The sequence below is a fragment of the Hibiscus syriacus genome, unplaced genomic scaffold (genome assembly GCF_006381635.1).
Source record: "Hibiscus syriacus cultivar Baekdansim isolate YM2019G1 unplaced genomic scaffold, ASM638163v2 tig00117016_pilon, whole genome shotgun sequence".
In the NCBI taxonomy this organism is placed as follows: Eukaryota; Viridiplantae; Streptophyta; class Magnoliopsida; order Malvales; family Malvaceae; genus Hibiscus; species Hibiscus syriacus.
The window spans coordinates 5,390,176-5,462,264 of NW_024063525.1; the positions used below are offsets into that span (position 1 = coordinate 5,390,176).

The 72,089-nt window shown below is 32.2% G+C and overlaps 1 protein-coding gene and 1 long non-coding RNA gene across 3 annotated transcripts; both read left to right on the plus strand.

The window, feature by feature from the left end:
* Positions 1–20,232: 20,232 nt before the first annotated feature.
* LOC120195489 (WD repeat-containing protein 55-like) lies at positions 20,233–53,011 on the plus strand. 2 transcript variants are annotated; one of them, XM_039197497.1, is made up of 18 exons: positions 20,233–20,244; positions 29,358–29,458; positions 29,552–29,587; positions 29,837–29,901; positions 29,980–30,067; positions 30,146–30,218; positions 30,291–30,397; positions 30,799–30,841; positions 30,942–30,998; positions 37,762–37,838; positions 37,995–38,043; positions 38,126–38,172; positions 38,267–38,340; positions 39,025–39,080; positions 39,359–39,479; positions 39,839–39,915; positions 49,496–49,500; positions 53,000–53,011. In XM_039197497.1, the coding sequence occupies exons 2-16, from the start codon at positions 29,364–29,366 to the stop codon at positions 39,910–39,912; spliced, it is 1,062 nt and encodes a 353-aa protein (XP_039053428.1). In that variant the 5' UTR covers positions 20,233–20,244; positions 29,358–29,363; the 3' UTR covers positions 39,913–39,915; positions 49,496–49,500; positions 53,000–53,011. The 2 variants fall into 2 exon arrangements, with proteins under 2 accessions (XP_039053428.1, XP_039053427.1); XM_039197496.1 differs by lacking the exon at positions 20,233–20,244 and having other exon boundaries at positions 29,321–29,458.
* Positions 53,012–66,591: 13,580 nt separating this feature from the next.
* Positions 66,592–67,262, plus strand: LOC120195560. Its single transcript, XR_005523073.1, has 4 exons — positions 66,592–66,676; positions 66,892–66,971; positions 67,048–67,143; positions 67,253–67,262. It is a non-coding gene; the product is annotated as an uncharacterized LOC120195560 (long non-coding RNA).
* Positions 67,263–72,089: the final 4,827 nt, after the last annotated feature.

Here is a 72,089-nt window from a genome sequence, read left to right on the forward strand (position 1 = left end):
TTCAAGAGAAAATGGCGACCAATATGATGGTGGTGCACCTAACTTGCAAATTCAAGCCATGAAACGAAATATGAAGATTTTGCTCAAAACACATTTCGACTAATCTCAAAGAAGCTTAGAAATCTTTCTTGCTTTTTCTTGAAAGGTTGGTGGTGATCCTGATTATGAAGATTAGGATAAAGTTGCATCTTTCTTGCATTTTCTTGAAATCTTTTATGAGACTATATTGAGCTTCTCTGCATCAAGTTATGTGACTGGTAATACCTTTGTGGAAGAAATATATGATATTTGGTATACAATTAATTGTTATGTTGATGGTTGAATGATGGACTTAAAAGTGTTAGGATTTATGAATCTCAAATTGGACAACCGAAAAATGTACAAGGGATGAATTGACAAAATTTGTTTAGGGAGTAAGGAGAAAGAAAATATAGAGATAATAGGCACAATGAATTATAGTGGTTCTACTTCTCAACTAAGTCTAGCTCCACTACCTTAGCTCCTCACTAAGGATTTTCCAACAAATCAACTAATTTGTTCTTTCTTTTTCAAGGACAAAGAGATAACCTTTATAAAACTCCCTAGATTTTCAAAGGCTCAACTATAACCAAAACCCCTTTATAAGGAAAAAGATGTAAACAAAGAAAACCTAAAAAGGAAGGTTTTTAAAAAGAATTAAAGCTCACAATAACAAAATATTTACAAGAGAATAGGAATTAAGAGTGAAAAGCTCTTCTCTTGTGTTTGATTGCTTGGATAGATTTTTTAACCCTTATTCAAGTGTCTTGAACTTGTATTTATATGTTGTAATGTGTTTGTGGCCATTTCTAGCCGTTGGGAGTAATTTGGAGCCGTTGGGAATGTTTTCTCTACAAAATAAAACTACCCAGAACAGAGGGTATCGGTACTCCTATAGGGAGTATCGGTACTACCTTTGTTATTTTTAAATAAAACTAGTCGTTACTAGCCGTTGGACCTGACGGTATCGATACTAAGCCTATGGTATCGATACTACTATGTAAAGTAGTATTCGTACCTCTTTGGGTATTAGTACCATTTTTATATTCTGGAATTTGAGCAATATTGGTAGTATCGATATTACCTAGTGAGTACCGATACTTCCCTTACCTTTAGTATCGGTACCATATAAGCAGTATCGATATTGTTCATGAGGTATCGATATTGTAAGAACAGTATCGATACTTCTTGTCCAGAAAAGCATTTTGTGCTCAATTCCAAGTTAAATGGACTTTGAATTATTTTTGAAAACTTTGAATAAATTCAATTCAAGTCCAAAACATTTTGCCATAAATTGTTATATCAAAACATAGTTCAACAATCTCCTCCTTTTTGATATAACAAAACATTTGAAAATTTGTGTTTGGCAAAACTCCTTTTTAATAAAATATTTAATGAAAAATATACTAATTGTTGGAAAATGTTCAGCTCCCCCTTTTTCATTCAGAAATTGAATTTTTCAAACTCATACTTCTCCCCTTTTTTTATATCAAGAATAATTCAAACTTTAGGTTCAAAAATAACATTGGAAGTAAGTAGTAAATTTGACATTAAAAACATTTGAAAAATCAAAATCTTCCCCTTAATAAATGCATTCCAAACAAAATTTGACTTTAAAAGCTTGACACTAAAAACAAAATTGAATTTCAACAAAGAATAGCAAACATGTTAGTAGCACATGAAATTCAATATATTCAAGTCTAACAAAATTTATGCAATACCAATTGTTGAAATTAAGTGCATATGCATAAAATTATCCAAAAATGTTATGCATTTGAAAATTTTGATATCAATTGTTAGAGAAATATCATTTGCATTTTAAACCACATGCATAAACATTTAAATTTAGGTAAAAAATTAAACGTTTGTAGAAATCAAAGCATATGAAAAGTTGATATCAATTGTTAGAAATATATCATTTGCATTTACAACAAATTTTGACCAAAATTCATTATGATGAACTAAAGATTATGAAAAATCATTAAAACTTTAAAATGTTCATCATACCATCCTTTTAACATACATGAGATAGAAAATTAACACAAAATCATTTAATTTCAAAACTCATGCTTGCATAAACTAAATGAGAAACCAATTATGCAAAATCAAAAAGCTTTTAAGCTTAGAGGTTACCCATTCCTTTTCGAGTGTGGTTAAAGCATTTGAATATCTTTATTTTCATCATAATTCTCCCCACACACCTACAAGAGACATTTAAGTAGATTTTGGTATTCAAATAGCTTTGGACCCTTGGACATTAGTTTCAATTCCCCTTGTTCCCTTAGGAACCCATAATTGTCTAATTTTAAAAGATTTTCTTTTCTTTATAGGACATGCATGTTCCATATGAAAACGAAAATGGCAATGTGAGCATTTTACCATTTTTAAACATAATGAGTTATTTTTAGAAATTAATTCATTTTCTTTTGTTAAGCTCTCAAGCTTAACTTTCAAATCAAAATTTTCTTTTTCTAAATCATTGATTTTGACTTTTGAAAGCTCTAAATCATTTTTCAAAAATTTATTTTGTTTTTCAAAAATCAACTTTTGCTTTCAAAACCAAATCATTTTAAACTTTAAGCTTTGAAATTAATTTCTTATATTTGGAATTCATGGTCTCAAATTTGAAATATAGCTCATTGTAAGCAACTTGTAACTCATCAAAACAATGAGAATCTAATTCATTTGAGTTAGAAGTTACCATTTAATCTTGGATAGCCATGAGGCATAGGTTGGCTACTTCATCTTCATCATTTGAGTCATCATCATCACTCCAAGCTGCCACAAATGCTTTTTTCTTATTTGATCCATTATTCTTTAGGAGGGGACATTCATACTTGACATGCCTTGTGTTTTGACAATTGAAGCACACCGAGGGACGATCGATTCATGCTTCACTTCCTTAGAAGTCATGAATCTCTTGAATATTTTGAAGAGCTTGGCCATCTCTTCTTCTTCATCATCGTCTTCATCCACCTCTTCACTTGAATCTCGATTGCTCTCATTGGTGGATTTGAAGGTAATGCCTACCTTCTTCTTCTTCTTGTTTTGCTTCTCTTCATCTTCTTCCTTGTAATACCCCAAAAGATAGGTCAATGACTATTTTGAAAGAATTTAAAAAGTTAAGGATTTAATTTAATAAATGTTAAAGTATAAGAAATTATTTGAGTAAGATCAATTAGTAAGAAAATGATGATTGGAATGGCATTTTGGTCCTTTGGAATGAAATGAAATTAAAACTCATTTTTAAAAATTATGGATTTAAGAAAAAGGGGAAAGTTAAAGTTTAGTTAAGTTACTTACTCCTCTTCTTCCTCCTCCCATTGGTTGTGCTCTCCTCCATAGAAAAAGGTAAACTTCATTTAGCTAGCTCTTCATTCCGATTATGGTTTGCTTTTGTAACATTAAGTGATGTGAAAGCCTAAGGAAGGGTTAAAGAAGATTAAAACTAAGAGGTGGAGTTTTATTTGAGATTTAGGGAAATGGGTTTTTGAACGATATGTTGATATATTAGTTTTTATTAAGGATTATTAGTATATTTGACTTGTAAATGAGTAAATAAGAGATTAGAATCATTGGATATGATTAAAAGCATCTTAGAAAAAGTGGTACGATTCATGAGTTGAGATGTTCTTTGGAGATTTTAGAAGTTATAAGAGGCTAAATGGAGGAATGTTAGTTAGATTAAGTAAAGAAGAGTTTAATAGTATTGTTGGAGAAAACGTAAGAGATTTAAGGGAAAAGTTAGCAAAAATCAGGCTGAAAAATGGTGAATCTAGGTAAGGGTATTGGTACTGATAGAACAGTACCGATACTATAGGTTTAAATGGGTATAAATGCGATGAACAGTATCGGTACTGATGCAATTAGTATCGATACTGATAGGGTATTGATACTAAAAAGAAATTTTTTATACCATGGATTCTAGAATACCAAAATGGTATCGATACTGAAAGGGAGTATCGGTACAATAGTATAGTAGTATGATACTGAGAGAAATGTATCGATACCATGAATTACAAAATGTAGAAATGGTATCGATACTGAAAGGGGGTATCGATACCATAGTATAGAAGTATCGATATCATGGTAGAGGTACCGATACTATTGAGCCTAGAACTATTAGATAGGTTGAAATTGTTATAGAAATTGAAATAATAGTACTTTTGAGTATTACTAAAGTATAAATGTTAGGGAATATACTAACATTTGTTATGGCATATGTCTTTAATGAATGCTTGTGTGGATCATAACCATGCTCTTGAATCTAGCAAGAAAATGTAGCCGACATCATTTCATCTTATTAGCGAGGATTATAAGGTGAGTACATTTGTTGTATTTATTTGAGATAAAGAAGATTCTAAATGATTAAAATTAGAAAATTTTAATTTAATGTATGTGTTATGGTATTCAATATGTTTTCATTACATAAATGAAATGCATAACGGTGCATTAAAGGCATGAAATGATGCCATAAATAAAATGCATAATGGTTCATTAAAGGCATGAAAGGATGCCATAAATGAAAATAATTAATAATTACTAAAGAATAATGGGAAAATGTATAGAAAGAAAGGTATGTTGGACATATTAAGAATGTTTATGATGATAGTATGAAAGAAATTTGGTTTAGATAATATGAACTTATCTAATCCTTATGGATTATACGAATTAGTTCGAAACCAAGAAATTATGATATACTTATGTATACATTAATGTTTCTTTACAATATTACGTCTCACTAAGTAAATATTTAATGTGTATAGATTTCACGTATAGGTAAAGGTAGAGGTTAGACGAGTAAGGAGTGCAGTAGTAGCAGTATCTATCATCAATTAAGGTTGACTCGTCAGTAACAATAAGATAATCCGGGTTATTTTGAAAAACTTAGTTGGCATGTAATTAAAGTACGAAAAATGCTTTGAATTGTATTTAAGTAAAATCTCGTAACATATTCAAATTAATGTTTTGTTGTACATAAAACAAATGTTATGTTTTAAGAAATCTGGAAATAAAATTTTACGGGTTTTTAAATGAGGGAATATTTTAAAAAATGATGTGACATATGTATCTCGTGTACAGAAATATATACGAGAGATGGGTGTTACATTCCTCTTCCTTCATCATCAACTCATCAGTGAGAAGAGAACCAATAAGCTCACCAAGAGTGGGAGACTTTAGATTCTTAGCCTCAATTATCGACATCTTCTTCGATTACCAATACTTTGGAAGAGAGTATACCATCTTCCTCATAATTTTCTCATTAAGGTTTACTTCTCCAAATCCTTTGAGACCATTGACAATCACATAAAATCTATCCGTCATAACTTTAATGTCTTCATCGGGTTTCATCTTGAAATTATTGTAGCTATGGTTGAGAAGACTTATCTTGATTTCCCCCAATTCATCGGTTCATTCATGAGTGACTTGGAGCTGGTCCCATATTTTCTTGGCATTGAAACAAGGGGAGACTCTTCCATATTCATCTAGGCCTAATGCAAAAAAGAGGATATGCATAGCCTTAGTATTGATTTGGAACTTTTTCTTCTGTCCAGCACTCTAATCATCCATCTCACCAGGTGGAATGGAGTATCCCTTCATCATTGAGTTTCAAGCTCCTAGATCATTGGCTTGAATGAAGAGCACCATCATATTCTTTCAATAGGCGTAATTTGCTCCATTTAAGTAAGGTGGCTTATTACCGGTTGAGAATCTTCAATGTAGTAGGAGCCAAAAGTCGAAGCCATCATCGTATCAATTACGTCGGGAATCGATAGAGCTTCTTCTAAGATCATCTCAAGGTGGTTAAACCTTCTAATAAGTAAATCTATAATACCAATTGTTAGGATTTATGCAGCTCAAATTGGACAACCGGAAAATGTACAAGGGGGTGAATTGAAAAAATTTATTTAAGGAGTAAGGATAAAGAAAAGATAAGCAATAGGCACATCGAATTATAGTGGTTCGACTTCTCAACTAAGTCTAACTCCATTACCTTAGCTCCTCACTAAGGATTTTCCAACAAATCCACTAATTTTTTCTTTCTTTTTCATGGATAAAGAGATAACCTTTACAAAACTTCCTAGTTTTTCAATGGATCAGCTAGAACCAAACCCCCTTTAGAAGAAAAAAGATGTAAACAAAGAAAACCTTAAAAGTAAGGTGTTTACAAAGAATTAAAACTCACAAGAACAAAATTTTTACAAGAACAAAATTTTTACAAGAGAATAGGAATAAAGAGTGAAAAACTCTTCTCTTGTGTTTGATTGCTTGGATAGGTGTTCTAACCCTTCTTCAAGTGTCTTGAACTTGTATTTATATGTTGGAATGTGTTTGTGGCAGTTTCTAGTTGTTGGGAGTAATTTGGAGCCGTTGGGGAAGTTTTCTCTATAAAATAAAATTGCCCAGTACAGACGATATCAGTACTCCTATAGGGAGTATCGGTACTACCTTTGTTATTTTAAAATAAAAATAGTTGTTACTAGCCGTTGGGCCTGACGGTATCAATAATAGGCCTATGGTATCGACACTACTATGTAAAGTAGTATCGGTAACCCTTTGGGTATTAGTACCATTTTTGCATTCTGGAATTTGAGCAATGTTAGTAGTATCGGTACTACCTAGTGAGTATCGATACTTCCCTTACCTTTGGTATCGGTATTATTCATGAGGTATCGATATTGTAAGAATAGTATCAGTACTTTATCCAGAAAAGAAGTTTGTGCTCAATTCCAAGTTAAATAGACTTTGAATTAATTTTGAAAACTTTGAAAATTCAATTCAAGTCCAAAAACATTTTGCCATAAATTGTTATATCCAATGTTTTCAAAACCGGATCGGACATTGAACCGGTGAAGGTACTGGTTCACTGGTTCACTGGTTCAACCGGGTTCAACTGCGGTTGAACCGGATTTTATATAAAATAATATATTTTTTTAATTTTACATAATATTCAAAGCAATATTAATATATATGTAACACTTTTTTTAAGTTTACAATATTAAAAAGTATAAAAATATCACAAGTCATAACATGTATAATTGAAAAACCATAAAATTAAGTGAAACAAAATAATTCAAATCAACTACAACATAATATTTAAGGTAAAACATATTAAACAATAAATATAATTATATAACTATAATCAAAAAAATAAAATTGGGGCTTAAAAAATCATAACAAATGATGTCATTTGGTTTAATTGTTTTAAAAAACATCTCACATGGCTAAGAAACATAGAAGAGTATCCCAAAAGTTTAAAGAGTTAAAAATATGAGAACAAAACAATCCCACATGGCTAAGAAACATAGAAGAGCATCCCAACTTACTTCTATAAATAATAGAGGTAATTTGACATTCAAAATCATGGAGCCTTTTGGTGAGCACAAAGCGAACTATTCTTTCGCTTAAATTGAGCTCAAATTTTATGCTTCAATTGAGCTCAAATTTTAGGCTTCAATCGAACTTCTAATTTTTTTTTGAGTTCGCCTTTCGATTTCAAGTTTTAAATTATATTTCGAGTTGATAATTTTTAGCTCGTGAGTTTTTGAGTCGAGTTGAGCTTACTTTTAAAGTTTTCGAGTTCGAGTCGAGCTCAGCAATACTCGAATTTGACTCGGCTCGTTGAACAAAAGACGTCGTTTGGTTTAATTTTTTTTTTAAGAAAAAAAGTAAACCGGCGGTTCAAACTGGTTTTGCTAGTTTTCAGCCTGTTCACCCCGGTTTTCCCGGTTTTCAGCCGGTTCTTCCGGTTCTTTACCGGTTCTATGCTAATCTGGTTTTGGGAGTTAACCGGACCGGACAGGCCACCGGCTCACAGTTCAACCGGTCGAACCGGCCGGTCCGGTCCGGTTTTAATAACATTGGTTATATCAAAACATAGTTCAACAAAGAGTATGACATGTCAAATGAAGTTGAAATTTGATAAATATTAGACAAATATTAATAATTTTAATGTGTTGATGTTTATTGCTTTAGATCTTGATCCAAGGCATAAATTGATATATGTTGAATGAATCATTCGTCTTTCTTATGGTCCAAGAAACTCTTATCCCTTGTGTTAATGAATTAAAAATACTTTGACATCATTGTTTGAATTTTATGTTTCTTCGCATCCTTCATCAAATCAAACAAGATCATGCTCTTTGGATCTTTATTCTGGTGGTTATGGTGGTGATGGATAAATTAGGAAGTTGAAATGAACAAATTTGAGAAAAGACTATGTAATCGAGATAGAATTGAATGATACTTCTGAAACAACAAGTGAACTAGACAAGTATTTGTGAGATAAATGTGATCGTCATAATGATAATTTTGATATCTTGGCTTGGTGGTTTATACAAACAAATACATATCATGTTCTTATTAGCATGGCATGAGATATACTTGCGATTCCAATTTCTACTATTGTTTTGGAATCCACTTTTAGTGCGGGATGACGTGTTCTTGATTCCTTCCGCACCTTTTTGACTCCTAGATTAGTAGAAACTCTTATTTGTACTCAAGATTATATATGTGCTTCTCATGACCCCGTTATGATAGAGAAGAGTTTGCTAGCATTAGAGAAAAATGAAGAATGTTAGTTTTTTTATATATTTTAAATTCATTATTTTCATTTTGTAATAGTCATTTACATAGTTTAGATATTTAAATAATTATATGTAATATATTATAGTTAGTGACGTATATTTGAAATGTTTTATGTAGAGATGCAGGATTTGACTTCGGAGCAACCAACAGTTATCATTAATGAGATAAATGAAGTTATGGAGGAATGAAATATATTTCTTTAGTTGTATTTTGTTTAAACTTTTAAGTTTTATATATTAATTATGCAATTTGAATTTTACAACTCTATGTTTGAATTTTATAATTTGGACTATGCAATTTTGTTTGATGGTTTTATGGATTCACTACTTAGAATTTATTAGCTATCCAAATAGAATAACATGTTGTTGGTTTTGGGAAAACCAATATCTGATTGCTTTTAGTTTTAAGTGTTAATTACAATATGTTACTTTTGTTAGCTATCCAAATAGAATTTATTAATTTTACATATTGTTTCTTTAATTACATTGCTTGTTAATTTTTATATTACATAATGTTGCTTTTGGGAAAAATATTTTAGAAGAAAGAAATCGGGTACCGTATTGCCCGAAATGTCGTGTACCCAATTATTATGGGTTGGGTCACGAGCCAAAAATTTAATACCCGAAAATTTCAAGTACCTGAATTTTTTAGTACCCAAAAATACAGGTAGCCGGATATGAATACCCTACTTCCTTTAGCATATAGTTCAATAAAGCATGTAGTTTCTTTAAGCAAGCATGTGCTTCATTAAGGAATTAGTTCCTTTAAGCAAGCTACTTCATTCAAGTATGCTTTTTCATTCAATAAAGCTAGTTCACTAATTAAACTAGTTCATTCATTTAAACTGGTTCGTTAATCAAAATATCTCATTTAAACCTTTCATGATATGTTTATTTCTTAATTTTATTCATTAACATTTTATACAATTGTAATGCCTCAAATACCAATTTAAGGACTAAATTGAAATGATTTAAAAATATGAGGATTTATTATATTAAATAATGAAATATGAGAATGAATGGGATTTATGGTTTAGACTAAAATGTAATAAAAGAAAGTAAAAAGGGAATTAAAGTCATTAGGATTAAAGTGAATATTAAATTGGGTGTTATGGGGTATTAGATAAGGAGATAAGAAGAAGGGTGATTGAAATCAAGTCAACTCTTCTCTTCTTCTTTCTCTACCGTGGGTGAACCCTCCTCTTTAGCTAAAAGGTAAGTTTTCAATTTAATGGTTCATTCCTCTAATTTTTATTGGGTATTGAAGCTTTGTACATTATGGAAGCTAAAGGAAGGTTTAAATGAGATTAATACTAAGTTATGGATGAGATATTAGAGATTAAAGAAAATGGGTTTTTGAGTGACATGTTGAAATATGAGGGTTTATGGATGTTTTATGGTAGATTTGACTTGTCATAAAGGTATAAGAGAGATTAGAAGCATGGGATTGGATTAAAAACACATTTGGAAAAGTGGTGTGATTCTTAGAAATTATTGTTTTTAGAAGGTGTTAGATGTTTCAAGTGTCTAAATGAAGGAAAGTTAGTAGGGGTAAGTAAAGAAGTGTTATATAGTATTGTTAGGGGTGAATGAGAGGAAAATTGGCCAAAGTTGGGTAAATTTCGGGGTGAAAACTAGAAAATCTTGATAGGGGTATCGGTACCTATAGAACTGTACCGATACCCTAGGCAAAAAATTGGGCTAAATTATATGAGGGGTATTGATACCGATTGAATCAGTATCGGTACCTAACGATGTGGTATCGATACCATGGTGAGGGTATCGATACCCTAAAATATCAAACCTAAATTTGGTATCGATACCGGTGGGAGGTATTGGTACCATAGCATAGGGGTATTGGTACCATAGCATAGGGGTATTGGTACCATAGCACAGGGGTATCGATACCATGGTGAGGGTATCGATACCAGGTTTTTTCGAAGTTAATTTTGGTATCGATACTGTAAGGGGTATCGATACTGAAGGGCCAGAAATCTTAAGTTGGGATGATAATGTTGTAGAAAGGTTAATAACATATATTTCAATTATTGTTACGTTATAATTGTTAGGAAATACACTAACAATTGATATTATGCATGTATGTAAATAAATATGGGATAGATCGAAATCAAGCTCCCGAGTCGAGTAAGGCGAAAGGCAAGGGCCAAGTCCAAGAGTAATAATCTTTCCAATCAGGATATTTAAGCAAGACGAACCGGGTGAGTGCATTTAATTATGTATGTATATGTTGTAAATGTCAAAATAACATGATTTATTGATGTATGTATGGTGATTACTGAATGGAACTTTGTGTGCTAAAATGATAAGGAAATCATACTAAGTGTATGGATTTTCAGATAGAGCACTAAGTGTGCTAAATGGTGAGGAAAATCATACCAAGTGTATGGATTTCCAGATAGAGCACTAAGTGTGCTAAATGGTGAGGAAAAACATACTAAGTGTATGGATTTCCAGATATGGCACTTCATGTGCTAAAATGGTGAGGAAATCATACTAAGTGTATGTATTTCTAGATAGAGCACTAAGAGTGCTACAAGGTTAAGGAAATCATTCTAAGGGTATAGATTTTCAAATAGGGTACTTTGTGTGCTAAAATGATAGGGAATCATATTAATGGTATGGATTTTTAGATAGGGCACTTCGTGTGCTAAAATGAGAGGGAAATCATACTAAGTGTATGATCTTCCAGATAGAGCACTGAGAGTGCTAACATGATAAGGAAATTAAATGAATTGTATGAATTTCTTATGGAATGTATAGAGTCTAATAATGATTGATAAATGAGGTTAATAGCATTAGTGATACAAATTATAGTATATCTATTGTAATTAAAGATTCCATGGAGGTTAAATATCATAAAATAACTTATGAGTAGAATTTTTACTTGTGATTAATTATGCCTCACTAAGTATTACTTAACGTGTGTTTATTCCACGTGTAGGTTGAATACAACTGAGTAAGGAGATATTTGGACATTCGGTCAAGGTCGCCTCATCAGTAACCGTATGACATAATGGACTGTTTTTTCATATTTTAGTTGGCATGTAATAGATATAGTAAAAACATTTTAAAAACCTTTTATGTTAAACTAATGTATAATGGTAAAATGTTAAACATCTATTTTATCATATATGTAAGTGGATGCATGTTTTCATATAGGTAAATCATAATGATATACGAAATGAAACAAATTTGTAAAACATTTTAAAAACCTTTTATGTTAAACTAATGTATAATGGTAAAATGTTAAACATCTATTTTATCATATATGTAAGTGGATGCATGTTTTCATTATAGGTAAATCATAATGATATACGAAATGAAACAAATTTGTATGGATTTCTAAGTCAGAAACTATTTTAAAAGCAATGTGACATATGTACCTCGTATACATATGAGTATATGGGACATGGGTGTTACAATAATTGTGTCTAGGTGTGTGAAGGGAGATGAACAATCACATCAAATGCAAGAATATTTGTCAGTTTTCTTCCATTTCTGGATTCAATATATATGTGTTTTGATCCTGAAATCTATTGGATATTATTTCTCTATCTGTTAGATTTCCAACGCCTTTTGAATCACCTCAATCTGATTTCAGAAGCTTGAGATATGACTATTTTACCGAAGATAGTGCATGCTAAAATTTCATTATGGAAAATGCATGTAAGGAAGGCTTGAACATTCAAAAGTCTCTCCAAATGCATTCATTCAAATGCATGGACTTCCAACATACAATCTTCCTTGAATGGGTTGCATTTTTTTATTATCATTTCGAGAGTCTATTCAAATTCTACCAGAGAGACAAGCTTTCAAGTCATTCTTTATCATATTTTGGGAGAGACCCTTCAAATTCTTCAAGGAGACATACATTGAAGGCCTACTTCATTCTTATCAATAAGGCATTCAAGAAGGATAATTTCATGAAGGTCATCATGAAATTTCAAGAGACACTTCCCTTATAGACACTTGGATGTCTACATTCATTCAAGGGTGTCCACATTCATCGTACACTTCGTCATAGATAATCAAGCTTTGGAAGATCAAGAGTTTCTTTCATGTGGACAAATGGGTGTCTACATTCAACCTAGAATTATCCACATTTATCCTAAAGTTTCATCAAGTCTATTCAACAACCAAGGAAGAAAAAAGGACACAAGTTATATGGAGTCTTTATTAGCATAAAGATGAATATTTACATCTTTATTGTGACTTTTAAAATCAAAGCCTATGAACACTATAAATAGGCATCATTTCTCTATTGTAAAAACACACAATATGATATATATATATATATATATAACCTCTGTTTGAGTTGCTTTATTTATAGTTCATTTGAGAACTTTATTAAATTCAAGTTTGTTTTTGTAGTCTTCAACCCATTCCATTGTTTTATAACGTTGGTTCCTAACTTCTTATAGCTAAAGGGTCACGTCCGATCCCCTACCACTTCAATCCATTATATTATATTTTTGGTTCCTAATTCTATATAATTAATGCATCACAATCCATTTTTCCTCCATACTACCCTATCCATGCCAATATCAACATTACCTTAATCATTCTTCCATTCCGTATAAACTATATCTTCCACCATTATTCCATACTTCATTCTAAACACAATAAACATCTATCATCAATCATTTATTCACAATTTTATATATATCTTTCCTTCATCATCTTACAAGTTTCAAGCATTGCAATTTTCAACACTTACTAGAATCACGATTAGGCAAACATCACATATGATTTAGTAACATCACAATCAAATTCATATCATTAGTTCTAGAAAATATTTTCTATTTTGTTTTTTAGAAAAATGTTTTCATTTTTAGTTTTTAAAAAAATAGAAAACATGTTTTGTTAATAAATATAAAACTTATTTTCATAAATAAATGGAAACACGTTTGGTACCCAATTTTCTAAAATTAAAAAAACAAATATTTATTAAATAATTAAAATAAAATATAAATATAAAAAATATAATAATAATAATAATAATATGATTATATGAATGAAAGTTTTGAAAATTAATAAAACCAATTACAATCTTTTTCTTCATAAAAAATAATAATATATTTGTTTTGCATTTTTAATTAGTATATAATTAATCCATAATGATGTAGCAATTTCTTCTCTAACTTGAGTCATTTCAGCATTTTGTGACATGTCAAATACAATATGCTCCTCGTCTGAGGTAGATGAAGTTATTTCCATGTCATCAATCTCTTGCTTTTTCACCCTCGTCATATAATTCATCCTTTTCAGCTTCCAACCTAATAAAATTATGCATTGTACAACATGATTTTGGTCTATGACGTTGTTTACTAAGAGGATAATCAGACATATCTCTCAAAATAGCAAATCTTTTTTTCAACACTCCAATACTTCGCTCAATCATATTTCGAACAGAAGAATGACTTATATTAAATAATTTTTCTTTCCCTCTTGGTTGATGTCTACCTATAAAGTTGCGTGCATTATACTTTGTCCACGAAATGGTATTAAAAATCCTGGTATGTTTGGATATTCAACATCTAGCATGTAATATTTACCTACAATTCAATACAAAACACTTACAAATAGAAAATTATATATAATACACTAATAATGTTAATTAATTGACTTTTATCAAATAACTAAACTATTAAAACATATCGACACTTAGCAATGTAAGAGAAATTTGTTCAGCACGATTATTTAATATCGTATTAACAAAAACTCTAGTGTTATGAGTCGTTCCTTCCCACACAGCACACACAAATGTAAATAGCATGTCATGGGAGCAAGCTACCAATACAATTTAAGAAAGATTTTGTTTTCGATTCTGAAATGGTATATGTTTTGATGTAGGAGTTCAAGCAGACACTTCAATTCCATCAATAGTCCGAATACAATCCTTAATTCATAAAAAATGAATAAAATCATTATATAAGTTTAAAGTATAAACAAAAATATATAGAATGCATATCTAAAAAAATATTCCATCCTTTAACATACCTTGAAATAAGGAAACCAATTAGAATTTCTTGCAATTTCTAGTTGACATCTTCTCAATCTCTAGGACAAATAATTTTAGTTCCTAATTTACAGACAGTTATTAATACTTTTTCAAATCATATCAATACAGTTTCAGTAGAATGTTGAAATCGATCAGCTGTAAGTCTTTATGTTGCATTTTGACCTATTATAAATAAAAACATTGCAATTGCTTTTTCTACTAAAATTATTTTCTCATCTTCTAAAAGTGTATCTACCTTTAATCAATCACAAAAATTTTAAAAAAAAAAACATATTTTTTTCATGCGAAACATTTCATAACACACTGTTGAATTTCCAGATAAAATCTCCATAACATAGTCTTTAGTATAGAAGTTATGCATGGCATCTTAGGTATGAATGCATTATAGTAATTATGCACAAATTTTAGATGAATAGATTGTCCCATCTCACCATCTAAATCGGACAAACTTAATGAACTAGAGCTTATACTTATTATAAATTCTTGTAAAATATAAGCATAAAATATTTATTAATGATATATCTCATATATTTAATAATATCATATAAAATATAGTCAATTAATAGTTTTAATTTTTTTTAAACTACATAAAATAAAATAAATGGTAAATAAAATACACTTAAGATGAATCTAGACTATTCACCTAATTCTTTCGTCTTGCATTAGACATTCCAACGAAAATCTACCTTTATTCTGCTGATATGAATTTTTCAATTACTTTGATGTAAGAATGTGAAGAAACACACTCCATGTTTGTTAAAATTTTCACACATATTCCAATAAAATAAGGACTGGGAAATGATAACTAGTATTTCTCAACTTTTGCTTTAACAACTTTTTCTTTGACACTTATCCAAAAATACTTGTATCTTATTTATTTTTATTCATTTTGTTAGATCGATATTCTCTTAGAATTGAATCAATTTTCTAGACTCTTCACCTTCTAAACTAATACCTCTCAAGTCAACATGTATAGAATCAAATAAAATATCTTCTTTCAAACGCCTCTCTTAATTAGGAGATATTGAATCTTCGGTAGATAATTGTTGAAATTCTTCAGTTATATTGAATATTTCACCAAGTAATTCATAATCTTCGTAACCTTATTTTTTAAACTTTTTGAACTCTTTTTTTTCTGTTAAATAAAAAATATACAATAAGCATGAATTAGATTCTAAAACATTAAAGTGGAAATAAAAATAAATTTATCTTAAAAATTCTTCCCAAGTTTCTATATGAACGGTATTTGATGTCACATCCCATTTAACTCCAATATGTCCAATCAACTCAAAAGAATAACGATACTTCATACATAAGCGATTGAACTTACCCTTTAATCTATCAAGAGCATTGCATCACACGTCTCATTACTAATTTCAGCCCACGATTATTTTTTAGAAGTACATGATTGCAACTTTCTTTCTCTAACATTTTCAACTAAAATTTGAACTAGTGCGGCCTCATTTATGTCATGTTAATCTTTCGTTTCATCGATATCTTTACCTATTCGTCCCTTCTAAATTACTAAAATAAATAAAACTATGAAATTAAATCAAAACAAATTTTATTTTAGATAAAAACAAGGCAAATAGAAACTACAAGTTACAAGCATTTCAAAACATAAGATGATTGCTCAATATTAAACAAAAAGCTACATAAGAATAATAATAAATTTCATATGAAATTAGTTATTTACCTGGAAAATATAAAATCTTCAAATATAAAATCTTCAAATATAAAATCTAAATATTAGCAATTAATTTGCAGTTTACGAGCTTTGAGATACTTGATATTTAAAACTAACATAAAAGGTTAAAAAGTAATTAAAGAAAGATACTTTTATTAGGATTTGAAGTTGTATTAAAGTAAAATTAATTAAATATAAATTAAACTGAAAGATATTATTAGAACTTTAACTCATATAATTAAATTAAACTAAAAATTAGTTATACAAAGATGTTAACTCCATTCGATGCAAAGAACAATTAACAACCAAAAAATATTTTATTTTTTTAAAGTCAAGTGCTAGTTACCTTGAAAGATATTAATTGCTTCTGATGCAAAGTACAATTATACATGAATTTGATTATTGTTTAAGTCTAGTATGATTAACACTTGAAACATATAATTTTTTTTTAGAAGAGCATTAACTCAAAGTAAGAATTCTAGAAAGATCATCCAATTATATCATAAATTTTAGCAAAAGAGAGATAAACATCAGTGTTGTAGAAAATTCTCAAAATACAAGTTGTAAGTGACGAGAGGAACACAAGCTTTGAAATTTTTGGATTCGATTCCGCCTGAAATACCCCAAATTTTGGTTAGTGGCCAAAATGTATGTTTTGAAAGCCAAAGTATAAAAGTGGGAAACGTTTAGTGACCTAAGTGGTAATTTTCCCAAAAATAAATTTTTATTCAATAAATAGATAGTTTAATCATGAGAGTTGGGTTTTATTGAAATTAGATTCATGATCCGAAATTTATGTTGAAAACTAGAAAGGGTTAAAGTCTAGTAAGAAATCTGTAAATTGGATCAAATAAAAATTTCAGGAAAAATTTAAGGATGATAAATTATGATTAAAAATATTATTTCCACATGTTAAAAGGATGTAAAATAATATGGATCATTGTATTTGAAGATTTAATTCCATGTTAAATCTGGATCGTTGGATTAAAGTGGCAAGATTGTAATTTTTAGAAAGTTGCTTGGTAAAATTGTAAAAAGGGTAAAATAATATGTTCATCTTTGACTTTGGAATATGATAAGGTTTATGTGGCTTGGTATTAAGGTAATTATCAAGTTTCATTAATGGCCAAATGGACATTTCTCATTAAAAGAATATTTTATTCATTTAAACTTAAATAAAGGTTAAATTAACATGAAATTTCATGAAACCTAGGCCATTTTTCAGCTCCATTTCTTTCTCCCCGTAAGAGAAAAAATTTCTTTTCAATTTTTGAGCAATTTCCTTTGGATTTGGGTTATGCCCTGAAATAGAAAATTATTCTATACGAAAAACACTATCATTTGGTACCAATATTGGATGATAATCTTGCTTGTGTTCAAAGATTCCAAATTTTAGGATTTGTGTTCACACTAGGGTTTATGAAATTGATGAAGTAATTTGATGTTTTTGAGGTTGTAGAATAATATACAAGCATGATTGTTGATTAAAAACATTTGTACATGGTTATATAAGCTTGTGTTGAATTCGTACAAACCCTAGCTTTTGGGGAAAGATGTATTTTGATGAAATTAAGTTAGGGGTTTGATTCTAGAGGTCTTGAAGTGTTGAATAGAGGTTGTTTCATGCTTGAATCAAGTGAATATCATGAAAACCCTAGTCTTGGGTACATAAACCATTAGCCCTTGAGGAAGATGATGGGAAAAAATTGTAGAAAATTACCATGGCTTAGAAATGATATTTGGAAGGTTCTACAAGCCTTAGAAAAATTTTTGGGCCAATCTGTAATTTTGTGAAAGTTGGGGGACCAAATTGATAATTATGAAAAGTTGTGGGCCGTTGTATAATTGTTCAATAATGGTTTTAATATGCTGGACATTACTGATTGAGGGTTGAAATTGAAGTTAGAATGTGAAATTTAGCCATTTTGGAAAGTTGATAAAGTTTGAGTGTTAAATGGTAAACATTGAGAAAGTTAGTTGATTATATGGTAAATATGACATTGTTGAGGTATTGGGCTGGAAATTATTGGGCTTAGTTGGGCATGAATTTGGAGAATTTATGACAATGGCCCATTATGAATAAAAATGAAAACTTAAGATAATTTTAAAAGAATTTGAAAATAATAGTATTTTTTAGTATTATTATTTTGTACAAATGTTACTAAGGACACTAATATTGTATTTTATAATTGTATGTGTAATTATGGATGCTTGTGTAGATCATGATCAAATTCATGATACGAGCAAATAGAAAGGCAAGAGAAAAGTTCAAGAATAATTGGATTTTGATAGTAAGGCATAATAGTGAAGCATACCAGGTGAGTGCATTTATTATGTACTTATATGATATGAGGATGACTTGCGATGAGTCAACCTCGAATGTTTTTATAAAAGCATGTTTTACAGTATTTTGAAATATTTTCGTAAAGTTTATGAAAATGATTTTACGAAAAATTTTAGGGCATGAACTGCCCTAAAGCTGATGGATGATCTTTTATATTATCTTAAGAGCTATCGATGTTTTAGAATAAATTTTTAATCTGCGAATTTGATTTAAAGGCCTATTGTATGTGTATTGAGTGTCGTAGGTGCATTTCGACATACTTTGTGTATGATGGTTATCAATCGATTTTGTTTAATGCATATGTTGCATTTTCGTATCAGTACTTTGTGTACTTTCGGCACTATGTGTGCATCTATGGTATTCATAATGAGTTTGTGAATTATAATTTCGTTACCTTAGTTTAGTTTTGATGTCACCACAGAACCTACGCTTTCATTTAGCACTTATGTGCAACTCAAGTAACATGCATTATCCTTTGGCATACACTGGGCAAATAAATGGATATTTTGGAAAATACTGATTGGTAGGTATGTTGGGCATACTAATTATTGTTTCACAGGTTATTTGAAAGAAGTTTGGCTTATCAAGAAAGTTTTGAGTTTTTATATATTATACGGTTTCAAATTGTATTTTAATCTTTATCGATATATCTATGTTTTTAAAATGCCTTATTTATTTTATTATGTCTCACTAAGTGTATATTTAACGTGTGATGATTTTCATGAGTAGGTAATAGCTTATGATCGGAGGAAGGGGTGCAGTTGATATCATCTGTCAAGGATCACCTCATCAGTAACATTATGACATTTCTATATGTTTATTTTGATATTACTAGTTGGCATGTACTTAGGTATGTTGTGATGCTCTGATAAGATACTTGGCATTTGGTTGTAGTATTATATTATTTTTGAACTTAAACTACTGGTTGATGGATTTTAAACGTTATTTTATAAATATATAATTGAAGAACATTTTATAAACTATATTATTAAATTGTTTATTTAAAGAAACAAAATTTTACTTGTTTTCGAGTACGAAAATGTTTTAAAAGTCACGTGACATCTGTGACTCATGTACGGGGATGTAAACAGAAAATATTTGTTACATTTATTGGTATCATAAATACATGATTAGCCGATTCTCGACCAAAAATGAGTGTATTTTATGTGAATGTGTACATGCCACTGGGATGTCAAAGTTACTGATATGATGTCAATGTGATATGATTGATGTCACTCCTCACTAACTTAAGTTGTTATTATGTGTGGTGTTAGATGTCGGGAACTAAGGATAAAGGTAAGAGAGTTGATAATGTTTAAAGAAAGGTTGAAATTGAAATCGAATCAAAACGATCCGACGTGACTTCAGTATCACGCCTTATAAGAGTTAGGGTTGTAAGGGATTTTCCTCCATTCTGTGGAAGAAATGCCTCAGCATTTAATGAAGTTATTGCATTAGAAGTTTAAATGGATTACAAGAGAAGTTGAATTAGATGAGGATCCAGAGGAGATTATTGAATCTATTGATGACTCTGAGGTTTCTACATGTAAGCTTAAATATTTGAGTAATATTTAAGTTAAGCATTAAGTTGCCTAAAGAAATGTTGATTTGAGTTAGAGGAAATAAGAAAGCAGTAAGTAAGTTGTCCGCTAAAAGTTTGAAGGAATGTGAGTTATTAGTAAATCAGTTGATAATTATGATATCATTCTAAAGGTTTTAAAATGAGTTTGAATAAGAGTAGATGTTAACTTTTATGGACTTGATAGAGTTACCTTGTGAAGGTAAATTTGTGGAATGGATTGTCTACCCCCTTCTATGCTACAATGAATTATCGCTTAGATTACGGTTGATTTTCATGAACTTGAAAAGTTTTGAGTTCGTAGTGGAAGGAAAAAGAGTAAATTTGTTTGCTAGTGTGATTTTAGCATTAACTGCCATGAAGTTCTTGATACAAAGTTGTCATGTCTTTTTATTAACTGATATGGACATTTAAAATTTCATAGTTGAAATGGAAAATGTTTCAATTGCTCGAGAATAATTTCAATGGATCCAAAAACGTTTTATGGATTACCTCAAGAAAGAAATAAGGAATTTTAAAATAGATGTATTCTATTCGACTTGATCTCAAGTGATATAATAGAGGTAAACCCTTTTGGTCATGGTGCAAGTGTGAGTCGGACATGTAGTAAATATCCGATAAAGATTCAAGAGGCTATGTTTCTGGTGAATCTGAAGGAATTATCATTTAATAATTTAAGATCATATTGGTCATGGGTTGGTCATCTACGCATTATGGTTGGGTTGATTGTCGCAAGAAGCGATTATTCCAGCAAGATGCGGAGGTTTTGGAAATTATAGTGATTGGTGAAAAAAAACAAAATCACCACCCAATGTTATATCAACAATGATTGCGAAGAAAATGATGTCAGAAAAGATGGATAGGGCTTTTAAAGGATTATGATGCGATCTGTGACTATCATCCAGGAAAGGCTAATATGGTGACTGATGCACTTAACTGAAATACTTTTACAACCTTAAGAGCTTTGGATTCGCATTTGTCTTTAAAGAAAGACGGCGCCTTTATTGATGAGCTAAGGTTAAAGCTGATGCTTTTAGATAGAATAAATGAGTTACAAGAAAAAGATGAAAAGTGTTTGGCATGAATTACACAAATAGAAAACGACGAGACAAAGGATTTTGAAGTCAAGACTAATGGATGTTTGTACTATCATAGGAGACTTTGCATCCTTGACGGTGAAAAATTAAATAAATATATTCTTTCTGAGGCACACTATAGTCCTTTGACTATGCATCCAGGTGGAAACAAGATGTACCAAGATTTAAAGAGTTGGTTTGGTGGCCTGGTTTGAAAATAGCCATTACAGAAATTGTGGCAAAGTGTCTGACGTACCAATAGGTGAATGCTAAACTTCAAGTGCCTTCCAGATTATTACAACCGATCTTGAATCCTGAATGGAAAAGGGAACGAGTCACTATGGACTTTGTTATAGGTCTACCTTTGACACCCATCAGGAAAAACTCAATATGTGTGATTATTGATAGATTGAAGAAGACAACTCACTTTATTTCAATTCAGACAGATTACTCTGTGGATAAATATAGGAGTTGTACATAAAAGAGATAGTTTGGATACATAGAGTTTTTGTCGATAGTATCAAGCAGAGATCCAATGTTTACTTCAAGATTATGGAATTTCTTGCACGAGACCTTGGGTACTCGATTGAATTTCAGTACCGCTTTTCATCCATAGATAGATGGTCAGCCGAAGTGAACCATTCATATATTGGAAGATATGCTAAGGACATGTGTGTTTGAGTTCAAGGGATCATGGGAAAAGTATTTACCTTTAGTAGGATTTGTTTATAATAACAGTTATCAGCCAAGCATCACGATGACCCCTTATAAAGCCCTTTATATGAGAATGTGTTGAACACCGTTCAATTAATTCAAGTTAAAAGATTGAGATCTAGTTGTCTCTGATTTGATGACAGAAATTAAAAATAAAGTGGGGATCATTCAAGATAAACTCAAGATAGCTTCTAAAAGAAAAAAGTCGTATGTAGACCTAAAGAGAAAAAAGATTGAATATGAAGTGAGTGATAAAGTATTTATCAATGTATCGCTTTAGAATATAGTATTGCAGTTTGGACGCAAAGGAAAACTGAATCTGATATATATTGGACTTTATGAGTTTTTTAAAAGAGTTAGATCAGTGGTTTATCAGTTAACATTGCCTTTCGAAATGGACAAGATCCATAATGTTTTTCATGTGTCGATGCTAAGGAAGTATCAATCAGATCTGTCACATATTATCATCCCGGAGGAAATAGAGATTCGATCAGATTTGACCCATGAAGAGGAACCAATTGATATTTTGTCTTGATAAGTCAAAGAACTGCAGAAAAAGATTATTCCTTTGGTCAAAGTTCTTTGGAGGAATCATAAAGTCGAAGAAGCGACCAGGGAAAGAGAATAGGATATGAAAAGATAGTATCCGCTCTTTAAAGTGGGAAAAGTTTAGAGACCTATGCGGTAATTTTCCAAAAAATAAATTTTATTCCATAAATAGATAGTTTACTCTTTAAAGTGGGGTTTTATTGAAATTAGATTCATGATCTGGAATTTATGTTGAAAACTAGAAAGGCTTAAAGTTTGGTAAGAAATCAGTATATTGGATCGAATATAAATTTTGGGAAAAATTTGAAGGATGATTAATTAGGCTTAAAAATATTATTTCCACATGTTAAAAAGATTTAAAATAATATGGATTATTGTATTTGAAGATTTAATTCCATGTTAAATCTGGACCGTTGGATTAAAGTGGCAAAATTGTAATTTTTGGAAAGTTGCTTGGTAAAATTGTAAAAAAGGTAAAATAATTTGTTCATATTTGACTTTGGAAAGTGATAAGGTTTATGTGGCTTGGAATTAAGGTAATTATCAAGTTTCTTTAATGGCAAAATGGATATTTCTCATTAAATGAATATTTCTCATTAAATGAATATTTTATTCATTTAAGCTTAAATAAAGGTTAAATTCACATGAAATTACATGAAAATTTCATGAAACTTAGGCCATATTCAGATCCATTTCTTGCTCCCCGTGACCAAGGTAAGAGAATTTTTTTTTCAATTTTTGAGTAATTTCCTTTGGATTTTGGGTTATGCCGTGAAATAGAAAATTATTCTTCTCGAAAAACGCTATCATTTGATACTAATATTGCATGCTAATCTTGCTTGTGTTCAAATATTTCAAATTTTAGGGTTTGAGCTCATACTAGGGTTTATGAAATTGATGAAGTAATTTGATGTTTTTGAGGTTGTAAAATAATACACAAGCATGATTGTTGATTAAAAACATTTGTACATGGCTATATAACCCTGTGTTGAATTTGTCCAAACCCTAGCTTTTGGGGAAATATGTATTTTGATGAAATTAAGTTAGGGGTTTGATTCTAGATGTTTTGAAGTGTTGAATAGAGGTTGGTTTCATGCTTGAATCAAGTGAAAATCATGAAAACCATAGTCTTTGGTACATAAACCATTAGCCCTTGAGGGTAATGGGAAAATTGTAGAAAAATTACCAAGGCTTAGAAATGATATTTGGAAGGTTCTACAAGCTTTAGAAAAAAATTTGGGCCAATCTATAATTTTTTAAAAGATGGGGGACCAAATTGATAATTATGAAAAAGTTGTGGGTTGTTGTATAATTGTTCAATAATGGTTGTAATATGCTGTAAATTACTATTTGAGGGCTGAAGTTGAAGTTAGAATGTGAAATTTAGCCATTTTAGAAAGTTGACAAAGTTTGAGTGCTAAATGGTAAACATTGAGAAAGCTAGTGGATTATATGGTAAATATGACATTGTTGAGGTATTGGGCTGGAAATTAAATGCTGGAAATTATTGGGCATAGTTGGGTTTGAATTTGGAGAATTTATGACTAGGGCCCATTATGAATAAAAAGGAAAACTTAAGATGATTTTAAAAGAATTTGAAAATAATAGTACTTTTGAGTATTATTATTTTGTATAAATGTTAGTAAGGATACTAACATTTTATATGTATGTGTGATTATGGATGCTTGTGTAGATCATGATCAAATTCGTGATACGAGCAAATCGAAAGGCAAGAAAAAAGTTCAAGAATAATTGGATTTCGATAGTAAGGTATAATAGTGAAGCATACCATGTGAGTGTATTTATTATGTACTTATATGATATGAGGACGACTTGCGATAAGTCAACCTCGAATATTTTTATAAAAGCATGTTTTACAGTATTTTGAAATATTTTCGTAAAGTTTATGAAATGATTTTATGAAAAATTTTAGGGTATGAACTGCCCTAAAACTGATGGATGAACTTTTATATTATCTTAACAGCTATCGATGTTTCAAAATAAATTTTTAATCTGCTAATTTGATTTAAAGGCCTACTGTATGTGCATTGAGAATCGTAGGTGCATTTAGACATACTTTGTGTATAATGGTTATCGATCTCTTTTGTTTAATGTATATTTTGCATTTTCGTATCAATACTTTGTGTACTTTTGGCACTATGTGTGCATCTATGATATTCATAATGAGTTTGTGAATTATCATTTCATTACCTTAGTATAGTGTTGTTGTCACCACACAACCTATGCTTTCGTTTAGCACTTATGTGCAACTCAAGTACCTTGCATTCTCCTTTGGCATACATTGGGAAAATAAATGGATATTTTAGAAAATGCTGATTGGTAGGTATGTTGGGCATACTAAATTTTGTTTCGCAAGTTATTGGAAAGAAACTTGGCTTATCAAGCCAGTTTCGAGTTTTTATATATTATATGGTTTCAAATCGTATTTGATATTTATCGATATACGTATGTTTTTAAAATGCCTTATTTGTTTTATTATTACATAGCGTGTGATGATTTTCACGCGTAGGTTATAACTTATGATCGGAGTGAGGGGTGCAGTTATGGATGGGCATGGGTCGAGTTTTTGGTCCACCCAACCCGAGAACAAGGGAGCCACCACCCGAGACTCGACCTGACCCGACCAAAACAAGAGTTCACCCAACCCGAACCTGAACTGATATATAACTTAGAAACCCGACCTGACCCGACCCAAAATAATAATAAAAATACTATTTTTATTCAATAAAAAGAGTGACTTAATTAAAAAAATTATATATAGAGGGGTGTTATTGTAATTATTCCTAAATTATATATTTTTTCGGGTCGGGTCGGGTATTTTTCACCCTAAACCTGAACCCGACCCGACCGAACATCACACTTAAAAAACTCGACCCAACTCCGATTTTTTTTAAGAAAACCCAACCTGACCGTCGAGTTCGGGTCTCATGCCCATGCCTAGGTGCAGTTGATATCATCTGTCAAGGATTGCCTCATCGGTAACAGTATGACATCCCTAGATGTTTATTTTGATATTACTAGTTGGCATGTACTTAGATATGTTGTGATGATCTGATAAGATACTTGGTATTTGGTTGTAGTATTATATTACGTTCGAACTTAAACTACTGTTTGATGGATTTTAAACGTTATTTTATAAATATATAATTGAAGAACGTTTTATAAATTATATTAGTAAACCATTTATTTAAAGAAACAAAATTTTACTGGTTTTCAGGTACGAAGATGTTTTAAAAGTCACGTGACATTTGTGACTCGTGTACGGGGACGTATACGGAAAATAGGTGTTACACTGCCATTGAAGCCTAGATTTTGCAAAGCATTGATGTTTTTTTATTAATTGTATAGATAAACATGGATGCTTTCCTTCCTCAAGTTAAAATTTGAAACCCCAAAATTTTATTTTGTAAATTTTGAAAATAGTTTTTTAGATTTTGAAACAATTTTCTAAGAAAACATTGAAAACACCATTTATATGTTTTTAAATTTTCACTTATTTTTTCTTTCATTATCTAAAAATTATTTTCTAATTTTACCACCAAAAACGTTTTATTCAACGTTTTCTATTTTCTAAGAAAATGAAAATGAAAATAGCATTTATTTTCTGAAACCAAAGGAACCCATATGCCTTAAACACCCATTCAGATTCGAGCATCAACCATCTTCAGAAACCAACATTCACATAATTTGATAAATCATAAGTCTTGTTCAACCACTTGATGTCAAACTCAAAAAAAAAAAGAATGAACCATGTGTGGTAGTGAAGCAATGCAAACAAGTATCAATGTGAACTAAACTGAAAACGAATACCATACCAGCCAAACTCAATCATCAATGGAATCTGCAACAGTGAAAAAAAACAGCGTCATGATCTTTTAATGAATGATACGATGTGAGAAAACAACCATGGTGACCAGAGATGTAGGTGAAGAATGTAGAGTTAAACGGTTGGGGTTTAGTGATTGACTGAAATGAATATTAAAGAGAGAAATACTAAAAGTGTACTTTGAATTTAAGTAAATTATAATACAATCTGATAGTCCACTTATAATTATTGGATTTATATAACCAAAAATCATAAACAACTATTACTAACTAATTAATTAATTATAATTTAATCAATTTTATACTCTAACTCCTCAACAACAAACTACAATGGATTCCTTCCCCCCTTACAAGGAATCAAATCAACAACCCAACAATTTTTGCAAACCCCCTCAACAAACGGTAGCAGGCGTGTGAAAAGGGAAAAAAACAACTAATCCAATAAATTGGGGATCTTTGATTGTGAAAATTATTGATATTAAATTAAAGATTTTTGGATTTCAAAGATATAAAATTGTAGAGTGACATTATGAGTTTTCTTATCAAAAAATGGAGTGTCGGTTAAGTTTTGGGAAGGAGAATGAGAGACAATGAGGTTTTGAAAGAGGGGAGTAAGATCCAATGAAGATTTGAGATTTGAGGTTTGAATTTAGAGTTTGAAGGTTTAAGAGTAAAATATAATAAATTTTATTTTTTTATTTTTTAAATTATAAATCTTATGTGATAAGTTTTATTTTTTAAAGTCATACCATAACCCTGTTAATGAAAAAATGATTGATTTATCAAAAAACTCAATGTATAAAGTTGAGTGACTTAATTGAAAAAATTAAAAGTACAATGAATAAAATAGGAGAGAGTCTAAAACAGTAGGCTATGCATGGCTATTTTCATCCAGCTGTTGTGCAACAGCAGCTTCTAAAGCAAGGAGGTCTGCAAGCTCATCTAGGGGAGTCAAAACGAACCAAACTGAAATGTTGCCACGAGGCAATCTTTGCCATCCTATCTGCAATCTTGTTTCCATTCCTGCTGATCCATTGGATTTTTTCATCCAACATCCAGACTGTCGAAGCTTCATAATTGCGCGAAGCAAAGGAATATGGCTATCTATTGATCTACTATCTTCTACCAATTTTACTGCTCTGCTACAATCAGATTGGATCCATAGCCTGGGAATGCCAAAGCTTCTTGCAATGAGTAGACCTTCATAGATGCTCCAAAGTTATATGTGTAGTATCGACTTTGTCCCTATATTCTTTGTAAAACCTATAATCCATTCACCGTTGGAGTTACAAACCACACCACCAATTGAACCTCGCCCATCAAATGTCGTAATTGCGCCATTAGTGTTTAAACACATCCACCCTCGGGGTGGAAGAGACCACGTTGGAGCTGTCGCATGCTGTCTTGGATACCCGACAGGGGCTTTGAAACTACTTTCATAGCATTTTGCCCAATTATAACTACTGTGAATAGTAGAAATTGTTTTGTAAGTGGCACCCTTAAAACATAATCATTCCTTTGTTTCCAGATTTGCCAAATGAGAGCAATAAAAAAGGAGACTAAGAAGGATCACCATCACTTAATAAAACAAAGGGAATGTTACTCCCTATAAAAGAAATACACTAACGTAAATCTTTTATTAATTTTACGCTAATGTAAATCTTTTATTAATTTTTAAAGAGAATTCAAATATGTATATCATTTCAGAAAATATTATCTTTAGTAATGTTTTTTGTGTGAATTAAACCCACATTGATTATAAAAAGGGTAAAATATAAATTTCATCATTCAATTTTCTTTTCACTCCTATTTCAATTTATAAAGTTTAATTTTTTTAATTTATTCACTAAACTTTTGTTTTGCTCCTATATGGGTTATTTCACCATTAAATACTTTATGAGATTATGATTGGATATTTATTTTAAAAATCATGAAATAGTATCGAAACTTTCTTCATTTTTGTAAAACTTTATGTTCGAATTCCCTTTGATTTCTTAATGGTGAAACATCTTCTTTCAAATTCCAACGATGGAAATGTGGAGAAGGAGCAAATGAGTTATATATCTTGATTCTACACTGATCAGATGGTGGATATTATAGATCAAAATGATTTATGACTTATGAGTTTCGAGTTTAAGGTTGAATTTTATGAGTTTTAAACAGAGGTCTCTGGAAGTGTGAACAACGTTGTCTAACATGTCTGATGTTTTCGGGTTTAGGCTCTTCTTCGACAAGCTAATTTGTTTTACATGCTATGCGTATTGGTCATTCAGTTTGTATGCAATTTGTTGATTGACCTCTGGGTCCTCTCAATGGTATAGTGCCACTATTTTTCCTCCACCTAGGATTTGGAAGGTTTTTTTATGAGGCTCATAAACGGTGCAAAATCTCTTTAAAAAAAGTGATTTAGGTAAAATCTAAACTGATAAAGTGATGGGAGGCAATGAGACGAGTTCATCAATATCTTGATTGGTTGTAGAAGACGTTAAAGAATGGTAATTACAATGTCGACATGACATAAGAATGAAAATGTAAAACTTTCATACTTGGAGGAAGGAAATAATTTTAAAAAAAGAAAAGAAAAAATTAAAATGATGTGGGTTACATATGGATTCTATATCAATATAAAATAGTTCACGCCAATATTTGTGTCTATATGTCACCCTTTTATTTATGATTTAAAACCTAGATTATCTAAACAAGAGTAAATCAAAAGTTTAGTGAATAAATTGAATGTTAAAGTTTAGTGATTAAATTAGGAGTAAGAAGAAAGTTGAGTTACAATATTTGTAGTTTACTCTTATTAAAAATATTTTATTTAGTAATATAAACAAAATTCAGAAGGCGTATACCCTTAAACCCTGGTGCAGCGGCCGTTGAAGAAAGAAGAAGAAGGGTTTTAGTATTTGAGAGTCTGCAATGGAGGCTAGTTTAGGTGAAATCCCCTTTGGTATCGATTTTCATCCTTCAAATCAATTGGTCGCCGTTTCTCTCATTACCGGTGACCTTCATCTGTATTCCTCTCTCCCCTCCTTTTTTATTTAATTATTCCTCTTCGCAGTTTGTTTCAAACATACTTATCTATTGAGTTCGATTCTCTTTTACAGATACAGATATAATGCAGACAATTCCTCGCTACAAAGGTACAAATTCTAACTTTGTTGTTTAAACAATTTCCATTTATTTCCACAATTACGTTAATACTGAAGGATGAAAGTGTCTCGTGTTTCTTTAATTTATTTGATGTTAAGACTCTTGGGTTTTCATATATATATATATATATCTTTTCTGTTTGAATGATTTCCCTTCCTTTCCATAATTAAGTTAATTCAAACGAATGAAACTTTCTGGTGGTGAATTCTGAAAGTTTCTTTTATTTATTTTCTGCTAAGATGCTTGGATTTTCGTGCTCACGCTGAGTCCTGTAGGACGGTTCGGTTTATCAATGGTGGACAAGGTTAAGCATTTTCTTTTGTAATCTTATTTCTCTCACTGGATTCGATCTAATGATGGTTGATTATGTTTGTGGGCTCAGCTGTGGCGACTGGCTCAAAAGATTGCTCTATTCTAGCAACTGATGTTGAAACTGGATCAATAATTGCTCGTCTTGAAAATGCTCATGAGTATGTTCTCACTGCTTTTTGGTGTACTTTTTGTCTTTTGTATTGGTTATTGAAATGCAATTTCATTTGGATGTGCAGGAATGCCATCAATAGTTTGATCAATCTTACAGAATCAACTGTTGCCTCTGGAGATGATGAAGGCTGTATTAAGGTCCCCTACTAATTGATTCGTGGATTGCACGTGGTGCAAATTGTATGTTAAGCATGCTCTCCTTCTTTGCAGGTATGGGATACCCGACAACGATCATGCGCTGGCTCCTTTAATGCTCATGAAGACTTCGTTTCGGATATGAATTTTGTACCTGATTCCATGAAATTGCTAACAACAAGGTATTTGCCTTTTCAATTATCTTAAAACATTTCCAGTTTCTGACAGCAGTATGTTTCATAAATATCCTGATTTAGGTCAACTGACGATTACAAGAGGTTTTGTTTCCTTCTGCTTCCCAATTAGAAGTGATATATGTTAAAGAAATGCCAATTGAAATAATTTTTAGCTCAAGAAGATGCTTGTTTAAGAGAAATGAATTTGTTTATGAAGATTTTAATAAAAAAGAAAGGATAAGGATGACTATGATTCTTTCTTTCTATATTCTCCTTTTGCAGTATACCTGGTTTATATCATTTCTCTTCTTTTCATTGTTCTAAATTACTCTGTGATTCCTCCTCTATGAATAACCTTCCTAATGATTTTTTCCATGCTGAACATATCTTTATTTTTCATTGTTAAGTGGAGATGGGACTCTATCTGTTTGCAATCTTCGAACCTATAAAGTAAGCATTTGCTTGGAGCCTTTTTTAAATGTTATATACATCTGATTGCAGTATGGATTTGGACAATTGATTTATAGGTTCAATTCTTTGTTGATCATAGGTTCAAACACGCTCTGAATTTTCTGAAGATGAACTTTCTTCTGTTGTTGTCATGAAGGTATGGGCAATCATTTATGAAAATATTGTTTTTCATTGATAATCATTTATTCTCAAGTAAATAATTTAATCATATTTAATTTTTTTTCATTTAATCATAGTTAAACTTAATTAGATGGCTTAAGAACTGAACCTACTTTAGTTTAATTTAGATTAAAGGAGATCTAGATTGAATTTAATTTATTTAAGAAGACAAAGAAAAAGTTGAGAAAGGATGTAGGAAGAGGTGGAGGACAGTTGAGTGTGCACTTGGGCCTATGTTGGATCAATGAGATAGTCTTGAAATATTCAGCTAGCATCCCTCATGTGATAGCCATATGCCTTAAGATTTAAGAGGCGGTAGATGGTCAGGCCACCCCTCCAAATGCAAGCCAAAATTGTTAAAAGTAGAGCAATTCTCTGTAAACTCATATATTTTCTGTAAGATTTGTTACATAATTATATACAAGCTATAACATTAACTTAGGAAACTCTTAAGCTAAGAAATTAACTAATTCTAGAGAAAGATACAATCCCTTAAAGTTAGGGATTGTAACTACTAAATGATAATCACATAATCCTATGTAATTATGCATAATATTTCTAATTTAGGAATCTATTTTCTGACACCCCCCCTCAAGCTAGGGAATGGATGTCCTCCATCTTCAGCTTGCTTGCTAACTTCTGAAAATACTTCCCAGGTAGCCCCTTAGTAAGTATATTTGCAACTTGATCTCCAATGGACATATAGGGAGTACAAATTAGTTCACTGTCAAGTTTCTCTTTTATAAAATGTATATCCACTTCAACATGTTTTGTCCTGTCATGTTGAATTGGATTATGAGCAATATTGATTGTTGGTTTATTATTACAATACAACTTCATTGAGCCTTCCCATTTCAATCTTTAAATCCTCTAAAATAATCTTTAGCCACACCAATTCACAAATCCCAAGTGTCATTTCTCTAAACTTAGCTTTTGCATTGGATCTAGCCACAACATTCTGTTTTTTGCTTTTCCATGTCATTAGATTTCCTCCCAGAAAGGTACAGTATCCTGAAGTTAATCATCTATCAACCATGGACCCTGCATAGTCTGCATCAGTATAGAATTCCAAAGTCAAATTTCCTCCCTTTTTAAATATAATTCCTCTGCCTGGTGTGCCCTTCAAATATTATAGAATTTGAGTTACAACCCTAAGGTGTGATTCTTTAGGGTTGTGCGTGAATTGGCTTACAACTCCAACTGCATAGGCATTCTCTAGTCTGGTGTGTGATAAGTAAAGTAGTCTTCCAACAAGTCTATGATATAAGCTTCTATCAATTGTTGCATCCTCAATTGTATCTCTAAGCTTGTGATTAACTTCTATTGGTGTTTTTACTGGTCTGCACCCTAGTTTGTTATTTTATGTCAACAAGTCTAGGGTGTCTTTCCGTTGAGATAGCTTGTATCTCCAAGATCCTTTGCTGTGAATGTGCCACTTCAATACCAAGGAAGTATTTTAGTCTTCCAAGATCTTTGACTTCAAACTCCTTTACCAATCACTTCTTTAGGTCATCAATTCCTTTCAAATCATCCCTTGTAACTATGATATCATTGATATAGACCAACAAAGAAGTAACTCCTCCTGAAGAAGAATGTTTCACAAATAAAGTATGGTCACCTTGACTCTGTTTGTAGTCAATCTCAGCATCACTTTGGTAAACCTTCCAAACCAGCTCTTGGGGATTGCTTTAACCCATACAGAGCCTTTTTTAATCTGCACACTGCCTGCCTAACACTTGGACCAAATCCAGGTGGGATGTCCATGTAAACTTTCTCCTCAAGATCTCCATATACAAAAGCATTCTTAATGTCATACTATTGTAATTTCCATCCTTGATTGGCAGCTAATGACAATAAAATTCTCACAGTGTTAATCTTTGCAACAGGAGCAAATGTCTTAAGGTAGTTTATCACATAGGTTTGAGAGTATTCCTTAGCCACTAACCTTGCTTTGTACCTCTATAAAGATCCATCTGACTTGTACTTTACTGTAAACACCCATATGCACCCCACTGTTTTCTTCACTTCTGGCAGTATCACCAAGTCCCATGTTTTGTTCTTCTCAAGTGCTTCCCTCTCAACTTGCATGGCAATCTTCCAATTCTCATTTTCTAATGCCTCAGACACAATTTTAGGAATGACAATGGTATTTAGGCTAGTAAGGAAGGCCTTATGGTTGTGAGATAAGTTCTTGTAGGACATAAATAGGTAAAGAGGGTTTTTTGTGATGCAAGTTATTTTTCCTTCTCTAATTGCAATAGGAAAATCAAAAATCCCTATGATGAGAAACATAATCAGATTTTTCAGTGGTATTTGGCTCAGAGATAGATTCAGTAGTTACCTCGGTTTGTATAGGAGAGGAAGAGGAGGATTGAACCTGCACCAGTGCCTTCTTCCTTGAGTAGACCAGCAGAGGACGAGTAGTGTCCTGAGTCTTTGGTTGAGGGGTGTTAGGATTAGATTGTAAGGTGGTAGGCTGGTAAACAATAGGCTACTGGATAGGCTGGTAGATAGGAATAGGCTGTTGAGCTGGTGTAAGAAAGTCAATGAGAGGATAAAGTAGGAAATAATCTCTTTCCTTATCTTCCCTGAATAAAATCTCCCCCTGAAGATAAGGGTGAGTAAAATAGTTTTCCTTTTTTGCAAGAGTGACATCAGCAGAAATAAAGTGCTTCCTTGTAGGTGGATGATAGCACTTGTATCCTTTTTAAGTGGAAGAGTAGCCAACAAAGATACATTTTAATGCCCTTGAATCACGCTTACCCCTATTTTGAGTGTGTATATGAACAAAGGCAACACAACCAAATGTTTTAGGTTTAAGGTTAAGTGAGGGACTAAAATTTGGGAAGAAATTGGTTAGGATTTGTATAGGGCTTTGAGATTCAAGTACTGTAGTGGATAGTCTGTTTATCATATAGGTGGCAGTTAACATAGCTTCCCCCATACTATTTAGGAACAGTTTTTTTTTGAAACAACAGGACTCTTGTTATGGCAAAGATATGATCATTCTTCCTTTCTGCCACACCGTTTTGTTAAGGGGTATTCACACAAGAGGACTCACGTATGATGCCTTTCTCTTGAAAATAGGGTAATAGGATTTGGCCCTTACCATTGTCTGATCGAAACCTTTTTATGTCTTCCCCAAACTGAGTCTTAATCAATTTATAAAAGGTTTTAAAGGTAGAGCTTACATCTGATTTCTGTTTTAGAAGAAATATCCATTACACTAGGATACAATCATCTATGAATGAGACAAACCATCGGTCCCCAGTTTTATTTGGAATAGTGGATGGCCCCCAAACATCACTGTGAATGAGGGTAAAAGGGTTGGAGGCTTTTTTTATTACTCACCGCAAAAGAAGTGTGTTTATGTTTTGATAGTTCACATGTCACAATGAAATTCTTCAATATTTAAGTATTTGAACAAAGAAGGAAACATAAGTTTTATAACTTTAAAGGATGGGCGACCAAGAGGTGATGAAGCCATATTTGGTCTTTATTAGTTTTAGATTAGGATAAAAGTGAAAAATGTGGGGAATTTAGGGCACTGACTTGTCCACCAGGGTCTTCAAGGTAATATAGGCCATTTACTTCTTTAGCACGTCTAATCATCCTCCTTGTTCCTGAAAAATGCATTGAGTAGGATGAAAAACAACACTGCAGTTAGTGTCCTTGGTAATTTTCTGGATGGATAGAAGATTAGTAAATAGTTTTGGTACATGAAGGACATTTTTTAGTGTAAGAATTTTACTTATAACAATATCCCCTTGACCAGCCACTGTTATCATAGTACCATCTACAACTGTTATTTTTTTGTTGCTAGGACAGGGTGTACAAGTGATAAATCTGATTGAAGAATTAGTCATGTGGTCTGTAGTCCTTGAGTCAATTACCCAGGAGCTTTAGGTAGGTAAATCTGAGGCTTTAGAGTCCTAAGAAGAGGATATACCTGAGAAAACCGGACTACATGTCCCTGTAGAGGAGGTTTTTTATAGAGATCCCAACAAGCTCTTCAATTTCTTTATTTCTTCTCTATTGAACTTAACAGGCTGTTCTTGAGAGTCCTCAACCAACTGTTTGGTTGTATATGCTCTTTCTTGTCCCCTAAATGATCCCTCTTTCTCTGAAAAATTTTTACTTGTTGTTTGTGGCTTGCCATGAAGTTTCTAGCACTTCTCTTTTGTGTGGCGATGTTTCTGGCAGTAGGTGCATCATAGAGAGTCCCTGTTCACTGTTTTTGCTGCTTCTGGTTGATTATCTTTAGTAATTTGCTGTTCTAGACCAGTTTTTCTCTCGGTTACAACTTTAGTGACCAAGGCTGAACTCTCCACTTAACTGCTTTCAATCATAACTCCTCTTTCTTCCTCAGCACGAATGATTGCAATAACCTCATTTAGTGTGAGTAGATCTTCCTTTCCAAGAATCTGGACTCTCATTGCATCGAATTCAATATTTAGTCCATTAAGAAAATGATAAATTTTGTCTTTTTCAACAAATCTCCTTAGAATTGTTGCATCTTCACTACACCTCATTTGGATATACTAGTAGTGATCTATCTCCTGCCAAAGGTTCTGCAGTAAGTTAGAGTATTTTGTGATTGACCTGCTTCCCTGCTGGTGGATGAAATCTTGGTCTTGATTTCATATATTTGGGCAGCATCTCTAACATTTGAATAGGTTTGTTTTACAGTCTCCCATATCTCTTGGTGGTATTGAGAAACATGCATGTATCACTGATCTTTGGCACCATGGAATTCCATAACGAGGACATTACTAATGAATCATGTTCATCCCATGAATCAAACCTAGGATCTCCTTCCTTAGGTCCAGTTTCAAGAAGATGACTTAACTTACCTCTACCCTTTAGAAATGCACGAACTAGTTAAGACCATTTAAGGTAGTTTTTCCCATTCAACCTATAGGCAACTTGTATATTTTACAAGTCACCTAACGGGTAAGAATAACTCTCTTAATTCATTGTGACTACTTGAACAGTCTCAGAACTGGTAGTGTCGACCATCTCAACCATGTTTTTGTTGGGTTAACATTACACACTTAAGGGAAGGATTTAGAAATAAAAAAAAGTTGCTAACAGGACCCAGGAATGAGCTAAAAAGTTTTGATACCATGTTAAAAGTAGAGTAATTCTCTGTAAAACTCATATTTTCTGTAAGATTTGTTACATATTTATATAAAAGCTGTAACCTTAACTTAGGAAACTCTTAAGCTAGGACAGTAACTAATTCCAGGGAAAGATACAATCCCTTAAAGTTAGGGATTGTAACTACTAAAAGATATTCAAAGAATCCTATCTAATTATGCATAATATTTCTAATTTAGGAATCTATTTTCTGACAAAAATTATCCATCACCTGAAAATTAAAGTAGCAATGACAAATATTTCCAATCAGTGAAAACTATTTGAATCCGGATCTGTGAAGATTGAGAATCAGATGGGCATGAGAGGCATCTGCTCATCTTCGGAAATATTCAAGTGGGGTTCAGCGAGATACAGTTTTTTTGCTTCTTTTACCATTTTAGACGTGATATCAAGGTGCAAGGTGCACCCCTAGGTGCAAGAACCTTTATATTGGCTCAGGTGCAAAAGAAGCCTCACTTGAGGAAAGTAGGGCACAATATGCACATGTATTTATATGTGTGTGTGTGAGAGAGAGAGAGGGGTCCATTTTATCTACAAAACATGCAAGTGTTTGTTATTAAGGCAGGTTTTTTCTATGCATATATCCTTACAAAAAAGTGTGCATAGCACACAAGCTGAGTGCTTGGTCAAATGCACCACGCCTGAAAGGGTTTGAAGCACTTTATTTGTCCAGCTCTAAGGGGCAAGTCATAGGCCCCCTAAGTGATTGCATTGACAACACTGATTTTAGGCATTGGTCAGTTCAACAAAACAGATCTAGTGCCAGCCCTCTTATCTCTCCCCTTTTCTTTAAGAATGAAATCATATTACTTTTCTAATGTTGTTTAGATTTTATACGACTTTTAAGTTGTAGTATTGAGGTTTACAAAATATTGTTTCTTAGTGGCATTTAAATGGAAAATTATCTTCTATTTTATCACATCACCTAGCAATTTTCTGTAATATAATTATCAAACATAATGGAGAATGAACAGTGTTGTCTATGCGTGGATTAATTCACTTGTTTGTAAAAGTGTAATGGCTTAAACAAAAGAGAGATAATTGGGGTGGGTAAGTAGCCAGTTAATTGAAGTTGAGTGGCTTTTAGAAAGGTTTGGATTTATGGTGCCGTACTTGCAAATTTTAAAGGTTTTGGCGCTCTGCGCATTTCCCAAACACCAATCACCATAATTGTATAAATTGTACTTTATATGGAATCCTTGTTTGTGCTGTACATCAGCATAGATTTTATGGAAAGTTAATTCAAAAGATGCCATGAACCTTTTACTTCTGGAGGTTTTCGGATAATAAAATTTTAATGAATGAAACAAACTTATAGAGTTTGGTTGAGGAATTCATTTCTGGGATTATTTTGGTTGCTCATCTCCGCTTCCTTTGAAGATATGATAGAAACTCTTTCGTTTACTAGATAACTTATTTGTCTTTTTAATTCATGAGTAATGATATTTTCTGTTAAAAACAATTAAATGCATTGGTTGTAATAATAAGTCATATGATTATGGGAGTTTGAAGATAGTTCTCATAATCTAGCTTTGCCTTTCATCCCCTAACTTTATCTTCATATGCCTTGTATATATCAGAATGGTCGGAAAGTTATTTGTGGATCACAAAGTGGAACTTTGCTGTTATATTCATGGGGTTTTTTTAAAGACTGCAGGTATTGTGCATTACAAAACATCACTTATTATTTCTCTGAATCCTCCATGATTTTGAATTTCTTTCTCCCCTTCCCCCACCCAACCTTCCTATCTTGGCTCTTGCTATGATGTTTTCACCATATGTTGCTCCCTGAATTATACATTTGATTGTCTAGTGATCGTTTTGTTGATCTTTCTCCAAATTCTGTTGAGGCTGTGTTGAAGGTCAGCTGATTTCCAAATTCTTGTAATATTGATTGGATTAAAATAATCAATAAACATTTTGCGCCATAATATTTGTTGTCAGCTTGATGAAGATAGGCTCATTACAGGAACTGAGAATGGACTCATCAGGTGAGGCTTGAGCATAGAAGGATACATCTGTTTAGCTGTTGATTTGATCTGCCTGCTCGAACATTGATTTTATTTTGTTTGAATTTTTCTTCAGCCTAGTAGGCATTTTACCTAACAGAATCATACAACCAATTGCAGAGCATTCAGAATATCCAGTTGAAGGCCTTGGTACATTTCTTTCCTCTTTATCAACGTTTAGTTAACTATGTTTAGTTTGAGTTAGAATATCCAGTTGAAGGCCTTGGTACATTTCTTTCCTCTTTATCAACGTTTAGTTAACTATGTTTACTTTGAGTTAGAATTAATTGGATCTTTGGGCATGGCTAATTTTTAAAAGGCTACTTTTACTTTTCTTTTAGAACTACCTGCTTTTGATTTCAAAAGCTAATAGCAAAAAGTAGCATATTGATACAAAAGCAGAGCCTGTGCTGGCTATATTTATAACTGTTTAATGTGGCATATTTTTTATTCTTTATCCTATTTGAGCGAATGCCAGATTTGTTTACTTTATCACTAAACTAAGAAAGCAAGAGGCCTATTTTTAAAAGCTAGTGGCAAAAATGAGATGCTGGTTATGCTCATAAGCGTTTAATATTAGCATGCTATGTATGTTTGTTAATGCAAACAAACGTCATCTTCTCTTTGCCTCTGAGCTTGCTTTTGTATAATGGTATAGACAGTGTTGTTAATTTGTGTTCTTATGAATAAATGACTACAATCTTAATTCCGGCAAATCTTTCCTTTAAGCTTTGTATTTATTGATCTTAAAAACTTAGTTATTTTCTTTGTATTTTTTGGCGCCGATTTTTTTCCCCTGCTTGCTGAAAATGCTTCTGTATTTTTTATTTGTAGCTTTTTCTCATGATAGAAGATTTCTTGGTAGCATATCACATGATCAGATGTTAAAGGTGTGCATTTCTCTCTCCCTTTGATTGCTTTTCTTTTATTTATGAGATTGCGATGATATTATGTTGTATGAAATATTAGAAGCTTATCCGGTATATTCTCCGGCTTTGGCATATAAATGATTGCATTTGCATGGAGAACTTTTCTTTGGCATGTCATTAACAGTATGGAGGTTATTTGCTGCAAAAATAGGTGTGATGGTTAGCACTTGTAACAAGTGATTCAGTAGGTTGGGAAAATCCAGCTTAATGTTTTTATATATTTATTTTCTATAATGCAGTTATGGGATCTAAATGATATATTGCAAGAATCTGAAAACACCGTAAAAGGTCGAGATGGTAGTTCAGACAGCGATAGTGATGAGATGGACGTGGATGATAATCCTCCTCGTTCTAAGAAAGGTATGGTACTCTCTTTTTGACATTGCTGAGATTTTTGGTGATATAAAAATAAACATCAGAGTATCATCTTAGAATGTTGAATTTATACCTACCGATCCCTAGAATTCCCTGAGTTGCTTGATGTCCGTTAAATGGTTTCATGCTATATAACATGACTTGTTGTCAGGATGGACCGGAGAGGGTTGATGGAAGCAGTTACCTCTAAAAATTTTAAATTCTCATATAATTTAGTTTTTTTCTTTGTATTTTTTTAATTAATAATCCATTTTCGTTCCCTAATATTTTATAAGTTCGTCTTTCTAACATAAAATTATGCGTCAGTCTTTGCATATTGTGATTTTTCAAAATTGTTTTTGCAGGGACAAAGACAAAGAATGCAGCAAATAAAGGAGCTGGTTTTAGTGGTTCAAATAACTTTTTCGCAGATCTTTAGGTGGTTGGTGGACATTTGAGAAATGATTTTACCCATGGAATTGCTTTCGGTACATTACAATTGTGGTAGCATGTCAAGTATTCCTTAATATATAAACATGATTTGGTTTTGTTATTGTTGAGTATGATATTTTATATTATAGTCCAAACAATTCGTACATGTGTTTGGGTTTCGACAGGTTTTTTTTCCTTCTAATTTGATGGAATCTGTATCATGGTTATTTTGAGAGGGAGGTGTTTCACATGTAATTCAGTTTGAAAAAAAATTATTAATCTATGACGATTACAAGGTAATATATGTTTTAAAGATTTTTAATTATTTGATAATGAAAGTTTAAACACATTTACAATCTCTGGTACTTAAACGTGGAGTATCTAAAGATAACAATCATTTATTTAATAAATAATTAGCATAATGCAAACAAATACCCTTAACGTTTGACAATATTGTTAAATTTGCTCGTATTATTTTTTAGAACTTTTGACCCCTCAAACGTTTCATTATAGGTAAAAAAGAACCTTTGTTGGATGAAAACTGTTAGTCAATTAATGATCAACATATAGTACTGACTAGGCAATTACATGTGGAATTAGATGCTGATGTGGTGTGTCCAGATCATAATAGATAATGATGTGGCACTGCCATATCAAATTTTCAAATAAAAATTAAAATATTATTCTTAATATTTATATATTTCTATTTAATATTTTTTATATAATGAAATAATATATATATCAACATCATATTGATTTAAATTTAAACCAAACAAAATATGCTTTTGTAGGGAGTTGAATCTAGGTCAAATGCTTGAAACTATATCACCTAACCACCAAACCAAATCTTTCATTTGTTTATCATTTACATTACAAAATATTTAACATATACATTATGTCTCTCACACATTTCATCAAACACCTTCTTCATCCCCTCTTCACATGCAATTTCTTCTCCCTCTTAACTACGTGATTTTACACGTAAAAGATTTTGTCCTCAAATCTACTCAATGGATCTCTCCCTGTAAATTTTGGAGGTGTTAATCTGGGTTTATAGAACTTATCTTACAACAAGATTTCAGGGCCAGTATCACCAGGTTTTGCGAAGCAAATTCCTCATAAAGCTACCATTGATCTCTCATTCAATAAATTAATTGGTGCAATCCCAGAGTTTGCAACTTTGATTAATCAGAAAACTGAGTCTTTTTCAGGTAACTTGGATCTATGTGGGAATCCATTGAAAACCCCTTGCTCGATTCCTTCAACACTTTCAACTCCACCCAATACGTCCCAATCCATATTACCAGCCATTGCAGTGATACCCAGGTCAATAGACTCAACCCCAGTTGCAAGCTCAACACCTGGAGAACCAAATAACATCCAAAACCAAGCGAAAGCCGGTCTAAATCCAGGCACAATAGTAGCAATAGTTGTAACAGATTTATCTGGCATCTCTATTATCGGCATGATCGTTCTCTACTTATACCAACTCAAAAAGAGAAAAGCTCTCACACAAAGCATCACAACACCAACAAGCAACGTCGAGAAAATACCAGACGTTCCAGTCTCGACAATAATACCATCGTCGTGTTCATGCATCAAGTTAAAGCGCTTTTTGACAGATCAGAGAACAAGTTCCGATAGTGAAATTGAAGAAAAAAAAAACAAGGGTTCAATGTGAACCAGAAAGGAGGGGAGTTAGTGACGATGAACGAGGAAACGGAGCTCTTGGAGTTAGAGACTTTGTTGAAATCATCAGCTTATGTTTTAGGGTCGAGTGGGTCGAGCATCGTGTATAAAGCCGTCTTGAAAACGGCACTGCATTCGCTGTGTTTGAAATCCTTTCCCTCTTTTTCCCTCTTTTATTGCAAGAATCATCAAGCTGTGTGATTAATAAAAGTATATCCACACTCGTTTGATACAGGATTCTCAGCCTTTGACCGAAGAATCTGAGAGTAGAGATCCGGGTATCTGTAAAGAAGAGGAGTCTCAATCGCTGATGAAGGAAACTGCACCATCTCCTGTTAATAATAATCCCTCTTCCGCTGGTCTTGGATGATGAACGTGATAATTTGACCATGACAAAAGCGTGAGCATCGCTTCCTTTGCCCATTTCCTTTATTTTTTAATGAGGGGTGTTATAAGTCTGGAAACCTTTGGTGTTTCAGGAATTCAACAGTTTGTGAGATTGAGAGTCAGCAGGAAGAGAAATTCCAGATTGATCTGATAGTGTGGATCCCGTTGTTGTTAAATGATTTGCCACGTATACGTTAAATACTTTGTAATGCAAAAATAAACAAATGAAAGATTTAGCTTTGTGGTTAGGTGATGGAGTTCCAAACATTTGGTCTAGGTTCAACTCAAAAAAGCATATTTTGCTTGATTTAAATTTAAATTAATATGGTGTTGATTTGATACATGTTATCATCTTATTGGATAAAAAATATTAAGAATAATATTTTAATTTTTATTTAAAAATCTGAAGTGGTAGTGTCACGTCATCATCTATAATGACCTGGACACACCACATCATCATCTATCATGACCTGAACACGCCACATCAGGATCTAGGTCCTCATGTTCTTGCTTGGTCAGAACCATACGTTGACGGTTAATTGACTAACGGTTTACATCCAACGAAGGTTCTTTTTGACCCATAATGAAATATTTGGGGGTCAAATGTTCCAAAAAAAACTATACGAGCAAATTTGACAATATTGTCAAACGTTAGGGATATTTGTTTCTATTATACCTTAATAATTTAAGTAATTTAGTTTATGCAAAAGAAAAGTATATTTTTTGTGAAAGAAAAAAAAACCATATCCATATTATATGTAAGTTAACAATTTTTTTAATAGTTTAAGTTGAGGACAATATATTATATATTCAGAATTTTTTTAGTGATAATACATACATTTTATAACTACGTTCTATAAATACATTCGTAGAATTTAATTAAAAGTATTATTAACAATGAAGTTAAAGAACAATTAAATCGCAAGCAACAATCATAAGCATTATAAATCAAAAAGGAAACATCACCTATACATTTATTTGTTTGTAATGAAGTTATCCGTAGCAATGAATAATTTCAGTATTTTTAACGATCATTATTAGTAAAATACTCAATATACATATAAGTGTTCATATTTCATTATTTTTATTTAGTTGTTTAAAGTATTTTTCAGTTAATCTAAGATGTGTAATTTTAGAAACATTATTATTTTAAGTGTCTCGACCATAACGACTGTTAAAAAAATTATCTGTCACATGTCACATTTATAAAATTTCGAAATTTTCATTTAAAATAAAAAACTTAAAATTATAATAAAAAAAAACTCTCAATCTATTTAAAATCTAAAAAGAACCCCAAACATTAAAAACCTTATTTTTAAAATACAAAAATCAACCACCACCGTTGTTGGTCATCAACGAACTATCATCCTAGTCATCGTCGGACGTCAGTCACCAAGTAACCTGCTTTCATCCCATTCCCTTAAATTCCTAAATCTCAAATATTCAAATCTTTAAATGTTTCTTAAAATCTTTATAATCAATTGTGACAATAAATCATTTGATCGATTGTGATAATCAATCATTTGGTCTTAACCTTTAACCGTTCAATAACTTGAGAAAAGCGCAGGGAGGCAGGGACGACACAACGAGAGAGGGTTGCTAGGTGACGTGAGTTTGGGGTTTTAGATTTTTTTTATTAAATAATATTTTAAATGATATTTTTTTAAATGTTTTTATTTAAAAATTTTAAAATTATATAAATGTGACGTGTTATTTAATAGATTTTTTAACAGTTGTTATGATTGATACACTTTAGATGATAAAATTTATAACATTTAGATACGTGAATTGATCAAAAAAATAATTTAAATACCTAAATATAAAATGATACAATTTAAACACTTAATTTTATATTAAACCATAATAAAATGAAACAAAAAAATCATTCAAAGAGTACGAATAAACACAAATAAGTTCGAATGAGTCAAACTCAATTGTTTTATAAATCTTCGATCAACAAAAAAAACCTTTAATGAGGATTGTTTCACCAACGTAAAAGTTTATGAAAATAAAAACAAAAATCATAATTTTTTAATAAATATATAATTTATTTTTAAAATAATTTTCGTTGTATGAAATATTAATGTCGGTAATTCACTTAAATTTTCTTTGTCTTTCTTTTTAGATAAATATAATAATTAATTTATTATATGATTTATTTTTAAAATAATTTGAAGGGTTCTAGATTAGAATAGTGGTGAATTTAGAAAAATATTAATGACTGGACCAATGTAAGTATAATAAAAAAAGTTATCTAATATTACGAGTATAGATATTTTTCAATATAAAATTTTAATAACTAAAACTAGTATAATTACATGTTCTAAAAGAACTTTTAAATTTATTTAAAAAATACATAGTTCAAAATATAATATTTATGAACTCTCTCTTTTTTCACAAAACCAAAATTATCTACAATTGAGACAAAAGAAATTTTGATTGAGTAAAATAACATATGAGAAATAACTTTTAAAGTTTTATTATAATCTTGTAGGTGATGTTGAAAAATTTCTAAACAAACCGCTAATAACACCACAAGTTCATAAGTAATTAATGAACAAATAAAAATAAAGTATGAAAATTCAGAAAAAGTAATAAAATTTTTACAGAAAAACATCAAAAACCTAAAATTTCAGTTAAAATATTGGATTACCTTCAAGCTTTAAAAGGAATCCTTTGAAGTTAAAAAGCACATAATAAATATAAATAAATAAGAAAGAAAGAACATCACAATATATAAGTTATAAGAAGGTAGATTTTAGTTTGAAGAGATAAAATTATAGTTAAATTTGAAATTAAATAATACTCTAATTAATTTAGTTTTGATTAAGTAAAAATATAATTAAAACTTTTAATAAAATTATATAATTATTATTTTTTTTCTCTTGGCACAAGGGGCATGGTCTAGGTAGGCCCATGCCTCCCTCCAACCTGATTAGAATTATAGGTTTTTGAATTTTTTTTTGGTGAAATAAATATTAAATTTGAGTTTAAGATGTCAAAAAGAAGTGAACTAGAAATATTGATCAATGATAACGACAATCGCTGATGACCGACGACAGTGATAAACGGCAATTATATACTTTGCCTGGATCCATGAGTTAACCAAATATTTCACTTAAAGTTTAGAATTAAATTTATATTTTATTTATAATTTGAGATCAAATTAATATTCCATCTAAAATTCATGGATTAAACTAAAATTTAATCATTTTTATTAATGTGACACATCATCAAATTAATTCATGATTATGTAAGTGATTAAAACGTTACTTTTTTTAAAACGGGTGACTAAAGTAAGGTAGATTTTAAAGCGTTATTTTTTCAAAACCGGTAATTCAAATAAGATAGATTTTGAAAAAATAGGGATCACCATTGTAATTTACTCTAACATGTTACCCTAACATTTCCTGCAATTTAAGAGTCGTAGGCCTTCATCACTTGTACTCTTCCATCTAGAGGTAAAACAAACTGAGTTAAGATAGTATTGTCGAATTCGACTTGAAAGTTTTAAATGTAAGCTCGACACGACTCAAAGACTCACGAGTCTAAAATTTTCAAGCTCAACTCGAACTAAAAAAACTCAAACTCAAAATTAATTCGAAAGCTCGACTGAAGCTCGAGACCCAAACGCCACTTTTCTCTCATCAAATTATCATACCGATGGCTCGTACCAAGCAAACTTCCAGGAAATCAACCGACGACAAAGCTCCATGCAAACAGCTAACCACGAAGGCCGCTAGGAAGTCGGTCGACCATGACATAGGACAATAGCCGAGCCTGCTAAAAAGGGCCTTACTTGTAATGCTTTGTGTAACACCCCAATTTAGGGGCTAAATTTTAAGAAATTATAAAGTATTGGATTTAATTGGTATTTTGAAAGAAACAGTGGGTTAAATTACAAAATTTTAAAGTGGGAAGACCGTTTTATGAAGTACAGGAAGTTCAGTGGCTAAACTCATGGTTTACCCATTTTTATTATGGGATGAATTATAACTCCCCACCCGTGCTCAGTTTTCCAGATTCCTCCCATTTCCCTCCCCTGTTCACCCTCCTTTCAACTCCGATCTACTCGCCGTCTGACCTTCGATCGACGAGCCGAAACAACCATCGTGTTCGTTGTCAATCGAGGAACAAAACCCCTCAAACCTTTCGTCGTGAATCATCGTCGTTCGTCGTTAATTTCAGTCGGAAGTATCGTCGGTAATAACTCGATTTTAGTTGGTTTTTCATCGATTCACGACGATCGGGTCATCCGTTTACGACACCTCCCGCACCATCGTGTTCCTTGTTCCATTCCAAGTCTACCGGTGTCATCCTTGGTCTCCGTCGACGACGACACATGAGGAGGTGAAGCGGTCAAAGTTTTCGATTCGGTGAAATCGAGCTCTCCGCCGTTCAAAAATTTGAACCGAGCTTTGTAAGTATCTCGAAATCGCTCAAAATAATTTTTAGGAATTTTTTCGGGAATTTTCCGATATCAAGACACTGTTCACGCGCCGTCACTACGCGTGGGGAAGACAAAAGTGACCGGTTTGACTGTTTTTGGTGCATAGTTGACCGGTTTGACCAGTCATAACCCGACCCGACCCGACCCGACCCGTTGACCCGTTGACCGTTGACCGACGTTGACCAGTGTTGACCAAAACTTTGACTAGCTTTGACCGAGCATTAAACGACCTTTGAATTTGACCGAGTATACCTATCCTGACATTTTTCGACGTTCCAAATCTGATTCCGCAATTCGTTTTTCGAAATTCGAACCCGAAGGCCTCGAAATTTCCGATCAAACCCGTTGACTTTGATTTTGACCGAAAATTCTAAATTTTCGAAAAGTCATATTTTATGCTTTCAATGTCTTGAATCCGAATCTGAAGTCCGTTTCGCAAAATTCGAACCCGGTAAGCTGTTTTTCACTGATTTATCACCCGATTCGATCCGTTTATCGCAATTAAGCTCCGTTTCTGATATAATTTATGTTGATATGTATCTGAGGAATTATTGGAAGCTGAATTGAAGATCAAAGGCGTTCGAATGGAATTTTTATGGTCGATCAGTATTGCACGGAAATCGAGGTAATACTTTACTACCTCTTTATGCTTTATGTAACATGTTGATATTGGTAAATGCATGAATAAGATAATGTTGGTCACTTTTGTGGAGTTGAATAATTTATTCACTCGATATGAATGTGGTAGAAATTTTGTAACTGAAAACGAATCGAATGACTAATATAATAGATTGAAAGATTGTTAGAATTAAATTACAAGATTGTGATTAGTGATAAAGAAATCAGACATGGATTTGTAAATTTTATTTAATATCATCAAAGGTTAAATGTTAAAAATACTTGGATGGGAAATTATGAGAATATTTCGGTAGGGTAAAATTACGAAAATACCCTTATGTTGTAGGATGACAAGAATTATCCCTGGAAGTTGGTTAATAACTCTGAAAAGACATATTGATCCGATATAACTACTGATGTGCATAAGAAATGTTAGTTTTATTTGGAAATTATGGATAACCGGTTTTAATCCTAGGAGAGTTTGTGAATGATACTAGAAGTCTGTTAAGAGAACCGTTTCAAGATCAGAGAGTGTTCATGAAAGCAATTAATTATAGGATCTCTAAATTATATTATTTTCGTTAAGAGCTAATATCGAAATTATCTGGTTAAGAAATTACGGAAATGCCCTTAAGAGGTAGAATAGTCTGAGTTGACTCTAAACGGATTTAATTGTTAAGATCCTGACTTAGTGCATGAAAATTCCTGATATTCCGTTTGTAAAATCTAAGAAGGCACTTGACCTGGAAATATCCGAGTTATGAGTAAATACCTAAAGAACAATTTGTCGGGGTGTTTTGTTGTCAGAATTGTTCGAAAAGACTGAAATAAATGATAAGATTGAATTTAATAGTAAGATCAGACGGAATGAAATGATTAAAGTACACTGAATCTGTACAATGACCAAAATACCCCTGTAATGGAAATGACCCAAGAATATCACCAAGCTCAGGAATGATTGGATATCTTCGAGCTCTGAAATAAAAGGAATAAAACTGAACACCAAAATTACCAAAATAACCTTATGGCCTAAACTAAGTAAATACCTTGGATTAATTAAGGAATCCAAATAAGCATAGGTATTGGACTACCTTTAAAAGTTATGGAACATAACTTAAGTGAGCCAATCAATCTTAATAATATGTCAATACCTGAACGAAATAGATATTACTTGAATGCATGTTCATCTACTCAAGTTGAGCTCAATGATAATTTTGGAAGTATTCAGCTTAGCTCAACTCTAGATTGCATTCGGTACTAAAAATTGGATATTTGTTCGACAAATCAACCACGAAGACCAAATTGAACTGAACGGAAGTACAATATGTATATGAAATTCCAAAACGTCCGGAATTACTCTAGAAAATCCCGAAGTATCTGAAATGGACTTGACTGCTAATTGAATTAAGTAACCTCAAGGACTAAGGATTAAGTAAGTGATTTAGATTAGTCTGGAAACGTTAATGAACATACATGATGTAATGTTCTTATGTGTCATGAACTACAAATCAAAAACGTCAGTAGTTCATAATATTGTGAAAGCGTGAACATGAAATTAAGAGCATTGGAATATCTGTTAATCTCCTTAAGATCTGTTCAGTGATGATTCAGAAGATGATCTATGGATAATAATATTTGGCATTAAAGAGTAAATACCCTGGAAAGTTAATGAATTGACAAGTTGACAAGTATTAGTTCTGGGGGCTATTTATCTAGAGTTGTTTGATAATCCGATCAATTGACATAGATTATAAATGTCCTGAACCTTCATTTCTTCCATATCAGTTTAAGTCACATTCTGAATAACTGATGATTATGTCAGTTATTGAACTCTTCCAATAGTGATTCTGAATTCTGATATTCTATCGGTATACTGAAGATCTGTGTTCCTCTACTTGTTAAGATTATCCAATATCTTTGAATACTATCTGTAAATTCTGGTGTGTTCCCTACTCACATGAATATTTTACCTGATTTTCGATTTGATTTCTGATCTGATACTTGACTTGGATTTTGATATGATACTTGACATGAATTATGATTTGATTTTTGATATATTTGTTTACGGACGGAACATGTTTTATTTGGGGGGTTAATGTTGGAGGAAGAATACCTGGAGGTTCCTTGGCTGTGTGCTCAGGGCCTTACTTACCGGTTCCTCGGCTGTGTGCTCAGGGCCTTACTGGACGTGACGGGGTTGTATGGTTCTAGGGAACCTACACATTTTGTACGTGACGGATGGGGGTATATATATATATATATGTTTTAAAAGATCTGTATCTTTTTACTGGTTTTATGGGAACACACTAGATAACCTATTCTGATCTCCTGAACTCAATCATCCAAAATATTTGTCTAAACTGAAAGCTCATTGTCCGTTACCATCTGAAATATCAGTAGGATCTCTGCTCAGCATAAAAATCTGTAAATGTTCGGAAATAATAAGGATATGTATGTTTATCTGTATCTGCACGTTTTTCAGCATCATCTGGTAGTTCTGTATTACTGAGCTTTTCGAATCTCACTTTATTACTCACCTTTTCAGGTTAAAAGAATTGTACCAGTGCATCTATCGACTTCAGTAAGGGAGTTCTTCCGGCGTAGTTGCAGAGTATGATACATGTGATTAGGGGGCATGTAATTGTATTTTGATTTATATACGAGCCTGAAAATTTGTTTTATTTTTAAATAGTGACAACTGATTTTATAAGTTACACATTTCAATAAAAGTTTTAAATTTTCCGCTATTTTTACAGTGGGTCGCTCCGGTGGCCCAAATGTGACACCTCAGATCGGATCTGGTTACCCTTATCGGTCTGTGGGGGTTACACTTTGTTTGGCCTTGGGTTGTCAGAACTTGTCGTTATTGCTGGAGTGACTGCTCTTGTGTTTGGACCTAAAAAGTTGCCTGAAGTTGGCAAGACTATTGGGAAAACTATCAAGAGTTTTCAGCAGGTTTGTCGATTTCCTCACCCGGGTTTTTGCTCAATATGTAAAATGAACAAGAATTTGAATCATTTTCTTCCTCTGTTCAAAAATGGTTCCTTTGTTATTGGGTTGTTCTAAAAATGGAAGCTTTGGTGTTTTCACTAAGGAACCTTTAGGGGGGAAATGAAAATTGAGGAAATTATTTACTGCTGTTTAACTAGGTGAGCAATTAGAACATTCAGATGGCTTTTTATGGTGTATTGATTGAGGTTCAAATTTGAGACATGATTGAGCTAGGAAATGATAAATTTAATTTGATTGTTTCTTAAACGTCCCATGTTCTGCATTTGAGTGATATTTGGCATTTCTTTGAATCATAATTGAAGGTAGCTCTACAAGCTTGGTTTCCTTGGAATCATTACTGAAATTTCATCTGTAGATCAATAATAATGATTATTGAGTTTGAGTAACTTCAATATTATACCTTTTTGGCTGCCATTCATGGTACACTCATTGTCTTTGTGGAACTTTATCTGAATAAGTAGAGTTTCTAGTTCTACCAGAAGTGTTCAAGTTGCTAGCAGAAGTTTGTATCACTGTCGGATTGCTTGTTGTTGGCGAAGTCTTTATTTTAAACACAGATTAATCACATAGCGAGAATGAAATAAACAATGACACTAAAATACATTTGTTCTACTAAAGCAATGTATAATACCAATGGAACTAAAACAGAAAAATTATGTACCTTCTTTCTTGTGTCCTGTAAAAAAATGACAGTAGGAAATCCAAGTGTAAGACAACTCTATTTTCTTAGGAGTTTCGTGTTTAAGGTAAAATCACTACGTTATTTCAAACTGACATCATGTAGTTTTCTAGGGACGGGTTTTACTTGATGGTTCCTGTTAGTGAACTTCCTATTCTTATAATGAACTATGTTCTTTTGCATTCCCTTAAGATTTTATTTCTTTTGCAACTATTTTGCAGTCTGGATAGAGCAGGGCAATCTGTGGAGAATTCCACAGCCGTTGGTGAAGAGAAGAAACCAGATATTGAGGTCTCTAGCTCAAAGGAGAACGTATGAGTTTGCGAAACCATTATTTAGTCGATAATTTTTCTGAACTCGTTTCTCTGTTGTACCGATGAACATCGAACAAATAATTTTGAATGTAGATTGATTATGTTAGTGATTTTTTAATTAAACGGATAGACAATCTTTCAATACACTTGTTTTCGGTAATATTTTGACTGTTGAGTTGCTCATATAATTACAGGAAAAGAGGGATTTGATTCACAATTTACATGAAAAAAAGAGAGGAAAACGTTGTTATGAACTTCATATGTTTTCCTTTTGTACAGATTCCATAAGGAAATAAACACAAACACACCAGACTGTACATGAAAATATGTTTTTCTTCTTCCTTTTTCAGCTTATGCCTCAGGAAAAAAAATCAAGGATCAATCTTCTTTGTTGCTAAATGAATAAAGAACAAAAAAAAATTCTGGATCCAAGCTTCTTCTATAGATAGCCTCAAGTTAAAAGAGTTTGATCTTTTTCTTCATGAGTTCTGTCTTCATATTGGTGAGTCAGTGCTTGAAAGCAATGACGGTGTCGATAGTCATCATTAAGATATGATAAAAATCATGTCTCAATCAGCAAGTTGTGTATATTTATTTTGCATGTTAATATGTTTATGTATAAGTATGTGAATGATATATTTATGAGTCACATAACATCATTTTGCATAATTTGCATGTTATATTCATGTGCATAGCTTAACTCCTATCACATAATCAAATTAAGGGTTTAGGGTTTAGGGTTTAGGGTTATGTTTAGAGTTTAATGTTTATGGTTTAGGGTTTAGGGTTTAAGTTTATAGTTTAGGGTTTAAGATTTAAGGCTCATTGCAAAGACATTAATTAACTGACTTGATACGGATTTATAAGGTAAGTACAATATAATATTTTGATATTAAATGCTCAAACCCTTGATATTTATGATATTTGAACCCGAAACCTTAAAATAATACAACAATTTAAATAATTAGTTATTAAAAATATTATCATTAGAAATATATTTTTAATAAGGGTTTTGTTAAATTGTTTTTTTTTTTAATTTTAATAATCTTTTTTTCTATAATTGATCTTTCTTGTTTTACTTTATATGGTACATGTTAGTAGTAGGGACTAGAGATGATCATTTTCTCTCAAATATGATTTGATGCCATTAATTTTGTTAATTAAGATATTAATGTAAGTCCAAATGAGTTTTTTCTTTCTTAATTCTTTATAAAATTGGTTACACTCTATTTTGATATATTTTTTTAAATTATTAATATTTAAATTGAATCATATTTTTATTTTATTATATTTTTAAAATTTTATAAAATTTTTAATATATTTTTAAAATTTTATAATTATCAATAATGTATTTTTAATATATTTTTAATAATGTAATTTTTAAAAATCTAAAATTATAATATAATATTTTTTCGAGCTGCTCACGAGCTTTTCGAGTCGAATATCAAGTAACTCGTTTCGGCTCGTTAAGAAGTCGAGTCGAGTCCATTCGATCTGAGTATTTATCGAGTCGATCTCGAGTAACTCGCGTTCTGTCTCGTCTCATTTACATGTTCCATCGTCTAGCTCTGTAGCTTTGGCCTTCCTTTGGGTCGAGCTATCGGCTTGTCAACTGTCTCATCCGGTGTCGGTTGGTCTTTTAAAGTATCCTTTTCTTTCATGTTTACAACTATTCTCCATCATCGACTGCTCTGATGTATCCTGTTGTGTATTTCTGTTGTTGTAAATCATGTGGGTTTTTACAGACTCCGGTATTCGGCTTAAGTTCAATCCTATTAGAGTCAGTTTTAGAACTAAGATTTCGCTTGGAAGTGGCAATGGCTTTTCTTTTTGGATTGTTTTTATATTGTTGGATCTTGCTTTATTTTTTATTGGATCAAAAACTGTGTTTTGTGCAAGACTATTCGTGGTTTATGCTCGGTAATAGAGACTTGTATCTGCTAAGCTGTTAGTTTGAACTTCTTGGCATAAAAAAGAACCTCATCCAGTTCTCTTTTCCCCCTTTATGTTGCAAATTTTATTTCTCTTTTTCATATGATTTTTACATTTACATTATGTGTTCCTTCTTAATTGTTTCAGAAACTTTATTTTGATAAAGAGGAGTGTGTGAAGGATGACATCAGCAATTTCATGGGTGCCGAAAGGGGCAGCAAAAGCTGAACCACAAGTGGCTGAGTTACCTTCCTGTCGCAGCAGGTGTTCGGGTGGACTCGAAATTGGGTTTCAACTTAAATAAGTGTGTTAGAATCGTCACCGATCATTAATCATTTATTTTAAGAACAAAAACGAGTTGATTGGATACCTCGATTTCTTACATGATTTGCATCTTACCAAAGATATATCGAATTCGTTAGTCAGTTACAGTCAAAGAAGGATTAACACCCTTGAACTACCCTTTCGATACTAATTAATTTCTAATTGTCTTAATTGGGAAAATTACAAGTTAAATTTAAAAGTAAAATTTGATCCAAATTACTTACATCCGATTGATTTAAAAGAGTACCCCCTAAAGACCAAAAAGCGATAGAAAAAATATTGAATTGAAAAGAAAATATAGGAATTACATTATGATTTGTTAAACAAAGACACAAAAATAAAAAAATAAATAAAAATAATAAAAATATAATAAAACAAACATATACCCAAAAAAGTTAAAATGAAAAGAGGAAAAAAATCAACGGAATTAATATAAAAAATATAAAACCCTGAAACAAGAGCCAAATGAAAAAGAAAAAAAACAAATAAAAAATGGCTAATAAAAAAGAAAATAAATGAAAAGAGGCATATAAAAAAAGGTAAAAAAAACAAAAATTAAATAAATTCAAAAAACACATTAAATAAAATAAAAAGAAAAGAAATAAAAAAGAAACAATATATATATATATATATACAATAAAAATGTTAGATTAAATAATGAAATAAATAAAAAAATAAAATTAATTAATTAAAACGAGAGACAAAAAATAATAAGAAAAAGAAAGGACTAAATTAAAAGAAAAATAAAATAGATGGTAAATTTTAAAAGGAAATCAGGGTTAAAATTGAATTTAGGGAGCAAAAGGAACGTTAAAAAACAAATAGGGGATTAAAACTGTAAATAACCCTTTTTCTCGACAAAACACGCGGATCCTAATGGCTTTGGATCTGGTCATCAGGTCGAAGTCAGGTTGGCGAGTCAGGTATTAAAGTCGAATTTCATAAACGCCCAAACCATTTTTCATTCCCACCAAACTGATCAAATGCCCCCTCGTTTTCTCTCAACTTATTCTTCAAGTTTGAATAATACAGCCGCTTGAGTTCATAGAGACCCAGATTCTGGCCACTGTCGCCTCGCTGACCGCCGTTCATCGGTGACAAAATGAAAAAAGTTTGACACTTTTCCGAAAGCTTTTCTTCCTCATTTCAAAAATCCCACTAGTTTTTGCAAAATAGCCTCGGGGGGCTAGATATGAGAAATATTTCTTGGATGCCCTCCCCCCGATCATCAGTCGTACCTCTTTCGAGGGTTTTTCGAATCAAGAAAAAAATAAAATAAATACCACCAAAGCCACAAGCAAGCCGAAGAAGGTAAAAAAAAAACCTTTTTTATTCTGAATTTGCTTTCGAAAGCTACAAATACTTTGCTCCGATTTCTAACTATTTTTCTCTATGATTTCTTGTATCTTTCTTAGAGCTATTTTACATGTATTTATAGTCTCTAGAAAATCCCTTATTTTCAGTTTGTTCTTAAGTTTTACTTGGACTGAAATACTTGATCTTGTGTTTGTTGGGCTGTGGTTGTTGGTTGCACCGAGAAATCGGGGTGGTGAGAGGTGGCCACTGAAGTGAGGACTCTTGGAGAGTCCTCCCCCTGCACGATGGTTTGGTAACCACGTTGTTGCTCCTTGGAACGCTGAGATCATTTTTTTGGCCGTTGGATTGGGTCAGATCCAACGATCCAGATCTGGCTGCACTGTGATGATATTTGTGATTTAAACAAACCCTAATTATCTTTTTATCCTGGCCATTGATCCCCATCTTGATCTGACGATTCCCTGTTGTGCGACACTGGACTTAAGCATGAAACCCTAGCATACTTCGAGTCTCTTGTTTACCCAGTTTACTCGCTGGGTATTTGGGCTACCTGGTCTTGGCCTGCTGGGTCAGGAAGGCTTGGACCCTTGCTGGGCTCCTTTTGGACACTCTTATTGGACTTTAAACAAAAATCAGGAAAAAATAAAAATAAATAAAAATAAATAAAAATAAATAAAAATATTAATAAAATAATAAATAATATTAATATAATATAAAAATAAAAATCATTTTTAAAATTATATATTTCCTTTCAAAAAAAATTGTTTTCAAAACCATATAATATATACATATTCAAAAATTATTTTTAAAACTATATAATATATATTTTCAAAAATATTTTCAAAACTATATACTATATATATTTTCAAAAATATTTCAAAAACTATATAGTTTCAAAAATGTTTTAAAAACTATATATTATATATATTTTCAAAAACTATACAATATATATTTTTCAAAAACCGTTTTCAAAACTTATATAATATATATATTTCGAAAACCATTTTCAAAACTTATATAATATATATATTTCGAAAATCGTTTCCAAAACTTATATAATAATGTTTTCGAAAACCGATATGACAACTACATATTATATTTAAAAAAAATAGGTCCCAGACGAAAATGAGTGTATACACTTCCAAAGAATAGATTGAAAAGATGATCATGTCTGGTGCCTTAGACAAAAGGTATACCCAATTCTTGTAACACCCATATACGTATATACGCTTCCGGATACGTATACAATTGTCACATTACTTTAAAAATGTTTTACTAATTTTGTAAAGTCTTTAAAATTTTGTTGCAAACTTAATTCCACATAAATAAACATAATAAATAAGTATTCATTAAAACACATTACAATATGTTATGTTAAATTTAATTACATGCCAATAAGTTTACAAAAGGTTTACTATCGTCCTATTGTTACAGGTGGGTCAACCTTGGTGAATGATATCTGCTGTTACAGCTTCACTCCTGACTTGACTAATTCGGATGTTACCTACGCATGGAAATACACACGTTAAGTATAACTTAGTGAGTCATAATATAATAAATAACCTTTAGGTATTCATATATATTTTATTCTCCATTTATCATAATCATTTGTCATGATTCTTTCTTTTCATTTGTAACATCCATTTATGTTTATAATACACCATTATGCACTTTAAACTATAACATCTTTTCTGTTGATAATGCACCCATATGCATTTCAACTATAGTATACTTTTTTGTTGATAATGTACCCATATACATTTCAACCATAGTATATATTTATGTTGATAATGTACCCATATACATTTCAACTCTAGTATACTTTTCTGTTGATAATGCACCCATATGCATTTCAACTCTAGCATACTTTTCTGTTGATAATGCACCCATATGCATTTCAACTCTAGCATACTTTTCTGTTGATAATGCACCCATATGCATTTCAACTCTTGCATACTTTTCTGTTGATAATGTACCCATATACATTTCAACTATAGCATACTTTTCTGTTGATAATGCACCCATATGCATTTCAACTCTAGCATACTTTTCTGTTGATAATGCACCCATATACATTTCAACTAAAGTATGTTTTTTTTGTTGATAATGTCCCATATACATTTCAATTATGGCATCCTTTCATGCCAATAATGTACCCATATGCATTAGTATTTTCATTTCTTTTAGAGCAATTCATACTCTAACTCATACACAAATTCATTTCCATATATTCAATAAAACATAGTAATTACAGTAAAACATACGTTAACAATTAAACAATTCATATTAAATAATTACTAATCATTTTCATCTAGATTGCACACAATAAATGTACTCACCTGGCTTTCCTCGCTAAGTGTCCAAAAAGTAAGGATGATTACTCTGGAACTTTTCCCTTTCCCTTTGTTTTGTTTGTCTCGTGAGTTTGGTTCTGATCTAATTCAATCATCCATTAAAATATGTGACATACTCAATGTTAGTATAATTCATAACCATTGTAATTAAATCATATTCAAAAGAATATATTATTAACTTTCTATATCATTATCAACCCATTTTTAACATTTCAGGTTCTGAAGTATTGATACTACTACCCTAATACAAATACTTCTACACTAGGGTACCGATACTCCTACCTGGTATCGATACCAAAATTAGGTTCAATGTTTCATGGTATCGATACCCTTACCATGGTATCGATACTACCTTACCATGGTACCGATACCCCCTTATGGTATTGATACCAAAATTAGATCCGATGTTTGCTTGGTATCGATATTGCCACAACGGTATCGATACTGATTGAATCAGTATCAATACTACCCAACAATTTCATCTCTTTTTAGCATATAGTATCGATACTATTTTATCAGTACCGATACCCCTACCCATAATTTCCAGTTTTCAACCTAATTTTCACCCAAATAAGGTCAATTTTCATTATAATAACATCCTACAATACTTTAAAGATCTTCTTTAATTATCCATTCTAATTTTCCTTCAATTTATTGCATAAAACATCAAACAGCTATTAAGAACACTAAGTTCTAATAATTATACTACTTTTTCTAATGTGTTTCTAATCCAATCCATTGCTTCTAATCTCTCATTTAACTCTATGACAAGTCAAATTTATCATAAAACATACATAAACACTCCTATATTAACATATCCTTTCTAAACCCATTTTATAAAATCCCTATTATTTCCTTTATCTCTTCATTTTAATCCCATCTAATGCTTCCTTATGCACATATATCACTGAATGATACCAAAGTAACCCATAATTTAAAGAAAACACTAACAAATGAAAATTTACCTTATGATAGGGAGGAGAGAGCTCAAACGTGAATAAGAAGATAAGAAGAAGTGTAGGAAAAATATCTTACTTTCCTCTTTCTTCATATTTAAACATCCATATCTATTTGTAATTTTATTTCCTCTTAAAAGACTAAAATGCCCTCTTAACTTTTCTATTGATATAATTTAGTTTACATACTATTCCAAATCATTTTTCTCATCTTTTACTACTTATTCCATTTAAATCTTAAATTTTCCAATCTTTTCAATATAGTCCCTAGTCTAATATTTGGGATATTACAATTCTCCCCCTTAAGAAAATTCATCCTCGAATTTAGATAAATACCTGAAACGAAAAGGTAACGAAATTGCATTCTCATGTTCTCCTCTCTTTCCCAAGTAGCCTCCTCAACCTTATGATTTTTCCAGAGTACTTTAACCAAAGGAATCTTTTTGTTGCGTAATTCCTTTATTTCTCTAGCCAAGATTCGCACTGGTTCTTCTTCATAAGTTAAATCTGTTCGGACCTCTATTTCTTCTGGGTTAATAATGTGGGATGGATCGGATCGATATCTTCTGAGCATTGATACATGGAAAACATTATGAATTTTGTCCATATCTAGAGGTAAGGCTAGTTGATATGCTACTGGTCTGACTCTTCTCAAAACTTCATAAGGTCCAATAAATCTTAGACTCAGCTTTACTTTTCGCCCAAATCTCAAGACTTTCTTCCAAGGCGACACATTTAAGAATACTTTATCTCCCTCTTGGAATTTGATTTCTCTTCTCTTCAAATCAACATATGATTTTTTTCCGATCAGAGGCTATTTTGAGATTCCTTTTAATGAGCTTTACTTTCTCCTCCATCTCTTTAACCAACTCCGGTCCAATTAGGTCTCAGTCTTTCAATTCAAACCAATTTAATGGTGTACGACACTTTCTTCCATATAATGCTTCATACGGGGCCATTTTAATACTTGACTAATAATTGTTATTATATGTGAATTCAGCTAAAGGCAAATACTTTTCCCATGATCCTTTAAAATCAATCATACATGCCTTATCATATCCTCAAGTATTTGAATGGCTCACTCTGACTGTCCATCTGTCTGCAGATGGAAAGCTGTGCTGAGGTTCAATCGAGTACCCAATGCCTCATGTAACGACTTCCAAAACCTTGAAGTAAACTGTGAGTCTCTATCAGACACTATTGATACAGGTATTCCATGTAGTCTGACTATTTCTTTAATATACAACTCCGCCAACTTACCCATCGAGTAATCTACCCGAATTAGAATAAAATGAGCTGTCTTGGTTAACTGATCTACAATAACCCATATCGAATCATTTTTACCTGATGACAAAGGTAGCACCGAAACGAAATCCATCGTAACTTGCTCCCATTTCCACTCAGGAATGGTTATTGGCTGCAGTAACCCAGATGACACTTGATGTTCAGCTTTCACTTGCTGACATATTAGACATTTAGCAACAAACTCTGTTACAACTCTTTTCATGCCAGACCACCAGTAACGACTTTCCAAATCTTGATACATTTTATTTAAGCCTGGGTGCATAGTCAGAGGGCTATAATGTGCCTCATACAGTATATTCCTCTTCAAATCATCATTGTCGGGTATACAAAGTCTTCCCTTATAGTATAGACATCACTCTTATTTCAAAGTTTTTGATTTTATTCCTCCTTACTTGTGCCATTATCGTCAAACATTTCTTATCTAACTTTTGCAACTCTTTAACCTGATCCAAAAACGTCAGCTTTAAGCTCAACAATTAAAGCACTATCTTCCTTTACTGACATGCGTGCATCCAAGGCTCTTAAAGAAGTAAAAATCGTTCGAATTAATGCACATGCTACTATATTCGCCTTACTCGGATGGTATTTGATGATTAGATCGTAGCCTTTTAGAAGCTCAATCCATCTTCTTTGTCTCAAGTTCAATTCTTTATGCATCAATAAATACTTCAAACTCTTTTGATCTGTATAAATATGTCACCGCTCACCATACAGAATCTTCAATTGTCTGGAAGCATAAACTATAACCTTTCCATCTTGCATCAGAACACACCCCAATCCATTATAGGATGCGTCACTAAACACCACGTATTCTTTTCTCTACTCTGGCTGTACAAGTATCGGGGCCTCCGTCAATATTCTAATGAGCTCTTCAAAACTTTCTTGGCACTTTTCCATCCATACAAAAGGCACATCCTTCTGCAACAACTTAGTTAGTGGCAAGGCTAACATTGAGAAATTCTTCACAAATCGTCTATAATAACCGACAAGTCCCAATAAACACAGAAATGTTCCTTGGAGACTATCAAACCACTATAGCTTGGATCTTTCTTGGATCTAATCGAATACCTTCTATGGAAACTATGTGACCAAGGAAAACAACCTCGGCTAACCAAAATTTGCACTTTGACAATTTGGCATACAACTTCTTCTCGCGGAGCATCTGAAGAACTGCTCGAAGATGAACATCATGCTCTTCTCTTGACTTGGAATATACCAAGATATCATCTATAAATATCACCACAAATTGGTCCAGATATGGTTGAAATACTCAGTTCATCAGATCCATGAATGTCGCTGGTGCATTAGTCAAACCAAATGGCATTACTATAAATTCGTAGTGCCTATACCGAGTCCAAAAAGCAGTCTTTGAAATATCATCGTCTTTGATTTTCAACTGATGGTACCCTGACCTTAAGTCTATCTTAGAAAACACCGATGCTCTTTTCAATTGGTCAAACAAATCATCGATTCTCAGAAGAGGATATTTTTTCCTTATTGTGACTTTATTTAATTGATGGTAATCAATACATAATCGCATTGTCCCGTCCTTTTTCACAAACAGCACCGGTGCTCCCCACAGAGAAAGACTGGGTCTTATAAACACCTTATCTAGTAGCTCTTTCAATTGGACTTTTAATTCTCTCAATTCAGTCGGAGCCATTCTATATGGAGCCATTGATACAGGTTCTGCACCTGGATAAACCTCAATCCTAAATCCTACTTCACGATTCGGAGGCAATCCTGGTAACTCATATGGGAAAACGTCCGAAAATTTTCTAACGGTGGGAATATCATTTACTTTAGCTTCCGTAATTCGAGTATCTATCATATTGGCTAGAAAAGCTATACATCCTTTCGACATCATCTTCTTTGCATTCATAGTGGATATCAGGCTAATCAAAAAGGTAAAATGTACCTGTTATAATTTCAGGGTCATCCCGATCCTCTCTAGTCTTGATATTATATATTCTTGCGACTCTCTAAGTACCTTGTCTCTGAACTGAATCCATTTACCCCCTGGATCTACCCCTTCCTATGTTTATACTTGAGGCTCCTACTGATCTTTCAGACTGTGCTGAGTTATCACCAGATTTCTTAGGGCAGTGCCATGCAAAGTGACCCATATCGTCATATAGAAAACAAGATCCACTAACAAATCTACATACTCCTCGGTGTAATTTGCCACAAGTTTGACATGGATTATTTTCCCCAGATGTTGTACCCGAGTTAGCAACAAAAGAATGGGATTCCATACTCTTCTGTAATGCTGTTGCAAAGCTATCTCTCTCAGAGAATATGGAACTCAAGTCTTTTCCCTTTCTAGCATAATGGGGAATGAAAGACATTCCCACTCTTTTCCACACTTGAACACTATGCTCCACCGCTAATGTTTTCTCCTGAGCTCTTTCAATAGCTTTGGCTCTGTTTATAACTTCTTACATACTCAGCAAGTTCAAGGCCATCATCATCTCTTTCATCTTCGACCTTAAACCCTCTATGAACCAATCACGTCCGGCCTTATCATTTGACACAATTTCAGTGGTAACGACTCAACTTGTTGTATTCTGCCTCAAATTCATGGACGGCTCGGTCACCTTGCTTTAAACTAAGGAACTTCATCAACATTGCTCATTTGAACTACTCACCATATACTTGTTTTTGAATTCTTCCTGCAAAAATTGCTATTTGCTCCGGTTTTGCATACATCATAGTATTGGACCACTATACTCGAGCTGATTCTCTCATAAAAGATACAACTCCTCCCAACTTCTCCTGATATGAATATTGCAGGCTTTCAAGCATTATCATCACATCATTTAACCATATATCTGCTTCCATAGGACCCACACCCTCATCTCCTCTGAACTCTGGAGCTCCTAAACTCTTCAACTCATTTGGAATCAACATTCGAAGTACTGGAGGAGCAGGGGGAGGTTGAAACCGAGTCAGTATATCATCAAGGGCTTGCATGAAAGTTCCAAAATCAGGTGCTGGAATACCTTGAGGTGCAAGTGCACTTGCATTTTTAGAAGGAAGAGGTTGTGCACTATTATCCTCATAACTTTCACTCCCTGTTCCCTCTTGCATTTCTTATTCTCCCGCTCTTCGTGAGTTCGATGATTCTGACATCTAATAAAACATTCATAATAATAACAATACCATTAGTAAGAAGTGTTATCAATCACCTTCTAATGATACCATCTTAGTAACATTTACAACTTTATTGGCATGTAATCCTTTTTTCTATTTTAAAATAGAACTAGATTTGGCCGAGAATCGGCTAAACATATAGCTCTAATACCAATAAATATAACATCCATATACGTATATATGCTTCCAGATACGTATACAATTGTCACATTACTTTAAAAATGTTTTACTAATTTTGTAAAGTCTTTAAAATTTTGTTGTAAACTTAATTTCCACATAAATAAACATAATAAATAAGTATTCATTAAAACACATTACAATATGTTATGTTAAATTTAATTACATGCCAACAAGTTTACAAAAGGTTTACTACCGTCCTATTGTTATTGGTGAGTCAACCTTGGTGAATGATATCTGCTGTTACGGCTTCACTCCTTACTTGATTAATTCGGATGTTACCTAAGCGTGGAAATACACATGTTAAGTATAACTTGGTGAGTCATAATAAAATAAATAACCTTTTGGTATTCATATATATTTTATTCTCCATTTATCATAATCATTTGTCATAATTCTTTCTTTTCATTTGTAACCTCCATTTATGTTTATAATACACTATTATGCACTTTAAACTATAACATCTTTTATGTTTATAATGCACCCATATGCATTTCAACTATAGTACTTTTCTATTGATAATGTACCCATATACATTTCAACCATAGTATATTTTTCTGTTGATAATTTACCCATATACATTTCAACTCTAGCATACATTTCTGTTGATAATGCACCCATATGCATTTCAACTCTAGCATACTTTTCTGTTGATAATGCACCCATATGCATTTCAACTCTAGCATACTTTTCTGTTGATAATGTACCCATATACATTTCAACTCTAGCATACGTTTCTGTTGATAATGCACCCATATGCATTTCAACTCTAGCATACTTTTCTGTTGATAATGTACCCATTTACATTTCAACTAAAGTATGCTTTTCTGTTGATAATGTACCCATATACATTTCAACTATGGCATCTTTTCATGCCATGCATTAGTATTTTCATTTCTTTTAGAGCAATTCATACTCTAACTCATACACAATATCATTTCCATATATTTAATAAAACATAGTAATTACAGTAAAACATACATTAACAATTAAACAATTCATATTAAATAATTGCTAATCATTTTCATCTAGATTGCCCACAATTAATAAATGTACTCACCTGGCTTTCCTCGCTAAGTGTCCAAAAAGTAAGGATGACTACTCCGGGACTTTGCCCTTTCCCTTTGTTTTTCTTGTCTTGGGAGTTTGGTTCCAATCTAATTCAATCATCCATTAAAATATGTGATAACTCAATGTTAGTATACTTTCTAACCATTGTAATTAAATCATATTCAAAAGAATATATTATTAACTTTCTATATCATCATCAATCCATTTTTAACATTTCTGGTTATGAAGTATCGATACTACTACCCTAGTACCGATACTTCTACACTAGGGTACCGATACTCCTACCTGGTATCGATACCAAAATTATATTTGATGTTTGCTTGGTATCGATACCCTTACAAGTATATCGATGGTGCCTCAATTTCATCTCGTTTTAGCATATATTATCGGTACTGTTCTATCAGTACCGATACCCCTACCCAGATTTTTCAGTTTTCAACCCGATTTTCATCCAAATGAGGTCAATTTTCGTTATAATAACATCCTACAATACTATGAAGCTCTTCTTTAACTATCCATACTAATTTTCCTTCAACTTATTTCATAAAACATCAAACATCTATCAAGAATACTAAGTTCTAAGAATCATACTACTTTTTCTAACGTGTTTCTAATCCAATCCATTGCTTCTAATCTCTCATTTAACTCTATGACAAGTCAAATTTATCATAAAACATATCCTTTCTAAACCCATTTTATGAAATGCCGATTATTTCCTTTATCTCTTTATTTTAATCTCATCTAATCCTTCCTTATGCACATATATCGCTTAATGATACCAAAGTAACCCATAATTTAAAGAAAACACTAACAAATGAGAATTTACCTTATGTTAGGGAGAAGAGAGCTCCAACGTGAATAAGAAGAAGATAAGAAGTATAGGAAAAATATCTTACTTTCCTCTTTCTTCCTATTTAAACATCCCTGTCTATTTTTAATTTCATTTCCTCTTAAAGACTAAAATGCCCTCTTAACTTTTCTATTGATACAATTTAGTCTACACACTAATCCAAATCTTTTTTTTTCATCTTTTACTACTTATTCCATTTAAATCTTAAATTTTCCAATCTTTTCGATATAGTCCCTGGTCTAATATTTGGGATATTACAGTTCTTACTGCTCCAAATTGATTCAAATTCATTTTCTTGGTTTTTATTCGATTTGGATGCTTACTTGTTGCAGCATTAAAATGAAAAAAGGACTTTAGGGTTAGTTTAATCAACAAATTGCAATTACTTTGCCCCTGTTTGTTTCATAACCTTGTCAAGTTTTTCTAGTAAAAGAAAAAAAATATGTTAAAATCAAGTCAATTGCATTTGTATAATAATATATGCAATCAAGAATTATGATTTAATATTTTTTTTGCATTGAAATATTTTTCTTCTGTGTTTGGTTGATTTTTCTATTTGCCCTTTATTTTTCAGAAGTAGCTTAGTTTAAAAAAATCATAAATTGATCAAGTATAACACATATCGAAGCATAATTGTTCTACATAAATGCAAAATTAAGCATTTGTTTGTTCTCAAAACATAAATATATTTGAGTACCTTTGATTGTTTCAGAATATTATTTGCTTCTCTACTGAAAGTCTGAAACACACTTTCTACTTGTGGTAGCAAAAGAGAATTATGAAGCAACAATGAACCTTAGTTGATTGAAGTCCTTCTGATCGTACATGGCATGACTATGTATTTTCCCCATTAATATGATAATAGTGCTCTATTTTTGTATATATGTGAAGAAACTTTCCAGTACTTTTTGATCAACACTGATAAGTTTAGTTGGATTTTGGTGCCTAAAATTAGTAAACAAACCGACGAACTGGACTGTTTATGTTTTTTTTTAATACAAGTTGGACTGTTTATAAAATATTAACTAAATTCCTTTTTATTAATATTTATCCCAAAATTATAGTACCAAATAAAGCTCCATAATTGTTTTCATTCCTCTCTTCTCTCAGACTCTATGGAATTTTTTTTCTTTCCTTCAAACCAGAGCACCTTCCCTGGGACGGATGCAGGATCGAACTTATAAAATTCTGGGAATGACTGATTATTAATATAAAATACAAAGAGAAAATCTAAAATATACAATAAATTGAAATTTTAAGGGAGCGATTACCACCACCACCTGTCCATCCTGCACCTGCTTCCACAGGATCTACATCTTGTCAGCAACTCCTCTCATCCTTTGATCCTGTTGCTGTTGTAGTCAACTTGCTCCTTGTTCTCATTGCCTTCCTCTTCGGGATTTTTTTTATTTTTTTGTTTTTTTTTAATATTTTACTCTCCATAACCTGCTTTCACTTTGAAGTGAAAAGACATGTTAGTACTTCTCTCTCTCTCTCTTTTTTTTTTTTTGGTAAACTTATGTTTTTCTGATTTTTTTGGTTTTCTATTTATTTTTGAATTGGATTGAAAATTGTATTTGGTGCTGGAATTTTGGTGGTATTGAAAAGCAGACTCAAAAGTTTTTGAAATGATTTTTGGCAGCTATTGGTAACTGATGGTTTCCAATATTGGTAGTTGAGTGTTTAGGTATTATGGGCTTTGAGGTTTTGTCTATTTGTAATGGCATGCGTGTGGAAGACCAAGGGAGTAAAATTACTTGGGAAATAACTGAACCTGACATAGTTAATTAAGTTTGGTTATTCTTTGTTACCCATACCTGAGTTAGTTGGTTTGGTTACCCTTAAGTTAGTCTGTTTAATTTTTTTTAAATTTAATGGAATAAGCAAAACCAAACAAATGCTACCGGCCTTTCTTGGCCTTCTCTATTCAATTTAGGTATTGAAAATTATTTGACTATCATAAAACAATTAGCTTATTGCAGCATTCTAATGGTCTTGTTTTATGCAGTGAAGATAACGGCAGTGGGGATGAAGATGAAGATATGGATGCTGAAGCTGAGAAGAAAACTGGGGATGTTGCCCAAGCACTTGCTATGTGAAGAACAAGTCAGGGTCACAATTGGAAGATCTTACAGATGGCTTGAAAGAACTTGACATGGAAAATTATGATGACGAGGATGATGGTATCTTTGCTTGGATGATCTACTGGTCTTATTTGCTTCTTCCATTTATTTTGTTGTTGTTGGAATGGATTACTCACAGTTTATCATGGAACATTTCCAAATGGTTGAGTTTGACATTAATTACGACAAGCTATGCCTTGCTGTGTGTGATTTTTTTAAACTTATTATTATTATTTTATGTAGCTATTGAAGCATCTAACAATTCTTGCTATTAGGTATCGAGTTATTTAGCAAGAGGCTTGGTGACCTTTACTACCCAAGCAATGAAATGGTTCCATATTTGAAGGATGAGGATGTAAGAATGACAACTTACATATTGTATGGTATGCTTTTATGACTTCTTCAGCTTCTGATGCTAGGAGAATTTTCAGGATGATGATTCAGAAGAGATTGAGGACATGACCATAAAACCCATGGATTCTGTTATAGTTTGTGCACGCATTGAAGTTGATGTCAGCCATCTTGAGGTATTTTGGCGTCTCTTTCACTCTATATATGTACTTCAATTATTCAATTTTGCACAAAAACTCAGACATAAAATATTCTAAGCATTCATTGTGCACTATTTTTGTACAGGTTTGGATATATGAGGATTCCGATGAAGGTGATTCAAACATGTATGTTCACCATGATGTCATCATTTCAGCATTTCCCCTTTGCACTGCATGGCTTGATTGCCCACTCAGAGAAGAAGAAAAAGGTTTGACATTTGTGTTTTTTTCCTTTAGATTTTTTTGGGGGGTGTTTAGATAGTTCTGTGTTTAGAAACACTTCCAAATACTTAATTTCATGCTCGTTTTGATGGATTTATATATCCTAATATCCTAGTGCTTGAGCTTAATGTACTTGGTTGCATGTTAGAATATAAATCTTTTGAAATCTTATGAATGGGGATCATTCACCCATATGTTGGCATGTTTAATAGTTTCAACTTCACATGTTTCCTTGTCCTTTTCCATTGCAGGAAATTTTTTGGTTGTTGGTTCAATGGAGCCATCAATAGAAATATGGGACCTTGACATTGTATGTTATTGCAAATTTAGTCTTTCTTGGTTCATAGGTATTTGTGTTATCAAAAGATGAATTATTCAAAATCCCTTATTATGTTTTACTTTTCGCAGATCGATGAAGTATAGCCATGTTTAGTATTAGGTGGCACAGTAGAGAAGAAGACAAAGAAAGGAAAGAAGGTTTGCTACTGAATTCCTTCCTGATTTGTTGCCTTTACTGAAGTTCTTAATTCTTTTTTCATAAATATTACTTTTTGCTTCTGGATTTCTAAATGAATTTCATCATGCAATAGAGTAGAGGGTTGTCTAGAGGAGTTGATTCTTTGTTGGATGTAACATTTATTGTTTGACTCCAAGTTGTCTTTCAAATAAATGTTCTTGTATGTACTCTAGGGACTTGTCAAGGGTAGTACACTTTTGTAGTGTAGGGCAAAAGGCGCACTAAGGCAATAGGTGTTTTATAGCCAAGGGGTAGGGTACAAGGCGCGCGCCTTATTGAAGTGAGGTACACATTGTAAAAATAAAAGATATACAAGTTTTTTCCGGTTGTATAATCGAACAAAAAGAATAGTTCATACAATATAAATACCAAAGAGTATTCATTATCAACATTTATGTATTAAATATCACTTTTGTTCCATCAACCATTGAACCTTGAGAACCCAAACAAAACCCCCCTTCCTTCCTTGGTCCACAATTCCACATAAGAAACTGAAACAATAAATAAAAGTCTAATAATGAGTTGGCATCAACTTCTTACTTGTCTCTTTCTTGTCCCTCCACCTCGCGCCTCTCAACAAACGTGTCTTGCTCCTTGTTAACACCACCTACACCCTAAATCCCTCCTTTATACACCCTAATCCTCCATTTTCGTTTGTCTAAATTGTGTTTCCAATATTTCTTTCTTTCTCATGGAGTCAAATTTCACTATGTGCTAAAGGTGCTGCTCAAGAACCTATTACTAAACAACACTAACTGAAACCTATCTTTTCCTCCCTCGATTTTCAATTCGTTCATGCATGCCTCTTTCATTTTGTATGCTCAGCCGGTTGTCTTTATTAAGACCAAAAATGGCCTCTATTCATCCCCTTTGTTTCTCTCTTTCAAACTCCAAGACAAACAATAATTATATAAGGTAAAGCACCCCCCTTTTATCTATATGTCACACCAAATTTTCATATATCTCTCATGAAACTCTCTTTTCTAATCAGCCCCACCATATTTTACTCTTTTCTTCATTGACATTTCATTTTTACTTCTTTTTGTTGTTGATATATAAGTTAGTGTGTAAAACATAATAAAAAAAATGTATAGGCGGCGCCTTTTTGCTCCTCGACGCCTACTGCGCCTTAGGTCGGCGATTTGACCTAACTGGCACCCTTTGAACCTAATATGCCCTATTTAACACCGATTGACCAATATTTCCTGAAGTAACACCTTTTCGGCTGAGGTGGCACAAAGGTGCATCCCTGGGGATGCGCTTTCACGGGGTTTTGCTGAGTCGGATGCCACGGGGGTAAGGCGTCTCCACGGGAACGCGCCTTCCACTAAATGCCATAAATGCCCACCCATTTTTTCCTCACCTACCACCCTCCTCCTTCCCTATATAAACCCCTTCAACCCCCTTATTCTTCACACCAAAACATCTCTTTCTCTCTTATATAACTCAAATTCTCCTTTCATTTGAGTTTTAAATTTCTTATTAGTGGTAAGAAATTTTTGTTTAAGTTAGTCTTTTTTTTAAATAGTTGTCATATTTTTTTATTATTATATTAATATAAATAAAATAGTATTTATTCAAACTTCACATAACATTTTAATTTAAGTTATGAACTTAAAGTTATCCATATGTATGATTTAAGTTATGAACTTATTGAACTTCCAAAAAGTACTTAAATTTAGGTTATAATTTACCCGATTTCACCACTTTGCTTTGTCTCCGGGGACATGAGTGACATAATAGGGCAATGATAACATATTCTCTGACAAAATAATAGAAGGCGCGCCCCCGAAAACGCGCTTTCACCGCTTTGCTAAGTTGGTTTCATGTTATGCAAAGACTTAATCCCGGGACAATTGTTGAGTTCGAAACTCAACATCATTACGTGAATGATCGAGTAGTTCGCGATCACTACCAATTCTACCGTGTCTTTTGGACTTACCCTCAGTGTATTAATGCAGTGAAGTATTGTAAACCAGTTGTCCAAATTGATGGTACTTTCTTGTATGAGAAATACAATCAAGTTTTATTATTGGTTGTGGTCCAAGATGGTAATTGCAATATTCTTCCTGTTGTGTTTTCCCTCGTTCAAGGAGAAGACACTGAGTCTTGGGCTTTTTTTCTTAAAAATTTACGTTTACATGTTGTCACAAGGGAATGAGTATGCATTATTTCAGACCGAGGAGCCGGGATAAAAGCAACAATGGACTCTTTGGGTCCAATGTGGAAACCTCCACATGTTCAACATCATTATTGTGTCCGTTATAATGCTGCAAACTATTATGGAAAATACAAGAAGAACGATGAACGTCAGTTAGTCGTGAGCATGGGTATGATAATTTTTTTTCCAATTTTTCAATCATTTTCGTATTACTTATTTATACTTCATATTAACTATTACATATTCCTAATGGCTTAGGTTACGAACTCTTACCTCAAAGGTTTGAGTCTATGCTACAAGAATTGTTTGGCAAAAATAAGAAGGGGTGCGAGTACATTATGGACATCAACAAAGAAATGTGGACAAATGCGTATGACGGGGGATATCGCTTATGATCATATGACAACCAACTTGGTTGAAGCAATCAATTCAACCTTAAAGGGGGTGCATCATTTACCAGTCACGGCGTTGTTCAAAATGATTTATTTTCATTTGGGTCAACTCTTTGCAAAGCTCGGTGGACAAGATCTTACTTGGATGCAGAACGATCATATTTACTGCCCAAGACTAGTAGTTGATTTACAGAAAAAGTGGCTGCATCAAATGAGATGTTGGTTACAAATATTTCTTGCACCCGTGAATTGTTTCGTGTAACCGAAATGCCACGTCCGTGCAAGGGATTGAAGCTAACTCTTTCAGAGTTAATCTGCAAGAGAGGTGGTGTGATTGTGGTTTCTTTCAAGCATTCAAATATCCATGCTCTTATGTCATTGCAGCTTGCTCACATTCGCATTTGGATTACAAAAATTATGTTGCTCTCGTATACCAACTTCCAGAAGTATTCAAGGTATATGAATTTGAGTTTTCACCCATAGGTAACGAAAGAGACCCGGATGAGATTCAAACTTGGCTTACAATTGTACAAGATCTGTTGCTATTGAGGGACTCAAGTCGTCCAAAATCCACTAGAATACACTGTGATATGGATATTCGGGAGAAACATCAGGCAAAATAGAAAAAATGTCCAACTCTGTTATCATCACATAACCGATTTCTTTTAATTTAGACTAAATATGTTTAGTCTTATTTAATTGTATTTTGACTTGCCATGTTTTTACATTTTCATTCGAGACCATTATAGTTTATATGTGCATATATACCCGATTTCTTTTAACCCTTATATAGGTCAAATTTAATGTAGCATGTTGTGAAATTTATATGGTATTGAACATTGTTAAGTTAGGTTTATGCATTCTTTTAAATTTTATTTAAATTAATCTAGATAAAATGGCATGTTATTTAATTTATTTTTGTGTGTGTTTATATAAGCATGTTTGTTTGTACATATAGATTCAGGTTTTACTTATCCCTTCAAAATTAACATGTGTAACACCCTCATAAGTATAACTCGACTTGATTTAAATAATTGGACTAAGGGTAATACCTTTTCATTTTAAGGTCATCGTGGAGTGACTATCTTAATGTATAAAAAAGTCATTTATGATAATCTTAAGATGAAAGTTTATCCCGTCAAGTGGAACCCTAAAAAGCAACCACACTTGAAATTTGGGAACGAGTGAATAAGGAATGTTTGTCTATTTAAATTTTTCAAGAAAATATCGTTAGAACTTATAAAATGTTCATTCTCAACGTCTTTAAATAATCAAATATCCTTCTTCTTTCTAAAAGGATTAATAATTTTATTTAATTTGGTTTTATTTTATTTCTTCATTATTCATGCAATTTAAATTAATAATGAATTTTAGAATAAAATAGTAATATTTCTTTATTTTGATTGGAGTGAGAATTGAATACTTTAAGGCATGAGAGGTATTTTCTTCTCGATGGGAAATAATTAAATATTATTGTGTTTCGTCCTAAAATTGAAAGAATATTATTTGAAGGAATCTTAAAATAAATTAAATTTGAACTCGTAAATTTCATTACAAAGACAACTAATTAATCGACTAGGTACCGACTTAGGGCGCTATGGGGGTTCTAATCCTTGCCCACACATAATCG

What these genes read in the sequence shown, in the direction of transcription:
- LOC120195489 (XM_039197497.1), top strand. Translation starts at nt 29,364, where the DNA reads ATGGAGGCTAGTTTAGGTGAAATCCCCTTTGGTATCGATTTTCATCCT. An exon ending in GTTTATCAATGGTGGACAAG is followed by an intron (nt 29,902 to 29,979) that starts GTTAAGCATTTT and finishes TTGTGGGCTCAG; the next exon opens with CTGTGGCGACTGGCTCAAAA. An exon ending in GGTTTTTTTAAAGACTGCAG is followed by an intron (nt 37,839 to 37,994) that starts GTATTGTGCATT and finishes TTGATTGTCTAG; the next exon opens with TGATCGTTTTGTTGATCTTT.